Genomic DNA, 72089 nt, shown 5'->3' with positions numbered 1-72089 from the left:
ACACACTGCACTGTAATGGTTGTCATTGCCTTTTAACCTTTTACCTCCTTCTAAAATCTAGGTGTCTACCTTGTACCTTTAGATCTTGTACGTTACCATAACCGCGAGTTAGTTGATATACTTCACAGGTCACTTACACTATGGCGTTAGTGCTGTGTACCTACATGTCGATAGATTTTTTCATATATGAGACTTATTTTTTGTAATTGCCGATCGTATGATAATTTTGATCCGCAACCATTTATATTCACGGTACTGTAATGTTTGTCACTGTTTTTAAATAATTTTTATCATCCTTGAAAACTGTATTGCCCGCATAACACATTGTATCTATTGTAATTGTGGTTCAGCAACCTTCCAATGACCGCTCAGCCCCTATGCGCTCACTCAATCCCTTCCCATCAGGGCTAACCGAGTAACCTTTCTTCCATTTAGAATAGCTTTCCGGTATAGTCTTTTAACTCTGTCTCCTGAAACGTACCGGAGCCGTCAACCTCACGTTGACGCGCTACTCTAATTAAAACGTCCTCGCGGTGAGCCGCAGTCTAGCTGCGAGCGACTCGAGGCACAGCACGGATGCCACAACTGAGAGGATCCAGGTAATTAAACAAACCCCCGCCTCGCCCTCGCGCTAATGCATCTAGTGATGCCTCGCTAGACACAAGGCTGAATCGTCTCCCTTTTACTTATTTTCAATGTGGCACCACATCCAGCTGATTGATACTCACACGTCCCTTAATTGGACTCTGTGTTCTTCGACGCCAAGGTAAACCGACTCTCGACTCATGAGCTCAACTGGCTCGTACATATATACATGTATCCAATGAATTGACGTTGACCTCCTTCTTCAGTTTTCAGCCAGTGATCCAATATGTACCCATGAGCGGATTAGCACGCTTGAACACAGAACTATTATCCTTCACAATTTATACTGAAGAGTCCCGTCCCACGATCAACAGCGGGTAAGCCAACTTTTAGGCCCTTGAATGCAACATATAACCCTTAGTGCAACATTCTTATCACCGTTTTTTAACCTTTTTAGGCACACACAAAGGTCCAGTACCCATACAGGTTGCCCCCTCCTGTCCTAATGAAGATCCGCACGACCAAGGATTTAAACGGGTCGAAACATCGACGCCCCCCATTTTTTAGCCTGGGATACGTCACATCCCCACGTGCTATACTAGAGATTATCTCTAGTTGAAATTGGAAATGTTTGATTTAGACTGCATATTGTGAAACGTGACCAGGCCCTGTAGGACGGTGATTGAAAACCAGTCGAAAGTTGAAATAAGCTAAGCCTTCCTTTGTCACCAATCTAAACTCTCTCTTCTCTCACGTACTCACCCTTAAGCACCCTTCCTACATGCACGTTCCCTCTGGAGCAACCTTTACTACAACAATTGTAAAAATTTTAAAACTGTATGGTTCACCATTTATTCGATAATAAATGTATGGTGATTTAGATTTCGTTTTGTTGCACTCTTTTTGTTAATGTTGAATATTGTATTGAATACCGAGAGCCACCGAATCCACTTATTTTAGCTCATAATTAATTTAAAGATATCACTAAGTAAGGATCTATATCCCTTTCTGTTAATGAAGGTCTAGGACCACTTTTTTTTATCGGGAAAGAGATTAAACAACTGCTCCTGCACGGAGGGAGCTGCCTTTTGAGCAGCCCCCTCAATGCCACACCAATGCCGGTTCCCACAAGAGGCGAGGAGCCAGCTGGGACTGCGAGGGCCTTGCGGCTCCCCCATCGGTTCCAAGGAGAAAGAGGCAATATAAAGGTCAGAAATGACCAGAAAGAGACAGAATAAAGGTCAGCAATGAGCAAAAAGTGGCCAAATAAATGCCAGCAACGAGTAGAAAGAGGCAAAATATAGATCAGAAATGAGCAGAATGAAGCAAAATGAAGGCCAGCAACGAGCAGAAAAGGCAAAATAGAGATCAGAAACGAGCAGAAAAGGCGAAATAGAGGTCAGAACCCAGCAAAAAGATGCAAAATAAAGGGGAGAAATGAGCAGAAAGAGCCAAAATAGAGATCAGAAAGACGCAAAATGAAGGTCAGAAACAAGGAGAAATGGCAAAAAAGAGGTCAGCAAGGAGTAGAATGAGGTAAGATAATAGATAGAAACAAGAAGAAAGGCAAAATAAAGGTCACAAACGAGCAGAAAGAGGCACAATAAAGGTCAGAAATGAGCAACAAGAGGCTAAATAAAGGCCAGCAACGAGCAGAAAGAGGTAAAATAGAGACCAGAAACTAGCAGAAAGAAGCAAAATAAAGGTCAGCAACAAGCAGTAAGAGGCAAAATAGAGATCAGAAATGAGTAGTGAGAGGTGAAATAAAGGTCAGCAACAAGCACAACAAGGAAAAATAAAGGTTAAAAGTGCTGAGAACATGCAGAACCCACTAAGGCACTCATGCACCCACTCACAGATAAACTAGTACATGTACATCTACTCACAGACCCAGTCAGACTCTCATGTTCCCACTTAAGGAATCACTCATACTCTCTCTCAACCACTCACCGACCTACTCAGAGACTCCTGCACCAACTCACAGACCCACTCAGAGACTCACCAACCCACTCAGAGCCACACACACCCAATCACAGACTAACTCAGGCACTCATGCACTCATTCACAGACTCACTGTTACAATCATAGAGGCACTCACAAACCCACTCAGACACTTGTGCACCCACTCAGAAATTCACACACCCACTCAGACAGTCTTATACTCACTCACATACTCACTCTCAAAGATTACAGGTTACAGTTAGGAAATAACATTTGAAAAGTAGAAATTCGCTGAAAAAAACAAAGGTTATGGGGATTTTATTGTAAGGAAACAGAATTTTAAAAAACCTTAGAAATTCGCTGAAAAACCAAAGGTTACAGGGACATTATAGTTAGGCTCATATTTCACTCATACAAAACCAGTGAAGATTTGTAAATATAGTTACCAGAGCTAACTATAACTTATGCCCCTGCAAGGCCCTGCTTATGACCTCACATATTACAAAACTCATGATATGGTTAGAAACATCACTGATGACATCATCCAGTGAGTGTAAGTATTTAAAAAGTTAATGAGTGTTAACATATATACTAAGGTACTCCAAAGTTAAATTAGTATACTTTGTGTGCTAGTAACTATTGATACTATTTTTAACATATATTATGTGACTGTGTGTATCCATGTGTGAGTGGATGTCTGAGTGGCTGTATGTGTGTGGGAATGGCTGCATGGGTGTATAAGTGGCTGTACTGGTGAGTGAGTAGATGGGTCAGGTGCTGTATAGATGGGTGAGTGGGTTTGTGAGTGACAGTATGGGTGATTGGGTGTCTGAATGGCTGTATGAATGAGTGACTGGGTATGTAAGTGGCTGTATAGGTGAGTGAGTGGCTGTTTGGGAGGGTATTTGCTTATGTGCATTGATGTGTGAGTAGCTGTATAGGACAGTGGATATGTGAATGGCTGTATGGGTGAATGAGTAGCTGTGTGAGTGGCTGTATGGGTGAGTGGGTGTGTGAGTGGCTGTATTGGAGAGTCAGGGTGTGAATGGTTGTATGTGTGAGTGATTGGCTGTATGGGTGAGTAAGCAGGTGTCTAAGTGGATGTATGGATCTATGAATGGGTATGTTAGCGATTGTGCGGTTATGTGTCTGTGTGACTGTATATCTGTGAGTGAGCGGGTGCGTGAGTGGCTTTATGGGTGTGTGAGTGGCTGTAAGGGTGAATATGTGGGCGTATGAATGACTGTATGGGTGAGTGCATGGGTGCATGAGTGGGTGTATGGATGAGTGAATGGATATGTGAGAAGTTGTATGGGTCTGTGAATGGGTATGTGAGTGGTTGTATGGGTGTATGAGTGGATGTATGAGAGTTTGTGTGGGGGTATGAGCAATTCTGTATGTGATGTCATTAGTGATGTCATTTGCGATGTCATCAGTGATGTCACTGACCATGCCATTAGTGATGTAATATGTGAGGTCATAATCAGTACATTGCAGGGGCATAAGTTATAGTTAGCTCAGATAACTATAACAGCTGAATTTCACTGGTTTTATACGAGTGAGTGTGAGCCTACTATAATGTCCCTATAACCCTTGTTTTTTTCAGTGAATTTCAGAAGTTTTTTTAATTCTTTCTCCTATTATGTCCCTGTAACCTTTGTTTTTTCAGTGAAGGTTTTTCTAAAACTGAGTTCATACCTGTAGCCTGTAATATTTCATGATGATGGATGTGTGACCACCTGTTTGGGACTGTTAGTGATTGTATGAGTGTGTGTGTATGTGTGTGAATGTTCGTGTGTCACTGGCTATCTGAGATGGTCTATGAGTGTGTCATTGGTTCTGTGAGTGACTGTGTGAATGCTTATGTGGGTCTGTCACTGGTTTTAGCAGAGCCTGTGTGTCTGTGAGCGGCAGTTTGAGTGCTGTTTCAAATCTGTGGATGGGTATGTTAGTGCCATTATGGTTCTAGGAGTGGGTGTGTGAGTGGTGCTCTGGTTTTTGCTGATTTCTATACTTACTGTATTTTAAGGAGAGAGCTATGCTCTCTGCTCTTACAAGGAGATGTCATAAAGGAATTCATTCGTCACACTGACTGAAGTGCAGATTTTGCTCCAATATATTTATGATGCATTCACTTCTGTTAAGGGTTTCAGATTATTTTTCAATATAGAATTTTAGAGGAAACATTTTTGCTTTCTATCCACCAAGCCTAAGAAGTTATATTTGTTTCCACTTTTACTCAAGTGAAGCTTTACCTGGGGCACCTGCTATGCTTATATTTGTAAGTGTTTCCTGTCAAGCTTTTATCTGAAATGAACACAAGGATCTTAATAGAATCTCTTTTTTTAAGAAGAGTCCACAGTTTTCTGGAAAATATGTACTCATTTCTGCAACTTTCTTCTGATAAATTGCTTACTATTCAGCCATTGTGTAAATGTCTACTGCAAATTGTACACTACACCTGCATAATGGACCACCCATGTATATATTTTCTCCATGTCACTCCTTACCATTTGTTTTAGTGGATTATTAACTGTTTTTTTCTCATTTATTATTATTTATCGCAAATTCATCATGAATTCATCGCAAATTATCTCGATACCTATATTCCAGTTTTGCGGAAAAGTCGCGAATATTGTATATTTTTGAAATTGTGTAAAACACATATATACACATTTTGTAATTAATGTTTGACAATTTCTGTTTACTAATACAGTGTTTAAACTTCCATTTTTTGTAGTAATTTTTAATGTAAAGCACTTGTAAATTGTATTTCTCGTCTTCGTGACAAGGGTTTTTGCAATGACATCAGCGACGGCCCGTATAGGGCGTGCTACCGGGACGGTGATGTGGGGCAGAGGAGGGGCAGGGTGGGGGTTGCAAAATGCGGCATACGACCGATTGCAGGCAAGTTACGAAAAAAATAAAGAAAATGAATTTTTTTTTTTTTTTTTTTTCGTAACATACCAGCAATCGGCCGTATGCCGCATTTTGCAACCCCCCACCCTGCCCCTCCTCTGCCCCACGTCACCGCCCTGGTAACACACCCTATACGGGCCGTCGCTGAATGACGTTGGTATTCGCAAAGATCATGTGACTACATAGGAAACAGATTTGAATGGGGAAGACAGTTTTCCTTAAACTTCAAAGGAAGTTCCCAACTTCCCACCCATTTCTCTTTTCTTGAATCTTCCAATTCATATCTAGATCATCCTTTGGAGCTGTCCTGTGCTTCTAATGTAGAACTGTGGTAAGGGCTTTTTTGGGTCACTTTTAACCATCCAAAATGGCTCAGTAGGCAGTGGCCAGCGGGAGGCAACACAGCAGCCCGAGGAGTAGGAGGAACAACAGGAAGACTCTGCTAACGAGGGGCCTGCACCCAAAAGGCAAAGTATTGCCTGGGAATTTTTTACAATCCCATCCGGAGAATTGAAGACTGGCCAAGTTCATTAAATTAAGTTTGTGTGACAAGACCCTCTCAAGCGGAACAAAAAAGAAATATTCCTGTGGTACAACTAGTATATTGTACGACTTGAAAACCTAGCACAGGAGGCTTGAAGAGGGCACAGAAGGAGAGAGATGGCGAGGGACCATCTACATCCAGGGCTTCACCATCTGTTCCTGGGGAGGGAGTACCCTCCGAAGTGGAGAGACATCGTCCACAAATTGCACCTGAATTTAGCCGTCAGCACATATTGCCTTGACTGCTGCCCTATGATGGCAGCTGGTGGGCAGTCTGTCGATGCCATCTTAGAAGCAGCAATGAAACATACTGGCTTTTAAAAAATAAATTTATTCCAGTTTTCGCCCTGTTTTTGTGATTCTGGTTACAATTTATTTGCCCTCTCGTTGCCATTTTGTTTGATAAAAAATAGAAAAAGATACAATATGTTAGAAAAGAAAACTGTTTAAAGAAAAGAAGAAAAAAGGTTTTAGTCAGAGCTGCCTTTTATGATTAAAAAAATATAAACTGTGGCTGTATGGGTGAGTGAGAGTTGTGTAAATAACTGTATGGGTGAGGGAGTGGGTGTGTGAGTGACTGTATGTGTTGATAAGTTGCTGTGTTACTGTCTGTATGTGTGAGTGAGTGGAAGTGTGAGGAGCTATATGGGTGAGTGAGTGAATGTGTGAGTGGCTCTAGCAGTGATTGACAGGGTGCTTAAGTGGAGCATGGATGAGTGAATGAATTTGTCAATGGCTGTATGTTTGAGTGCATCAGTAGTGTACTAGTGACTGAGTGTGTGTGTTAATGACTGTATTGGTGAGTGAGTGGGTGTGTGAGTAACTGCATTGGTGAGTGAGTGTCTGTGTGATTAACTGTATGGATGAGTGAGTGGGTGCATCAGTGGCTGTATGGGTGTAAGAGTGGGTGCATGAGTGGCTATGTGGGTATATGAGAAGGTGTGTAAATGGCTGTATGAGAGAGTGAGTGAGTGAGTGTGTGTGTGAACAGCCATACAGGAAAGTGAGTAGTTGTACGGGTGACTGAATGGTTGTGTGAGTGGCTGTTTGGGTGAGGAGTGGGTGTGTTAATGGCTGTATGGGTGAGGGAGTGGGTGTGTTATTGGCTGTATGGGTGAGTGAATGCATGTGTGAGTGGCTGTATGGGTGAGTGAGTATCTGTGAGAGTGGCTGTATGGGTAAGTGAGTGTGCGTGTGTGTGTGTTAGTGACTATATGGGTGAGTGAGAGGGTGTTTGAAAAACTGTATAGGTGAGTGAGTGGGTGGGTTTATGAGTGCCTATAAATGAGTGTGCAAGTGTTTGTATGAGTGAGTGAGAGGGTGCATGAGCGGCTGTATGGGTGAGGCAGTGCCTGTGTGAGTGGCTGTTTGGTTGAGTTAATGGTTGTGTGAGTGGCCTTAAGGAAGAGTAAGTGGCTTTGTAAGTGGCTGTATGGATGAGTGACTGCTAATGTGAGGGGTTGTATGGGTGAGTAAATAGTTCTTTGAGTGGCTATACGGGTAAGTTAGTGCCTATGTGAGTGGCTGTAGGGGTGAGTGAGTGTGTGAGTTATGTATTTCTTATTTGAAAAGTTTTATATAACGCGAACATGACCCGGAAGGGTATCAGAGTGCTGTACATAGAAGCAGATACGATAAGCAGGTAAAGGTGAAACTACTAATAATATAAGAAGTTCACATACAAAATTTGAAAAAAGAGCAACCAACTGTGTAGTACATATAAAGTAACAAAAATGGCACTGTTGAATGGGAGACCAGTGTTGTCGACAAGAAATAAAAGTAAGTTTGGGTGGCTTCAGGTCTATTGTACCAGGTAGCTATTTAAGAGTAACCATTTGACTTGTTTTTTGAACGTGGAGGTCAAAGAGTTAGATCTGATTTTGGGAGTGAGGGCTTGGTTGTAAGTTTTCTTCTTTTTGAATTTATGAGGTTTCATCAGGAGAGTGTTAGAACTTCTTAGGGCCCAAAACATACCAGATGGTTCGAGTTTTTTTGCCAGGTGAATGGGAGTGTTATAATTGTTTTTTAATTTTTTTATTTTATTTATGATTTTGTCATACATAAGAACAGTACAGCGTATAAAACATGTAGTAAGCTTCAATTGTCTCATAGTGGTCCCTCGTATACATCGTCGTATAGGCAATACATTGAATAAGTGCATTTTGTATAGCATACATTCATTCCTTAACAGAGAAATAGAGACGGTGCTGCCATAACATATTTGGGGTACCAGAGGCGTATGACTATAATTATGCGATATTATCACAGGCAAACCCCCCCAAAAGGGCACAGTCCAACCCCTTCCAGGCACAACTAATATTTACCGTATTCCTGCGTGAGAACGATAGTAAACCCAATATACATAATCACAACGCAATCACTCAGGATCACGGGGAACGGAGTCTGTCTCCCCCGAGTTTTGTGAAAGAAGATACCGTTGCAATGGACCCCATATATCCTTTGGTTTGGATGTTCTCTGGAGTGTCTCAGCATATGTAGTCGTTTGCTCCTGACAGTACATCAAATCCGCTAACCAAACCTTAAATTTCGGGGCCCGACCCCTACCCCATCCACAAGCCACCTTTCGTTTGGCCAGTAGTAATGAAATGGCGAGAAATTTCCGGTATGATTTGGGTACCTGTGCTACATACCCCAGAAGCGCCACTATGGGATCCCTCATCAGTATGCTGTCTATCATTGTCTCGAGTGCTCCAAAGACCCGCTCCCAAAACTCCTGCACCCTAGGACATTCCCAAGCCAGATGCAAGAAACCCACCCCAGGCCTCCCACACCACTCGCACCTATACCTGGATTTTTTGACAGGCGTGTACTAGAGTTGTTGCAGAAATTTATAATGGATAACCCGCAACCTACAACTGGCAGAGATTTGTCCAGTTTGGATGCATGGATGCAACAATACCGCCATTGTTCATCTGTTATCTCTTGTCTCAATTCTTCCCCCCACTGTGTACAGGCCGAGCTAGTAACTTCCACTTGTTGTATGCGTATGCACCGGTATAGACCCGACACCAGGTGTTTCTCGTCCGTGGATCCCAGCAATTGGTGTAATGGGGTGAGACTTGGAGGCTCCCTTGGAAAGTCCAGGACCACCGACCTCATCCCCTGTCGCAGGCGCACGTATAAGAACACATCCAGAGGTGTAGGCTGTAGCCCCTGGAAGACATGATCCATGGAACGGAATAGTCCTTCATGAAAGAGGTCTCCCCATGTGCTAATATGAGTGTGCTTACATAGATTGAGAAATCCTTTTTCTTGCAGTAGCGATATACTGGGGTGATAAGATAGTGGGAGCCTAGAGGAGTACAGGAAGGGCGAATAGACAAGCTTGTTTATCCGATGCCACGCATCGACTGTGCCAGCAATCGTGGTGGGTGGTGTCGCCCTGGTACAAGTAGGGCCATGTATCATGCCATTCAATGGTATAGGGTCTGCGAGCCAATCTTCTACTGCCACCTCCGGCATATATCTAGGGGGATATATCCAATAATATGCATAATGCACCTGGGCGCACAGAAAATATACCTCGAAATCTGAGATGTCAAAGCCACCTTGATCGTACGGCTTCGTGAGTGTAGACCATTTGAGTCGTGGCTGTTTGCCTCCCCAGAGCAATCTGAGTAATTCCGTACATAGAGTTTAAAAAAAATAAGACCCAGGGTGATAAGGTATATTTAGAAATAAGTAGAGGAACTGCGGCAGTATGATCATTTTTATGAGGGATGCTCGACCTGCAAGTGAGAGAGGTAGGGATATCCAACGTGTGACATTACTAGACAGATGCGTAATGGCTGTGCCATAATTGAGCTGTATTGTGTCCTCTCTGTCTCTAGCCACCTGTATACCAAGATATCGGATATTCATGTTGCACCACTCCAATGGAAAGTCAAGCTGAAATGGAAGGACCGCCGGCGTGAGAGGGAAGACCTGGGATTTGCCCCAATTAATTGTGATGCCAGACAATCTGCCAAACACAATGAATTCCTGTAATAAGGGATTCATGTTCTGCTGGGTGTCCCTAATGTATAACGTCACGTCATCCGCATACAGTGAAATCAGGAGCTGACGCAGATAACAGCGGAAAGCCTTATCTTGGTGGCATTGACGATGCCTGGAGGCCAGTGGCTCAATCGCTATGGCGAACAGGAGTGGGGACAGCGGGCATCCCTGCCGTGTACCCCTAGAGATAGTAAACGGAGGAGAGGAATGGCCATTTATCAATATCTTGGCAGTGGGTTGATGGTACAATAATCTGATCCAAGATATATAAAGGAGCGGTAAGCCCATACGCTGCAGCACTCCGAATAGGTAGTCCCACTCCACAGAATCGAACGCCTTGGTGGCGTCCAGGAATACTACAGCTAGTGGGAACTCGGGTGCCACCGTCTGAATCAACGAGAATAGAGTGCGTAGATTATGAGTAGTAGCTCTACCCGGAACAAAACCTGATTGATCAGGAAGTATGAGTTTGTCCATCAAGAGAGTCAGGCGATTGGCTAGCACTTTAGCCAGGATCTTGGCGTCACAATTTATCAATGACAGGGGCCGGTAGGAGTTGCACGATCTAGAGGGTTTTCCTGGCTTCAGAAGAGACGTGATGATCGCTTCCCTCATCGAGGGAGGGACCGGTGCCATGATATCAATGTATTGTTTAGAAAATTCGGCAGGGAGCCCATCTGATCCCGGTGCTTTCCCATTCTTCAATTGCATGATTGCCTCCCTGATTTCGTCTAACTCAAAAGGGAGGCTCAGAAATCCCCTGTGCGTATCACAGAGCCATCCCAGGGCCACATCCCCCATGAATCCATCTAGATCCACCAACCCGCGCCTCTGCGACGTATAGAGCTGTTCATAGTGGGCAGTGAACACCTCAAGTATATTAAGTGAATCGCGCTGTATCTCCCCTCCAGGCTCTTCAATCTCTAATATGTGTGTTGTAAAGCGTGAACATCTGGTCACTTCAGCCAACGCTTTGCCCAGTCGCTCCCCCTTGCTATACCTGCGGGCTACCCAGTATCGCCCCTTAAATTTCACCTCCCTTAGGGCAGTGTCTGTATACTCTGACAGCTTTTCGCAGAAAGCTTGTTGCACCTGACCTATTTCCCCCCATCCCATCCGTCCCTCCAGTTCCTTCAACTCATGTTCCAGTTTCCTGATTGTCCTCTGTATATCCCGAAGCACCCCAAAGCTCTTTGAGATGCAGCAGCCCCTTAGGGTAACTTTAAACGCTTCCCATATAACCTCAACGCTGTCCACTGACCCCTTATTTCTGGAGAAAAAATCTTTAATTTCATCACCTAATTCAGCTTGGAAAACTGCGTCTAACAGTGCAGTAGGTTGCAACCGCCAGTGAGGTCTAGGTTTGTCATATCCTGGTGGGTTGAGTGACACTTTGACGGGGCAGTGATTCGAGAACGTCCTGGCTGGATGTGTAACATTACGAATGGAGGAGCCCAGCACTCTTGAAAGCAGACAATGATCAATATGTGTCCATGTTCCAGTATGTGTTCCTTCCTGCGCTCCTGGGTGTGTGTATCGCCAACTGTCGATCAGCGCCCCTCCTCTAATATTCCCTGCAATACCCCTTGTGAATTGTTGTAATGGTGCTTAGCAGCATTAGACCTGTCCTGAGCTGGATTAAGGGCTACGTTGAAATCACCACCCCAGATCATATGGGTGGATCCTACATTCAATATTTTGCCCCATACAGTAGTAAAAAACTCAGGGGTGTCCACATTAGGTCCATAGCAATTAGCTATTGTGATCGAGTCCCTTCCAAGTCGCCCCCATACAATGACATATCGTCCCTGTTGGCCCTCAATCATGCCCGCTAGCTCAAACAGGGTATGCTTTTTGATTAGTATGGCTGTACCTCTCGCATATGTGGAATAAGAGGAAAAAAAACTATGGCTTGGCCATTTACCGGCGAACATCACTGGGGCCCTTGGGTTAAGGTGCGTCTCTTGTAGCAGAGCCACTTGTAGCTGCTGTCTGTCAAGGTAGGCCAAAATTTGCCTGCGTTTCCTCGGGTCCCCAAGGCCTCTGATATTCCAAGATAGCACCCTCAGTATGGATTTATCGTCCAGCACCATCATCCCAACCTATTAAGCCATAACAAATGTATTGCGAGATCACATGGCACCATATGCATGCAATGTGAGAGTCATTATCTTGAAAAGCGAACTACATGTTATTCTTGCTGCAACATTCATCTACCCATCTTCCCCCCTCCCACTGAAGCATCCCAATTATGCCAGTTGTCCACAAACCTCCCCCCTCCCTAGACCCCCAGAACTTAATTGCAACAAACAGTGAACCTGCTCCTTCCCAGAGCAGCATGAAAGAAAATTAAAAAAGAAACAAATACAATAGAAGAAAAACAGTGGGGTACACCCGTTTGGGGGAACCCAGCTGGGTGGCCCACGGGTACTTCTCTCCAGTCCAGGTATCCTGCATCGTTGAACAAGTTCCTGAATAGGTTGCGAGGGCGTTCGGCTGCCTGCCAATTTTGTGCTCCATTCTTTATCAGCATCATCGTCCGGGTCGTACTTCGCAAAGGCACGATGGATCGTTCCGTGATCGTCTAGTGCCCCGTAGCCAGTACTACATTCATGGTGCATAAGAAAAAACTACCATCAGAAAGTTGTGCTCCATAACTCCTGTCACTCCACGTCCGATGTTGTTGCTTGAAGCAAATCTTCCATTACAGGCGACTTCTTCTTTTGTTTCTTAAGTTGCTTGAGGAATTCCTTGGCTTTTTTGAGGCTTCGTGCAGAACGTTTGAGTCCCCTGATGCGTGATCCGGAGCATTGTCAATTTGGCCTTGTATAAACTTTTGTTTGACTGCAAGAAATTTGTGGCGCTCCTCTTGGACCAGTAGTGTGATATCCGGGAACATTGTGAAGGGCATCCGATCATAATGCAGCTGTTTTTTCTCCCTGGCCACCCGCAGAGCCGGATGTATGACGTTACAACGCGTGCTGTTACAACGCATGCTGTTACAACAAAACTGTTACAACGCAAGTGGATTTACAACGCATGCCATTACAATGCAAGTCTTTACATCGACTTGCGCTAGATGGCGTGCTAACATTAGAAAAGTGTCATTTACTATTCCAACTCCAGTCCACTTAACAGTAGGGAAGGTGTTGGGATAGTAAACTACACTATTTGTAATGTTAGCACACCATCTAGCGCAAGTCGATGTAAAGACTTGCGTTGTAATGGCATGCGTTGTAAATCCACTTGCGTTGTACCAGTTTCGTTGTAATGGTAGTGCGTTGTAAAAGTTGCGTTGTAAAGGTTGTTCCCCGCAGAGCCACATCCCTATCTCTATAATTCAATAGGCGCGCAATAATAGGCCTGGGAGCGCTGCCAGGGGGAGGTCGCGGTCCAAGCGAGCGGTAAGCCCTTTCCACGATGAAGTGAGGAGACAGTAATTCAGCGCCCACCACCGCTACCAACAGCTTTTCAATGTACTCCTCCATTTTGCCTGTATTGGTACTCTCCGGAATACCTAATACGCAAATATTGTTCCTCCTACTTCTCGCCTGTATGTCCTCATTTCTGGCCGCTATGACATTTAAGATCTTTTCTATTTGTGCCGTTGCACCCTGCACCTGGTTTGTGACATCTTCAACCTCCGAGATTCGGTGTTCGGCCTCTGTTATGTGCATCTCATGACCCTCAATTTTCCGCGCTATGGCATCCATTCGTGACGCCATTGTGTCCATCTTGTCAGCAATGGTCGCAAAGCCCTGCCGCACCTCTGAGAGGGGGCTGTTGTTTTCCTCATTTCGTGGTTCTCTAAGCCTGATTTTCCCGCATTGCTCTAAAGCGCCGCTCGAATCCCGCACACTGCATTATTTGCACATGTAGAATTTGAAAAATTGAAAACTGCATCAGTATTTTAAATATTTTAACTTGTTGCTCCTTATAGCCTATTTTTCCTGTTTACTGTTAAAATCGCTGCTTAAACGTTGCACATTGCGTCATTTGCACAAATTGAAATCTAAAGCTAAAATACTGCCTTACTTTTTAATCGGTTGCCAGATTGGGGGAGACTGTTCACTCGTTGTCCTGTTTCTTTGTTGCCTGCTCTCTGACGCTCGACCCAAGCGGACCCAGAAGTAGGCGGGTCCGCATTGCACCTGGGTTGACGAGTCAGCTGGGGGGCGTTGCCAGATGCCCACAAAAGGGGCGCTGGGACGTCCGCGCAGCGGCTAAGCCGAGGGGGCTGTTGTTTTCCTCATTTCGTGGTTCTCTAAGCCTGGTTTTCCCGCATTGCTCTAAAGCACCGCTCGAATCGCGCACACTGCGTTATTTGCACATGTAGAATTTGAAAAATTGAAAACTGCATCAGTATTTTAAATATTTTAACTTGTTGCTCCTTATAGCCTGTTTTTCCTGTTAAAATCGCTGCTTAAACGTTGCACATTGCGTCATTTGCACAAATTGAAATCTAAAGTTAAAATACTGCCTTACTTTTTAATCGGTTGCCAGATTGGGGGAGACTGTTCACTCGTTGTCCTGTTTCTTTGTTGCCTGCTCTCTGACGCTCGACCCAAGCGGACCCGGAAGTAGGCGGGTCCGCATTGCACCTGGGTTGACGCGTCAGCTGGGGGGCGTTGCCGGATGCACACAAAAGGGGCGCTGGGACGTTCGGGCAGCGGGTGCGCGCAGCAGGCGCGCCGGAAGCATGCCAAAGGCAAGCCCGTCTGCGCCCTTCCACATCCGGAGCGTGCCCAGCGCCAGGACCCCTGCCTCTCCACAGGCATATCTCTACCGTAGAGGAGAGCTGATGGCTCTCGATAATGCCCTATGCAGGCCCCACGATAGGGATTTATCCTATGAAGCTACAGAGAATTGGGCCTGTACCAAATGTTCATATCAGAATAGGGGGCACCGAGAGGAGGCGGGTCCAAGCAATCCGCTGGATACGAGGCGCATAGCTTGTATAGCGAACAACGGTAGACATAACGGGCACACCATGATCAGAACCAATCGGCCCTAAATTTTAAGCTGTATCCTTTTAAATGTCCGATACCTTCATAAAAACAGGTCTCAAATTGAGGACCTGATTGAGAGCTGTTCACCAGATATAATCTTTTTAACTGAGACCTGGACGGACAGTACATCCGGTCCAGATTGGAACACTGCTCTACCAAGTGGCTATGTGGTCACCTCACAAGATAGAATAGGTAAGAGGGGTGGTGGGATAGCGGTTGCCCATTTAAAAAACGAGTGGAAACACACCTAGATCTCCCTGCGGAAGTACTTTTCTTCACTATCTATTTAGGAAACTTTTTTAAGTTTCAAGGTCTATTAGTTTATCGACCACCCAGGCCTAAGGCCTCTTTCCCTTCAAGGCTCATGAATCATCTAGAATTCCGGATGGATCCCCATCCTTTTATTCTCTTGGGTGATTTCAACTACAATTTGGCAGCATCAGGCTTCAACCAAGTAGTCAAGGGTCCTACTCATAAATTGGAACACACCTTAGATGGCATCTTTATGAATAATATGGACTTGGACATTGTCAACATCACGACTCTTCCTTGGTCCGACCATAGTGCAGTTCATTTTAATATCAGGGCTGGATCACTAGTATCCCCCCTTGCCTTAAACCGGCGAAGCAAAAAATTAGACCTTGGTCTCAGGTGAATGCGGACAATTTAACTGCTGCGTTGGGATGCTCATGTCCTATTCATAGCAGGGATAACTCGGAGGCGGCACTGCTCTTCAATAAATGGCTGGTGGCCGCTGTTGAGGAGGTAGCACTGGAGAAGTTGCTTGGCATGAGGAGAACCAAACCATCCGCGCCATGGTATAATAGGGAACTCAAGGACCTGAAGTGCACTTGTAGGAGGGTGGAGCGCCTTTGGAGAGTGGACTACAGTATTGATGGTAAAGGCAGCTACAATCGTGCCCTATAAGCATATAGAGATGCAATAATTGCAGCTAAAAGTGCTTTCTACGCGATCAAGATCAGGGAAGCTGGGAATTCGGCCAAGGAGCTTTTTAAGACAATCACTGCTTTATCTAAGCCTCCTCAGGACAACACTTATCGGCCAGACCAAGAGACATGTCAAAAGCTTGCCGTGTACTTTCAGGATAAGGTGTATGTAATTTATAAGGATTTTATGAGTCTGGACCCTAGTTCGGAGAGTCGTGGCAGTGGCTGACAACCAGTACTAAGGGCCATATAGGCATTAGGAATTTTGGCCCTATTACAAGAGAGGAAACGTGTAGACTGGTTACTTTAACTAAATCATGCTCACCCAAGGATCCCTGCCCCCCTTCAATTATGCATCTTGCTGCAGATTTGATTGCAGGAGAACTATCCTCCCTAATCAATCAAGTAATCGAGTCCGGCAGCTACCCTCTAAGCTGGAAGACGGCAATAATCAGACCGCTGTTAAAAAAGCCTACACTGGACCCCCACATATTAAAGAACTACCGCGCAATCGCTGCACTGCCTATTGAAGCCAAAAGTTTGGAGAGGGAGTTAAACCGATCATTGACAGAATATCTAAGCTCCCACAATATGCTTGACTCCTCTCAGTACGGTTTCTGTGCACAACATTCCACGGAGTCAGAACTTCTTGTGGCAGCAGAGGAAATTCGCAGTATAGTGGATAGGGGAGGCAAGGCAATCCTTGTGATGTTGGACCTGTCGGCTGCCTTCGACACCGTAAACCATGCGGTGTTGATCCGAAGGCTTCAGGAAATTGGCATTCAGGGGTCTGCGCTGTCCCTTCTCTCTTCTTTTCTGGAAGGTAGGGAGCATAAGCTGCTATGGGACGGGTTGCAATCTGACAGTTTCCATCTGCCATGTGGTGTTCCGCAGGGTCCAGCGCTGCGCTGCCACCTACGCTGTTTAATATCTATGTGACTCCTCTGGCCAAGCTCATTAGGAAGCATGGCTTCACGATCGTCTCCTATGCTGATGATTCCCAGCTCATAATCTCCACGGCTAAACAATCTAATGACATGGCTTTTAAATTCCATAGCTGCCTGTCTGAAATGATGCGGTACAAAAGGGGGTGGTGATGGACGGAGCATCAGAACCAATCAAACACTCACACCCAGTCAACAGATCTGGGTTTAATCCAACACCGTTCTTTAGCCCACTCTGCCACCCCAGTTCAGACATGGCCATATGCAAATCAGTCTGACCCTGTGCCTCATGGGAACAGTCCAGCCCGAACTGCCAAGCCATGTCTTCCCTGGACCGGAAACAAGCTTCCTAGGACCGGTTTCTGGAATTTCAGCCGTCTTCAGCCAGGCTTGCTTGAATCCAGTGGCAAAGTGAGCAAGGGACTCAACGTCTGAGCATACCCTGCCAACTTATGGCTAACAAAGCGGTACAAAAGGGGGGGGGTGATGGACGGAGCATCAGAACCAATCAAACACTCACACCCAGTCAACAGATCTGGGTTTAATCCATCACCGTTCTTTAGCCCACTCTGCCACCCCAGTTCAGACATGGCCATATGCAAATCAGTCTGACCCTGTGCCTCATGGGAACAGTCGAGCCCGAACTGCCAAGCCATGTCTTCCCTGGACCGGAAACAAGCTTCCAAGTCCGGTTTCTGGCATTTCAGCCGTCTTCAGCCAGGCTTGCTTGAATCCAGTGGCAAAGTGAGCAAGGGACTCAACGTCTGAGCATACCCTGCCAACTTATGGCGAACAAAGCGGTACAAAAGGGGGTGGTGATGGACGGAGCATCAGAACCAATCAAACACTCACACCCAGTCAACAGATCTGGGTTTAATCCATCACCGTTCTTTAGCCCACTCTGCCACCCCAGTTCAGACATGGCCATATGCAAATCAGTCTGACCCTGTGCCTCATGGGAACAGTCCAGCCCGAACTGCCAAGCCATGTCTTCCCTGGACTGGAAACAAGCTTCCTAGGACCGGTTTCTGGCATTTCAGCCGTCTTCAGCCAGGCTTGCTTGAATCCAGTGGCAAAGTGAGCAAGGGACTCAACGTCTGAGCATACCCTGCCAACTTATGGCGAACAAAGCGGTACAAAAGGGGGTGGTGATGGACGGAGCATCAGAACCAATCAAACACTCACACCCAGTCAACAGATCTGGGTTTAATCCATCACCGTTCTTTAGCCCACTCTGCCACCCCAGTTCAGACATGGCCATATGCAAATCAGTCTGACCCTGTGCCTCATGGGAACAGTCCACCCCGAACTGCCAAGCCATGCCTTCCCTGGACCGGAAACAAGCTTCCTAGGACCGGTTTCTGGCATTTCAGCCGTCTTCAGCCAGGCTTGCTTGAATCCAGTGGCAAAGTGAGCAAGGGACTCAACGTCTGAGCATACCCTGCCAACTTATGGCGAACAAAGCGGTACAAAAGGGGGTGGTGATGGACGGAGCATCAGAACCAATCAAACACTCACACCCAGTCAACAGATCTGGGTTTAATCCATCACCGTTCTTTAGCCCACTCTGCCACCGCAGTTCAGACATGGCCATATGCAAATCAGTCTGACCCTGTGCCTCATGGGAACAGTCCAGCCCGAACTGCCAAGCCATGTCTTCCCTGGACCAGAAACAAGCTTCCTAGGACCGGTTTCTGGCATTTCAGCCGTCTTCAGCCAGGCTTGCTTGAATCCAGTGGCAAAGTGAGCAAGGGACTCAACGTCTGAGCATACCCTGCCAACTTATGGCGAACAAAGCGGTACAAAAGGGGGTGGTGATGGACGGAGCATCAGAACCAATCAAACACTCACACCCAGTCAACAGATCTGGGTTTAATCCATCACAGTTCTTTAGCCCACTCTGCCCCCCAGTTCAGACATGGCCATATGCAAATCAGTCTGACCCTGTGCCTCATTTGAACAGTCCAGCCCGAACTGCCAAGCCATGTCTTCCCTGGACCGGAAACAAGCTTCCTAGGACCGGTTTCTGACATTTCAGCCGTCTTCAGCCAGGCTTGCTTGAATCCAGTGGCAAAGTGAGCAAGGGACTCAACGTCTGAGCATACCCTGCCAACTTATGGCTAACAAAGCGGTACAAAAGGGGGTGGTGATGGACGGAGCATCAGAACCAATCAAACACTCACACCCAGTCAACAGATCTGGGTTTAATCCATCACTGTTCTTTAGCCCACTCTGCCACCCCAGTTCAGACATGGCCATATGCAAATCAGTCTGACCCTGTGCCTCATGGGAACAGTCCAGCCCGAACTGCCAAGCCATGTCTTCCCTGGACCGGAAACAAGCTTCCTAGGACCGGCTTCTGGCATTTCAGCCGTCTTCAGCCAGGCTTGCTTGAATCCAGTGGCAAAGTGAGCAAGGGACTCAACGTCTGAGCATACCCTGCCAACTTATGGCGAACAAAGCGGTACAAAAGGGGGTGGTGATGGACGGAGCATCAGAACCAATCAAACACTCACACCCAGTCAACAGATCTGGGTTTAATCCATCACCGTTCTTTAGCCCACTCTGCCACCCCAGTTCAGGCATGGCCATTTGCAAATCAGTCTGACCCTGTGCCTCATGGGAACAGTCCAGCCCGAACTGCCAAGCCATTCCTTCCCTGGACCAGAAACAAGCTTCCTAGGATCGGTTTCTGGCATTTCAGCCGTCTTCAGCCAGGCTTGCTTGAATCCAGTGGCAAAGTGAGCAAGGGACTCAACGTCTGAGCATACCCTGCCAATTTATGGCAAACAAAGCGGTACAAAAGGGGGTGGTGATGGACGGAGCATCAGAACCAATCAAAAACTCACACGCAGTCAACAGATCTGGGTTTAATCCATCACCGTTCTTTAGCCCACTCTGCCACCCCAGTTCAGACATGGCTATATGCAAATCAGTCTGACCCTGTGCCTCATGGGAATAGTCCAGCCCGAACTGCCAAGCCATATGAGCTGGATGCTGGAGAGTTTCTTGAAGATCAACACCGAGAAGACGGAGATTATCGAGTTTGGCCAGGGGAGTCCCCTGTGGAACGGATCATGGTGGCCGGTTGGAGCCGGGGAGTGTCCCTGCCCCGTACCCAAAGTAAGAAATCTGGGCGTGTTGTTCGACAACCAGCTAAACTTTTCAGCGCATGTCAACAGTCTCGCGTCATCTTGTTCCTTTTTAATAAGGACTCTGCGTAAGATTTTCCCTTTCATCGAACCAGATCTTCGTAAGACCGTTGTAGTTGCCCTTGTGCTGTCCAGATTGGACTATTGCAACGCCTTACTGTTAGAGATAAATAAGACACAGATAAAGAGGTTGCAGACTCTCCAGAATGCTGCGGCAAGGCTAGTACTGAACGTCCCAAGAGATCAATCTATCTCAGGGGGAATTAAAACATTACATTGGCTCCCTGTTCAACAACGTATAGACTTCAAGTCTATATGCCTAGTACATAAGGCTGTCTTCAGTGGGGGAGCCAAGGATGTTCAGAAATTATTTATCCCCTATACTTCTGGCCGTGTGCTAAGGTCCAACACTCGGAGTCTTATCAAGATCAATTGGATCAGGAAAGCCAGATGGGGCGGCAGAGCTTTCTCAGTCCGTGCTGCTGGACTTTGGAATAAGCTTTCCTGTTCTTTAAAACTAACAGAAAATCATCAAGCGTTTAGAAAACTGTTAAAGACACGGCTCTTCCAAGAGGATCGTATTTGAGGATTATGTCTTCCCTTTGTGCTTACCAGCGCCAAGACGCTTCAGCATTTGTGTGCTCTATAAATCCTTATCCTATCCTATCCTATCTTATCCTATCCTATCCTATCGACGTCACATCATCCCTTGGTGTTACTTGTGATCCCAGTTGCGGCCCTTCACCCTCAGCATCAGTCTCCACCTGCTGTTGCCGCGTGGATTTTTTGGCGTCGAAAATGAGCCGCGGCTGGCGCGCATCCACCTTCCCCATCGCAGTGCCTGTGTCCACAGTAGCGGATATGTTGCGACCTGGTGTGATGACAATAGTTGTTTGCCGAACCGATTGGAAACCCTGGCCTGATCCCCTCCTGAGTGCGAGAGGCAGATCTGTTCCTTGTGCCCCTTCAACTGTGCGAAGCGTGGTCACCATAGAACTTGCGGCAGAATGTGGTGTCCTGCTTGCTAGGTCGCGCTTAGTAGCCGCCTCTGTTGTGCTGGGGCAGGCGGCGCAGACAAAGCACCTTCTCTGGCCTCACGTTATTATCCAAGCATCCCTCTTTGGCCCCCTCTCCGCCTTCCGCCCTGCGATGGAGTCAGCGCTGTGGCAATTCACCTTATGGCTGCAATGAAGCGAGTTATCCAGGAGTCTTGGGCAGACACTAGCCCCCGATTATATTACTGTGCCAGTCACGTTTCACTGGGGTTAATTAGCATTGAGAGTATTGCAGACCCCCAGATATCTCCTAAGAGGGGCCTGCCAGGTAGTGCCTCTCTGCCACTTGCCTGCTTTGCAGAGTTTCCGCAGCCCCGGGCGCCAGTACCCGTCAATCCGTCTCTCACCGGAGGGGCAGTCAGTGCTCCTCGCCCGCTGCCATTACTCTGCCTGGGCCTGTGAGCCTCATGGATGCTTCGGTGGCTGCACCCTCGCCTGAGCCCAGCAGCAGCACCAGGGTCACCGCCAGCATGATCCGGGCCGCAGCCTCGCAGCAGGGATAGATACCTCTAATCACAGTCAAATAGCAGCGGAATCAGAGCAGACCCTCATTCACCTCCCAAGAGGAGCCCGCCAGGTACCGCTGCTCTGCCACTTGCCTGCCCTGCAGAGTTGTAGCAGCTCCGGGGGCCGGTACCCGCCAACCCTGTCCAAGCACGGTGTCGGCCGACAGTCACCCGGCCCGACAGCACCTCTGCCTTCAGACAGCAGTTATTTTAGGGCGTTTCTCACCAGTGGGGACATTCAGCGCTCCTCGTCCGCTGCCACTACACTGTAGGGGCCTGTGCACCACGTGGATGCTGCGGTGGTCGCGCACTCGCCTCAGCCCAGCAGCAGCTCCAGGGTCACTTTCAGCATGATCCGGCCACAGCCTCGCAGCAGCGATGGACGCCTCAAATCGCCTCGGATAGTTGTGAGACTTGCACCGAGTGCTCCGTACTTGCTGAGCTACACGATCCCGTAGTACACCAGCAAATCCCTTCTGTAGAACCAGGATAATTGTCGGATTTAAGCGCCGAACTGCGGGAGCCTCACGCAATGGCGGCCATTCCGCTTGTGCGCCACCTAGCTCCCCCTTATAATGAAGAGCTTTGTGTGTCAAGCAGGCTATCTTGAACTGAATCCTTGGTTTGAGAGAGCCATTTGAATCAAATTAGATCTGGTGTGATGAGATCACATTTTTTTGATTCTTTGATGAGTCAGGTAGCAGAGTTCAGAGTAGCCCTTAAAGGGGTCAGTCTAGCTTTGGGTAGCCCTGCCAGGGTCACAATTCCAGGGTCTAAATGAGAGATAACTAACTGCATGTCCTCAGGTGGCAGGAACGGTTTCATTTTCCTTAATATGATGAGTTGGTGATTGGCTCCTCTAGTTGCTGCACTGATGTAGTCTTACACATTTAGGTATTTTTCCAGAGTTATGCCTAAAGATCTTGTGGAGTCAACAACGTGTGAAGGGCAGTTGAGAGGCATTAGTTGTTTGAGCCAGTCTTAAAGGGTTGCAGAACGATTGTGGGGGGCATTCAGGAGGAATTCCGTCTTGAGTGTATTTAACATAAGGTGATTGTGAGTTAACCACTGGTGAGTTTTCAGAAGTGCACCGTTAAGAGTTTTGATATCATCCAGCGAAGCAATTTTTAATGTACAATTGAGTATCATCGACATACATCTGATAGTGATGTTTGAGCGGTTCAGAATTCGGTGAGAGGTTCCATGAACACATTGCAGAGTTTGGGAGAGAGTGTGAAACCTTGAGGCACTCCAATTGAGACCAGCATTCTGTTAGAGAGGAAATGGTTGATTTTGATCCTTTGCGTTCAAATATGTAGGAACGAGGCAAACCAATTTAAAACTGCACCCTATAATCCCATCCTTTTTTCAAGAAGATCAGTCAGGTTTTAATGTTTGACTGTTTCAAATACCGAGGAAAGATCAAGAAGTGTAAATAGGCAAAGTTTGTTCTGGTCAAGTAGTCTGAGGGCGTCATCTATAATGAGTGGTAGGGCTGTTTCAGTACTGTGTCCCGCTCTGAAGCCCGAATGGTATTGGTCAAGGAGCTGAAACTGTTAGATGTGATTGCACAGTATGTTTATGCATTTCTCAAGAAGTTTGGCTGAAGCCATGATATTAGAAATTGGATGGAAGTTGTTAAGATCAGACAAGTCTGCATTGTGCTTTTCTTGGGATGGGGGTGACTTGTCCAACCTTGAGGCAATCAGGATTCCTACCCTGCACAAGAGATTCATGGAAAATCTTAGACCAGAGTGAGAGAAAGGTAGATCTAAGTTCTTTGAAGAACTTAGCGGGCAGAGGATCATTGAAATGATTCGAGGGTTTTAATGAAGTTATAGTTATGAGTAGCTCTGCATTAGCTGGTAGTATAAAGTCGTTCCACAATGCATTATTTTTATTATCCATAAAGCAAGAAAAAGGGGAACTCGATAAGGTTACCAATGGCGAGGGAGTAGGCTGGGTCTGATAATGTGGATTTGGTTATGCTAGATGTAGTTCTAGTTCAATCTTGCTTGTCTTTTCAATAAAGTGTGCAGAGCACTCCTCACCACTAGGGAGTGTGACCTTGGATGCAGAGAGCTGGTTAGTTCAGTGGTTAGCCTGTTGCTTGATGAGTTCGAATATTTTTTTGGGTCTGTTTTTGGTATTGTAAAGCTGTGACCTAAAGTGTAATAGGCTTTGGCGCTACGGATATGTTTGCTATACAAACTTCTTGTCATCCTCAACTGCTTGAGGTTGGTTAGGGAAGGAGAGTTTTCCATGATCTCTCCACAAGCCTTAGTTTGCATCGCTCCTTGTTAAGGAAGCAATTGAACCAGAGTTTGGGCTGTTTGCTGGGCATTCTTGTCAGTTGCTTTAGAGCAATTGTGTTGAATATGTTTGTCATGGAGTGGATGTGATTTTCAGTAAGGTCATTAAAAAGTTTACAGTAAGGTCATCCAGATTTGTCGTGTTAGGCGGTAGAGAAAGGAGGTTTTTACCAATGGAAGTTAGATCATTTACGTTGATGTCCCTCAGAACTCGAGACCTGTATTTGGTCTTGTGAGGTTGTCCTTGTCTAATCAGCACCATTTTCTAGATGCGAAGAGAGATTAGATACTGATCTGACCAGTCACAAAGTGCTATGGTATCAAGTTGTATAACGTTATCTTTACCTATGATGAAACGGTGGATGTAGCCCTTTTTGCAGGTAGGTCAGTTGTAGGACTGGGTGAAGTTTAGGTTGGAGAGGAAATCCTTGAAGGTGCACAGTAAGGGATCAGTTGTGTTGTTCCAGTACAAGTTGGAATCCCCAAGGAAGATATGCTAAGGGTGCTGGTCAGAATTAGAGGATATGGTCTCTATTATTTGTACAATGAAAAAAAGAATTTCACCTGGGGGGTGGTAGATAGTGTGGTGAAAACAAACTTTCTTGTATTTTTTTCTAGATTGCAATACCCAGGTGAGCACTGGAGGACATCAAAGATATTTGTATACGTCTCAAGGTGAGAATGGAGCTGTAGATGCATGCTATGCCACCCCAAACATTAACAGATATATCCAGTCTGATGTCATTTTCGGTGGGAACTAAAATGTCCAAAATTGGTGAAGAGGTGTCATTGAGCCACGTTTCATTTAAGATCAGGAAGTCCAGCTCTTGCGTAAGTATGAGGTCTGCAATATCAAGTGCATGCCTTACAGCTGACCTGCAATTAAGAAGGATCGATTTTGATATGATATTTAGTTACTACGGCTTGTAGGTGTTATGTGGGGACAGGTAATAAATGATCATTGTTCATAGTTCTGAGATTGACACTGGATTGTCTAAATGTGTTGGAGGGAAGAGTTTAGATACTGAATGGTGAGGGTAATGAGTCACTGCGAGAGGCGTTGCAAGATAGAAGTAGGGAATGAATGTCAGCATCAGACAGCCGGTCAGTTGTCCTTTGGGGCCCGGAGTGGTGATTAAGATGTGGCCGTGATTTCCACTGCAGACTCAACAGGTTTTCCATGGATGAAGTTTTTCTCCTGCAGTGTTTACTAGGGTTGATTAATCTCAAAGATCATATTGAGCTTCCAAAGCTTCTCCGCCTTCATAGAGAAGTGTAAAAGGTTCTGAAGGCCATCTTTAACTAGTTAAAGGTTATGCTTGAGGTCTGCCAGCTTATCCTCAATGGAGGGCGGGTTTACAGTATTGGAGAACGGTCTAGGGGTAGATAGTAAATGAGTGTAGGAGAGTAGGATCTGCACTTATGTTGCTCCACTTTTTTTCTGATGTTTACACTGGTTTCTGGCTATAGTCTGGCTGGGTCCCTGCTAATCAGGGCCCCAGCCTCTCTGTTCTCTCTAAACAACTTAGAGTGCTTATTAGATGCACTAGTGATTGGATACTGTGGTACCTTTTTTTTGATAAACACATTTTTATTTTCATATAGGCATCAAGATCAAAAAGGACATACAGCAATTTGTGCAACTTGTCATCAACCAGACCTGTCACATAATCTTTAAAAATCAGCCGCGTGAGCATTCTCTCCCACCCCCCCACCTTCCGTTCCCACCCTACGTAGACCCTCCCCTAAACAAAGCCCCCAAGCCATTTCCCCCATATTTTACTAAACTTTCTGGGGCAACCCCGTGCAGCGTACAGTGTCCGTTCCTGTGCAGCGCACCAGTCCACCCCTCTCCTCCATTTGTCTCCTCTGGGTGGGTCAATCTGCTTCCAGGCGGCCGCGATATCTCTCTTGGCCACCACTAGGGCCGTAGTTAGGAAATATTGCTCATAACGGGAGCCATCCAGCCCATCCGTTATTCCCAACAGCGGTAACCGAGGGTCATGGGGGACCTCCCACCCCAGAACTTCAGTTAATTCAGTTTCAATCTCGACCCAGAAGCTCTCCAGGTGAGGGCAAGACCAGACCATATGAAAGAAATCTGTCGGCTCCACCCCGCACCGAGCGCATGAGTGCCCTTGGCACAGGCCCGCTCGAAACAGACGTTCCGGGGTCAGGTATGCAGTGTGAAGATAATAAAGCTGGATAAGCCGCAATCGAGCCGATGCGGTGATCGTCCTGGGCGCCATAAAGGCATCTATCCAATCATTGTCGTCCAGAGGACCCACCCAGGCCTCCCACCGCTGCTTCAGCCCACTCCAATCCATCGGGGTGTTATTAACCAGGGATCGATAAATACGGGATATGCCCCCCCTCCCAAGACATCCCAGCATCACCTGAGCCATAGGCGGGCTATGGTCAGGGAGTTTGGAGTCCAGGGGGACGGGAGATTGGAGCGCATGGCGCAGCTGGAGATACCTATAGAATTGCGAGGGATGTAAAGAAAACCGACTCCGGAGCTCTTGAAAGGAACACAGGTGGCTTCCCCGCCAGACGTCACCCAGGCAGGAGATCCCAAAGAGGTCCCATTTGCGAAAGCCGCCGAGTCCCGATACCTCCCGCATCCAAGTGCCATGCCAGAGCGGTGTAACCCAGGTTAGTACCTTCGACCAACGGGTGTGCCGTAGGGCCGCTCGCCACGCCAGAAAGGGAGCCCGTACGACCTCCGGAAGCGATCGAGGGACCGTCGCTCCATAGAGCATATTCTGAATAGAAGGGAATCCGGTGATCTGCACCTCCAGTCTATAAGCCGGATCATCCCACCCACCCGAAAACCAGTCATGGACCACCAGCAGCCGCGTAGCGAGATTGTACAGGTAAAGATTAGTCATGCTCAGGCCGCTGTCATAGGAAGGAACTCGACAGCGGTCTAAAGCCAGCCGGGGCCTACCTCCACCCCAAAGAAATTTAGCTGTGGTCTTGTCCAGGTCCCGAAACCAAGAGCGGGGGAAGGAGCAGGGCGTGTTTTGGAGCATGTATAGAAACCGAGGGAGGATCATCATCTTATAAAGAGCAATCCTTCCCAACGGGTTCAACGGGAGTGACTTCCATTTTATCATGTCTGATCTGGCCTTATTAACCACGGGGGCCACGTTGAGAGCCCAGCATAGTTCCGGGAGAAGGGTAACCCAGATCTCCAGGTATTTAAAGGACAGTCGTCGGAGGGGAATGTCAGATTGCCAATCAAATGTTGGGAAACCACGCACACCAAATGTTGACTGATTTTTCAAAAGTTCAGGCGTGCTGAAGGGGAGAACGTCCTCTAAACCAGGGCGTGTGAAATGATGAGTGATGCACTATTCAAAAATGAGTAGTGTCCCCCTTATAGCACAGCCAAAAAGGGCAAACAAGGTTGCCAAAATTTAAACACAAAAATTGCCAGAAAGATTCCAACACAAGTATTTATTGTGGATAATTCTTCTATCTTCGTTAAGTTCACGAGATTGAAATTGATTAGAAAAGTAAAGATTCATTGAAGGCAAGGACATATGGATTAATCCTCAATGCATTTCGGGTAAGAAATACCCTTCTTCATTCCGGTTTTAATCTTTTAACAATTGGCATACATGCATGGGATTTCTTTTCACAGGTGGTTGCAACCATTCATCTCTCCACCGTTATTTGAATCACAACGGTTCTGTTTCTATCTTACGCTCGAGACTTCACAGAGCTTTTTGCTTATATTCACTTTCATTGTGCTTTACGTTACACCTGTAATACGGTTCGACATATCTCTCCTTTTTTCATTCATAGGACTCCTCCTGAAGAAAGGTATTTCTTACCCTAAATGCATTGAGGATTAATCCATATGTCCTTGGCTTCAATGAATCTTTACTTTTCTAATCAATTTAAATCTCGTGAACTTAACGAAGATAGAAGAATTATCCACAATAAATACTTGTGTTGGAATCTTTCTGGCAATTTTTGTGTTTAAATTTTGGCAACCTTGTTTGCCCTTTTTGGCTGTGCTATAAGGGGGACACTACTCATTTTTGAATAGTGCATCACTCATCAGATTGCCAATCAAAACACTCCCTAGAAGGGTGTAACGGAACCAATACAGACTTCCTGGAGTTCAGACGGAGACCAGATGCCTGTCCGAACCGGTGAAGAGTCCGGTGTACCCGAGGACTCGAGACAGCCGGATCCGAAAGATAAAGAAGGACATCGTCCGCATATAACGCAATTTTATCAGGGACCATACCCGGCCAGTCCCAGCCACGGAGAGCAGGATCTGCCCAGATGAATACAGCCAGGGGCTCCATCGCCAGGGCGAAGAGGAGGGGCAAGAACGGGCAGCCCTGCCGTGTCCCCCGTCCTATGGAAAACACGTGGGACAAAGTCCCATTAACCAGTACTCGAACCTGTGGGTCCGCGTACAGAACCCGAACCATGGCGCGAAACTGGGGGCCGAACCCCATTCGCTCCAAGGTTTCTCCAAGGTATTCCCACCCCACCGAATCAAAGGCCTTCTCAAAGTCAACCAGTAGAAGGGCCAGATAAGGAGAAATGCGCTCTCGGTGGGCCAGAGCAAGATGTAAGCGCCACAGACAGTGTCTGGTTCCTTGGTTCGGCATAAACCCGCATTGGTCCGGGTGGACCAGCGAGACAAGAAGCGGGCGCAGCAGTTGCGCAAGGATGATAGCGTATATTTTAAGCTCGGTGTTGATGAGAGATATCGGCCAATAGTCGGAGCAGGACTGTGATGGGGGTTGAGTCTTCGGAAGGACGACTATAGTGGCGGTATCTGTTTCTTGCGGGAATGAACCCTTCTTCACCGCCTCTGCAAAGAGATCTAGAAGCCGCGGGGCCAGGGTTTCACGGAAATGGGCGTAATGCTCCTGCAGAAAACCGTCCGGTCCCGGGATTTTCCCAGGCGCCAAATGGGCGATTGCTGTCTCAACCTCTTGCAGGGTAATGGGCAGATCCAAGGTCTCGCTAGCCTCCTGTCCCAACCGCTCAAGGGCCGCCCCACTCCCCCTCATCAATTCCGCAAGGGAGATCCCGGCGCCCGGTATAGTTGGGAGTAGTAGTCCGCAAAGGTTTGAGCTATTGCCACCGACACCGTGCGGGTCCCACCCGCGGAGTCTGTGATGGCAGGAATCACCCGGCTTGCACGAGGGTAGGTAGCCAGTCGGTGAAGAAGCGTACCGTTCTTATCCCCCCCACCCGTAAACCCGGGCCACCGAGGAACGCCAAAGAGTCCTCGCCGCCTCCAGAGAGTGCGTGCGTATTTCCTCTCGGAGAAAGGCCAGCCGTCGCGCCCGTGTGGCCAGCCGTCGCGCCCGTGTGGCATCTCCCAACGCGTCCTGGTCGCGCTCGAGCTCCAGGGCCTGCGCTTCACAAGCTGTAAGTTGCTGGAGTTGGTGTCGACGCTGCTGCTGCAGATGCCCCTTTGCAACCCCTCTAATAGTCGCCTTGCCGGCCTCCCAGAGGACGGCAGAGGAAGAGACGGAGCCCACATTGTGAAAGTAGTACTCCATAATCCCACTCTCCACCACCTTCCGAAAGGCTTTGTCCTGAAGGAACCAGGCATTCAAACGCCACGTCAGACGGGCAGAAAAGGGAGGTGGACCAAGAGAAAGAAGCACTGGCGCGTGATCAGAGAGGCCTCTCGGAAGAATGCGGGCATCACAAACCCCTGCACATTCGGTAGAGGGGACAAAAATTAGGTCAATCCGGGCGTGGGAATGGTGCGCCGCCGAAGTGTGGGTATATTGGTGATTGCGTGGGTGCCAAACCCTTCAGACGTCACACAGGCCCTGGGCTTCAGCCCAACACGATAACTGTTTCGCGCGAGCGGTTCTGGTAAGGGAGACCGGGCCCGTCGAGTCCAGATGGGGTGTGTAGACAGCGTTGAAGTCTCCACCGAGGACAAGCGACCCCGTCGGGAGTTTGAGGAGGAGATCCGTGGTGTAAGAGAGAGCAGTCTGCAACAGGGACGGTGCTGCGTAGAGGGACAGCAGTGTAAGCCGCCGCCCCTCTAGGGTGCCACATACCGTAACGGCCATTCCCTGGGGGTCTAGATGCACCTGAGTCAGTACAAAGGGAAAGGAGCGTTTAAGCAGGATAGCCACCCCCCGGGAGCCCCTAGCGAAGCCTGAGTGCCAGACCCTATCGTATCCGTAACAGGCGAGAAAAGGACATTTATTACCCATAAGGTGGGTCTCTTGAAGAAGGAGCACGTCAATCTCCGCACGCTGCGCATATTTGAGGACCGCCATACGCTTGAAACGATCCAGCAAGCCATTAACGTACCAGGACAAGAAGCGCACGGCAGCCTTAGGCACGGGTGTGTCCGCCATGGGAGCAAGCAGGGGCATGCATGACAGGAGTTGGACAAGGTGGCCGCGAATGGGAACAGTGGGTGAGTCGGGACGCGCGCATGGAGCCATCACCCAGCGGGCACCGCGCCCATACTGGGGCCAATGAGTGCGTGGGCAGGAGAGCTCCCTGGAGGGAGGGACATGAAGTGATCGGACAGGAGATCAGGTCAAACATTACATGATGCCTTAGAACCACAACAGCAAGGATTGTACCCTCTAACAACAAAAACCTCCCTAGGAGAAAGAAACAACCCCAAACCAACCCCAACCCCGCACCCCCCACCCTATACTTCGAAAACAGAAGCATCTGTCGCCCTAACAGTGTGTAACCAAAACCAAGCTAAAACGCTCGGGCCTGAGTGCCAGTGGACCCTTTAAGAAATCAGAGCAAATCCAATTCAACCACCCTGGCCGAGAGCAACAAGTGTGTAGGAGCACCGAGGCCCGACTTCTAAGTCCTACAACCAAGAAGCACATCCCAGTCTCCCCTCCCCGACAAAATATTACAAGCAGTAAATGGAAGTCAAATGGTAGGGCTGCGGGAAAGGTCCGAAGTGTCCACTTGAGGAGCATGCTGGGTCGCAGAGTCTGCCCGCTGGGGGACACGGCCCGCCGCCCGGTGGCAACAGGACTGGTGGGCGCCACCGAGGAGGCAGAGGAGGCCCCGGATGCTCGGCGCGGCCGCCCCCCGGAGCGCGTGACAATCACCTCCTCCCCCGCGCGCCTCCGGGGCAGCGTGCGCTGTCATCGTCGGGATCTGGAAGATCGGGGCGCCTCTCGCCTCCCCCGCCCCTCCACCGGTAATCCCCGACCAGCGCGCTGCATGGGACATTCCTCTGTAAGCCAAGTCCAGGCAGCTCGTGGCGTGTCGAAGAAGAAGGTCTTATGCTGAAAAATGACTCGGAGGCAGGCTGGGAACTGCAGCTGATATTTGAGGCCCATGGATCGCATCTTCTGCTTTACCTCCATGTAGGAGCGCCAGAGCTCCTGGACCTCTCGGGTGTAGTCTGGGAATACCATTATAGTGTGATTTTGGTATTGGAGAGTCATAGAGCGCCTGGCCTCCCGTAGCATCGAATCTCTGTCTCTGAAATTCAGGATCTTTAGGATAAAGGGACTGGGGGGCGCCCCCGGGGGTCTGGGAGCCAGGGAGCGATGGGCCCTCTCCACCACAAAACAGGCCGAGAGGCTGTCTGCCGGCATCCAGGATTTAAACCAACACTCCAAGAAATCATCCGCACGGCCCGCCTCGGCTCCCTCCGGGAAACCCACCAGGCGGAGGTTACAGCGACTGGCACGATTTTCAGCGTCCTCAACCTGGCGGTGCAGTTGTTTAGAATGGGTGGTCAGTTCACGCTCCTGGTCCTGCAGCAGGCGGATATCGTCTTCAGCTGTCGAAATTCTAGATTCAGCCTCAGAGATGCGGGTGTTGGCGTTACGCAGGTCTTGTCGAAGAAGGGCCACGTCAACCTTCACCTCTCCCACCATACCCTCCAGGGAGGAGCGGGATGCCGTGATGGCCTGCAAGATGGCAGCAAGGTCCGTGCTAGGGGTTTGAGCCACCTCCCCGGCGGGGCTCGGCCCTCTCTCGGAGTTCGTGAATTTGTCCATCTTGGTCTGGGTGGCCGCGGGCGTCGGCCTGGAAGCCCTGTCTTTACCCATGGCGGCGGCACCGCAGGCACCGGGGGCACTTCGCCCAGTCAACGGGCAACGGAACCAGCCTCGGCGATTCCGCAAGGACTGGGGAGGCGAACGGCAGGAGGGAGAAGACTCGGTCAGGACACCTCACTGGATCAGAAGGCCACTCGCCGCAAGCCCCACGGTGTACCACCTCGCCAACTGCCCAATCCGGCAACCGATGAGCCCGTAAGAGCTGTTGCTCGTCCTCAGCCCCGGATCCTGCCTGGAGGGGCACCACTCTTCACCACGCGCCGCAGGCGGGGTCAGGCCTCCGCATACCAGCCAAGGTCACAGGGCACCCGTCCGCACCACAAACCCCCTCCCGGAGAGTCCTGCGCCTCCACCGCCCGTGCACGGCTCAAGACCATAGGCTCCAGGGGCCTCCGAGGACAGGGCCACTCCCAACACACAGGACTCCGGAGGTGGAAACGGAGGGTGGGGGGGAGGAAGAAGACGAAGGATGGCCAATCACACCCCGACCGCCGGCCTGCGGCCCGAGCCCCCGATGCGGCGTCGCAACCACCACCACGTCTCTGCAGGCCACGGAGCACCAGGGCAGGTCCAGCCACGTTGGTGGGGGGAAAGGAGGGGGAGCCGGCCCCCGACCGCCGACACCCGGCCCCCACAGCCACTCAAGTCGCCCCGCCGGGGAGTCCAACCAGCGCCGCACTCACCGCCTGTCCCCCAGCACAGCTCCGCGTCCCGGGATGAGCCTCACAGCTCCTCGCCTCCAGCTGATGGGCATCAGGCAGGAGCCCCTCCTGACCCCCGGGGGGGAGGGCCCACCGCAGCAGCAGCGACGACTCCTCCCGGCCGCCAGGACCTCCAGGCCCAGCCGCCTCGTGGGCGCCGCGGGCTCGAGTAGCCGCGCGCCCGCGCCCAGCAACCAGGATCGCAGCCGCCTCCCGCCGGGCACTCATAAGAGACGGCGGGCACAGCTCCGGGGGGGCAATCACGCCCCAAACTCAGGCCAGGGAGAGCCAGGCGGTTCAGGACCCCAGTACAGCCAAAAGCGGCCGGCCAGGGCAGGATCAAGCGGGGTAGGGAGGATCGGCGGGGTCCGGCGCCTGGAGCTTCCCCGCGAAACGGCCATGCTGGTCAGGCACCACCTAGCACTCCTCTACTGTGGTACATTATGAGCCCCTAGTATATGGTACCTTAGGTACCAAGGGCATAGGTACATCACAGGCCTACCAGGGGCTGAAGCATGTATTATGCCACCCCTGTGGAGCAGACTAAATCTGACACCACAGGCCTGCTACTGCAGCCTGAATGAGGTAGTTTTAGCATTCCTCACTGAGGTATAGGTTCCCTATATCTCACCTTAAACACACATATAAGCCTATCAGTCACCCCTAAGGCAGGCCCTATCAATCCTGAGGGCAGGGTGCTTGGTTTACATATGAGGGGGTGCCTCTGCCTGAGCAGGGCCCCTCTGCAGCCCGCAGAGTCTATTCTCTGTAGCTGTTTGCGGATGCAGTTAAACCATATACTCTTAAGTGCATTATAACCTAGCGGTAAATGCTAACTTTGGGATGGCTTCCTCAAAACATGTCGTGTTTGGTGTCAAACACCTTGGAATAATACCCCCACACCAGTAACTGGCGTGGGAGTATGATCCCACCCTTCTAGAGGGGAAGACATGTACCTACTGTGGAAACACAGTAGAAATCTGAAAGAGCCTGGCATCACAAAATGGATGCCACCAGCACAGACACTGGGCTGCCCCCTCCTGCTGCTGACCGAAACTCGCAGTGGAGGAGGCCCAACAATAGGCATCCTGTCACAGGGAGTTGTAACCACCTTCCAGGCAGGATTTAGTGTATTGGGGCTGGGTGGGTGCACTCCTAGAGTGCTTTGAAGTCCTGCACTGGGGGAGCAGTAGGCTCCTCTGTGCATATGCCAGCTCAAACCGGTTCAGGGGCTACCAGCCCCTGCTCTGGCGCGAAACTGTACAAAGTGAAGTGGGTGTAACCACCCACTCCCCTGACCAACTAGATACCCCTGGACGACGCTCTACAAGAACAATCCTGGACCTTCGATGTTCCACTACCTTTGGAAGACTGAAGAATCTCCCTTGCAGTCAAGGAGTGGCTCCCCTGCTTGGTAGGCACCAAAACTTTGCATCAACAGTCCCAAACTTTCCCGCTCCCGCCGGAGTCCAAAGTCCCTGCAGCCCTGTAAGTGGATTTCCTGACTTTTTGACAGCCATTGTGAGTCCCCAGCAAGCCTGAGGTGAGTGGACCCCACGAGTGACGAGGAACAGCAATATCCGGGAACCGTGCACTATTGTTGAGTGCAACCCCTTCACGACAGTCTGCAAACTTGTGCATTGGACCACGTTTGGTCCAAGTCTCCAGCAGGATTTCCCTTGAAAATCAGAGGCCTACCTCGTCCCGAGTGACCGTGGGCTCCTGTGAAGTGAATCCTCACAAGGCATCTTCACGATCCCTTGCCGGTTGGCTTGTGGGTCCCCTGAAGACTTCTTCATTGAACCAAAGGGCTCCCCTGGTTGCTCCAGGCCTGCCCTGACTTACCCTTGTTGGGTGAGTCCCTCAGACCTTGCTGGTCTGCACCGCTGACTTTCTTCACATTCCACGAGACTTGCTGTTGCCAAGGCTTGTTGGCTCCAATCCGGTTGCCGACACCTCAGTAAGCTGCAGACTTCGTGGGACACTCGGAATCCATCTCCTGGTCATCGCCGACACCTCCTGGACCTCGTGGCTGAAGAGTCAAGACACCCGTGATCACCTGAAATAACCCGACGACTGTGGGCATCCATCTTCCTGGCCCCGGGTCACTGGCAAGTGACTTTGAACACTGTCTCCTCTGCTTTCAGGTCTTCTTTCTTCAGAATCCAGCCTTGGATTCCACCGGACACTTCTCCTGTCTTCACAAGCAGCAAGTCTTCTTTGGCTCCCATTGAAAACGACGCCGCGACCCGACGCCAAAAGACACCTATGCACCCGGCATCCCTGGGTGAGGTAACTCGTGCACTCCAGTGCTCTTGTGTGTGTTGGCCCTCGAACTACTTACCCTGTAAGTGACTTGCTTGTAGACTCTCCCGAAGTACCCTAAAACTTTAAAATTCTAACCGCGACTTGCTTCATTGAAGTCTATTGGGATCCGCGGCTGTGTTCTCACACTGCATGTGTCTCCCGTGGGTCCTTTACTTACCTGCCTTGGGTGGATTAGTGGGGCCCCAGCGCTTCTGAAGACCATAGACCTTCTCCCTTCTCAAGTCGTTCTTCTTATACCTCTTTTTTAGTATATGGTCTGGTACGCCCCTAGGGCCCCAGCCATATAAGTGCTTTCTTTAAAAGGTTGTCTTAAACCTATCTAACATAAGAGTCGAATTGGACTGGTGCAAGGTGGCCACTTTAACTAGTGACCAGCATATGCCAGGCCAACTTCTCACAATGAGACTCCTCACGGAAGGGAGTGTTGGTAGGCAGTCTGGATTCCTCATTGGTAAGGAGGTAAGTAGTAGGGGAGGAGACAGGAGGTTGCGGGCTAGTGGATGGTATACTGGAGGGGGAGAGTGGAAGAGGGGTAGAAAGAGGTAACCGATTTGCTTCATCGATAAACCTCTTGTGCTGAGGGGCAGTAGACACTGGTGGGCAGGGGAGCACAGTAGATGTGGGTAAGTTGCTCTGTTAGTACCTGTATGTGTGTGTGTGTGTGGAAGAGGTGTGAAGCAGCGGCCAGAGTGGCTGACTCCGGAATGCGGGGCTCCCGGTTTGAGCCCAGCTCAGCATCATATGAATCTGGGCAATAGCAAACAGCCATCCAGCACCTGGATACCCTTAGGGGTGTCAAATGTGGAATTAGCATTACTATATATATAGTATATATTCACACGTATACATATATACCTAAACATACATATTTTTATATATTTTTTAATCTGTTTATTCTTTTGAAATACAATACATCTCGCTGTCATTTTTAGCAGCGTAAACATAACGAACACAACATTTCAACAACATTACAGTTCCAGATAGATTTACGGAGCTCAGAGTGCACAACATGAACACAGTGCAGGCCCTGCGGTAACCCCACATGGTGTACAGAATCAATCGGCATCCACAGATGTTGACCTTGCAAGGAAACGTTTGCACGGCCCCCAGATATCCTTCGGTTGGGAAGAGATAGGTAACTCTTCTACATATAGTTCCAAGATTCCCTACAATCTTTCATATCCGACATCCACCCATTTACCTTCGGATGAGCTACACTGTCCCATATAAACAAAGTGCGCCGTTTGGCCAACAATAGAGCAACCCTCACAAATCTGCCCACAATGCCTTTCATTTGAGGTACATAAGTCAGCAGACACACCGTAGGCGTACAGGGAAGCAAAGCCCCCGTCATTATGTGAATGTGGTCCAGCACCTCTCCCCAGTACTTAAGCACCGGTCCACAGCTCCAGGCAAGGTGCAAGAAATCCACACCCGACTGTCTACATCGTTTGCATTGATCCAACTCCCTCAGACCCATTTTGTGTAGTTTGGATGGGGTGTAATATACTTGATGCAGGAATTTGAAATGAATAATGCGTAAGTTCCCATTAGGAGTGAGGTGGCCCGTCAACTGACAGATCCGCTCCCACTCCTCTTCCGTGAGTTGGGGGTCCAGCACATCATTCCATTTTGCATGACTTTTATCGTGGCCACTAACCGCCTCCTCCTGCACAGCCCTGTATAGTTTAGTAATTAGTTTTTCCTTAGTTGGAGTCACTAGCATTAGCTGTAGGGACTTGAGCGTTGGAGGTTCAGCAGGAAAACATGGGTAGTGATCTCTCATGGCGCATTTTAGACGGTGGAAAGTGTACAAAAACAGAGATGTGGGGTTCTGTATGTATTCCAAATCGCTCTTTTCAAGATAGCGTCCTTGATTATATAACTCCTGCATATGAGTAATGCCAGCTTCTTTTAATGATTTTAGGGGACCTGTCTCCTGGGTAACTGACAGGGCAGCATGATGCGCCAATGGCAGTGCCGGTGCATACAGTGGGAGTTTGTGCGCCCTGCGTCCAATCGACTGCCAGGCGTCAATAGTCATATCCAGTGTGTTAATTTATGTGTGTGGCGTGTGCCGGGCAGTATGCGTAAGTATTCTTCTAAGTGGGGTGGGATGGGCGTCCCCATCCTCCACCGCTACATGTGGAACAAAGTCATGTGCCCTGAACCAAAAGTACGCATACTGGGCTTGCGCGCAGAGATAGTATATACGTAGAAGTCTGGCGCCGCGAACCCCCCCTTGTCATATGACAATGTTAGTGTTTTCCAGCTAATTCTAGGATGCCGTTCCCCCCAAATTAATCGCAGCAGTTGGGTACGCAGTGTTTTAAAAAATTGTTGAGTCAGTTTGACCGGTATATTGCAATACAGATATAGAAAGCGGGTGAGGATGACCATTTTTAACACAGCGATGCGATCCGCTTGGGACAACGGGAGATGCAACCATCCATCCACCTGCCGCACCAGTGTGTCGTAGGCTCTACCATAATTTTCTCTGATCACAACCTTGAGATCACGATGTACCCACACCCCGAGATACTTGACTGGTTCCGTCGTCCATAGTAATGGGTATTCCAGTTGGGGCTGGGATGTAATCGTCGTCAGCGGTATAACAACCAACTTGTCCCAATTGATCGTGAGTCCTGAGTACAATCCGAATATAATATACTCCCGGAGGACCGGGGATAAATGCGTTTGGGGATCTCTTATAAACAAAACCATGTCGTCAGCATACATCGATATGCCGACTGGCCGGTGGTTAAAGTTGAGGGCTGATGCTCTATGACATTGTCGAATCTTGCAAGCAAGGGGCTCAAGGACAAGGGCGAACAGAAGAGGGGACAGCGGACATCCCTGCCTCGTACCTCGCTCAATCCGGAATGGCGCAGCTGTATGGCTACCCACGCGCACTCTGGCTGATATGCCAGTGTATAAGATCCGTATACCCTGTATTATGACCTCTGGGAAACCTACTCTGCGTAGTATGTGAAACATATAGTGCCATTCTATGGAATCGAATGCTTTAGCAGCATCGAGCATGACAGTGGCCGCTTGCAACTCAGGGTTTAGTATGTAGAACATAGAAAAAATAGTGCGCAAATTGTGGGAGGTGGATCTTTCAGGCACAAACCCGGACTGATTGGGGAGCACTAGGCGGCTCATCAACGGTTGGATCTTTGTGGCTAGTATCTTAGCCAATATTTTTGTGTCTAGATTAATCAGTGACAAGGGGCGGTAGGACTCACAGAGAGAAGGCGGCTTGTCCTTCTTAAGAAGGGCTATGATCATGGCCTGTCTCAAAGACGGGGGTAGGGTGCCAGCCTCGTGCGCTTCAGCATACATTTCCAGTAAATGTGGGATTAGAAGGTCCGCATAAGCCTTATAAAATCCTGCCGTTAGGCCATCTGGTCCCGGTGCCTTATTGTTGGGGAGGGAGATAATAGCATCTCGGACATCACTCTCGCCTATGGGCATAGATAAGTATTCCCTGTGGGCATCCGAGAGCCATGCACATGCTATGTCCGACAGATATTCCATCATGGCATTCCCATCCACATCGCCCTGTGTGGTGTAGAGCGTCTTATAGCAATCCCTGAATTGGTCCACAATGGCTTGTGGAGTGAAGTGTTCCATCCCAGCCCCATCCACAATCTTGGCGATCTGCTGGTAGTGAGCTCGAAATTGTAATTTGGTGGCTAAATTACTACCGGGCCGACCCCCCTCGCCATATGCTCTAGCCATATATCTTTTCCCCTTATACTTTGCTTCTGTGTCCGCTAATTTTTCATACTCCCTGAGTAGTTCTTGTATGCGTGCGAGCATGCCATTAGATGGTGCTGCGCAGTATTCCTTTTCCAACTCGCCAAGAGCAGTCTCAGTTTTAGCAAGCTGACCTCTAATATCTTTCAAAATGCCTGAGGTGGTACTAATGCAAACTCCCCTTATTGTCACCTTGAACGCCTCCCATAAGGATGCCTGACTATCCACTGATCCCGTGTTTTCAGCGAAATAATTTGTGATGGCAGTTCTAATGGTGTCTGTATAAATAGGGTCTCGCAATGCCTCAGCTCGAAAGCGCCATGTGAAGGGGCGATGCGATTAGTAGGGATTTGAAAGTGTAGGTATACTGGGTTATGATCTGACAGGGTACGGGGTAGATTGCTGACATGAATCACCCACTTGTTCACATCTTCATTTAATAACCAATAGTCTAGGCGGGACCAGCTGTTGTGGGCAGGTGTGATATGTGTGCCTACATGTGCCTGCTCATTCCGTAAACCGCCAAACGTCCACCAATCCTAGTTCTGTCATAGCCTCGCGGACACATTGGGCCACCTTACGCGTACGGGTGCCTGTTGGGTTCGATTTGTCGATCTGTGGGTTGAGATGTGTGTTGAGGTCACCCCCCGAAAGAACCGCTGTGTCTGGCCAGGAGCTTATCTTAGTAAGCATCTGTATAAAAGGTGTTGGGTCATCCACTACCGGTCCATACATATTAATGATCGTGACATAGGTCATGCCTAGCTTGCCCTGCACGATAGCCCACCGCCTCTCCGAGTCCGTGTATGTTCGTGTAGGCAGAAATGAAATACCTCTTTGGATCAATATAAGTACACCTCGCGCATAAGCGGAATAGGAAGATGAAAGCCGAAACCCCGCCCATCTATGAGCCATCTTAGTTTCCGTGTGTTTAGTCAGATGCGTCTCTTGCAAAAGAGCAATCTGTACATTGTGCCTGTCTAAATAGTGTAGTACTTGTCGTATCTTTTTGGGGGTGTTAAGTCCGCGTACATTCCATGTCAGGCACCTATATTCGTCACCCATTATCTGTGTGTGAGGGCATTGCTTTAGACCTGACTGCCTTCATCCGCCCCTCATCATACTGAGTATCCTGTGTCTTTTCCATGCCGAATACTCTGACCATATTCCCCACAAGCACCTGGAACCGTATCGAACACCCTCCCCCCACCCACTTTAGCAACCCAATTTTGCCAAAGACAGATCCCATTAACATATTCAAAAAAAGAAAACATAACAGAAAACAAACCCACAACACATCAGTGAGAAATAGAAGTGGGGAACACCCAATGGGGGGACGTAGCGGCCTCAACCACCTCCCAAACTAATGGGGAGGGGGCCGCTGTTCTGTGTCTAGTGCTCCTATCCGTTAGCCCACCCGGATAGACGCCCAGCAGTTACAGAATGTACAGTTCGGTCGCTGTGATCCCATTAGCAAATTGACGCCATATAAAAGTCAAATAATGAAACACAGCAACTTTGCCAGCTCAATAGTAATCAGGTTACAGAAACAACATTCACTTAATATCTATTAGGTCCCTGTAACAGCATTTCCCATTTATCTCCAGTATGATATACAAATCTGTCTACATCGGGTTATGTCGGAAACAGCGCACATGCATCTCAGTAACTCAGTGATTATCGCAATTGAACCATCAGGAAAACGACCAATAGCAACTGTGCGCAGTCTCAGTTTACCAGTCCTCAGCCTGGGCATCACAATAGCCAACAGCAGAGAGAGAGCCACAATCAGTCATCAACCCCAGAGGTTGAGGTGGAGGACCGCTGCCTCCGTCCCAGCGACCTGGCGTGGTCCATGGCCAATTTCGGGTTAGTGAATATATTGGCATCATCAGCATTACCAATGTGGAGGCGTGCCGGATACAACATTGCATAGGGGAATCGTTCTTTCATAAGGAGTTTTTTGACTCCTAGAAATTCTTTGCGCGCCGCTTGGACCGTGGCGGTAAAGTCTGGAAAGAAAGAGAGCACATTGCCTTGGTAATTGATAGTGCCCTTCTGTCGAGTGATACGAAGCAGTGCGTCCCGATCTCTGAAATTCAGTAGTCTTGCTAAGATGGGACGCGGGGTGGCACCCGGCGGGGGGCGCGTAGCCAGAGACCTATGGGCGCGCTCAATGGCGAACATGGCTGATAGATTCTTGGGCTCACAGATGTCTCTTATCATAGCTTCGACATAATCCTCAAGTCTTCCCACATTGGTGGATTCCGGCAGGCCCAAAATACGTACATTATTGCGCCTAGAGCGCGCTTCAATATCCTCGGTTTTCGCCTGTATCACCACCAGTTGCTGCGTGATATCTGCGGTTTTGGCAGCGACCTGTTTTAGACCATCCTCATTATCCGATATTCACTGCTCCGCCTCACCAATCCTCACTCCCTGCTTGTCTAACTTTGCTGAAATGTAATCCATGCGGCCATTGAGGGCCTCAATCTTCCCATCAATAGATTGCAGGCTGGCTTGAATTGCAGAAAGTGTTGTCTCCAAGGCCGTAGGGGTCGGCGTATTAAAGTCCAGCTCTGAGTCCGACGCCCCAGTGTGTGAGGTTTACCCCCTTTGCGTGCTTCAAACGTTAGCCGCGGTTGAGTTTTATCAGGTTTGCCCATGTCTGCGGCACTGTCTCTACAGGTCTTTATCCGGAGAGTGCGAGGGGATATTCAGGGGTCGGAGGTGTAGCAAGGTGTAGTCCTGGCAGTCCCAGTGTGCGCCCCGTCCGGTCCGCAGTGTGTGGAGCACCGGGTAACAGTAATCCCACAATCCTCCTCAGTGATGAGAAGAGCTCCAGCGAGAGGAGTACCCAGAAGAGGAGGCAGATTCTTAGCACCTCAGCCGCAGATCCCCCCATGTTATGGTCGCAATTGGAGTAGGCCCCGGCATCGCGCCTCGTGTAATTCCAGCAGACTTGTGTGGCACCGTCTCTAAGGGTCAGTTCCGATCAGACCCCCCACCTCACCGATAGCAAGGCAGTCATGCGCAGCTTGAATCAAAGGGACTCCCCAGACCCACGGGCGGAGAGTCTAGCGAGGTCCAGTGCGATGCCCCCCACGTAGCACATCCGCATCCGTGCCGCGATCTCAGCAGCAGTCAGCTCCCCTCTCGGGTCCCTCCCAATGCCCCGCAACCTTCACCACTCCGTCTCCAGCGTAGTCCGCAAGCGGGCTCGTAACACCAGGCAAAGACCCATCGGGCATCGATCCGCCAGTTTCAGCAAGCGATTGCTACCAGTGGGGCCTCTCCGTCTATGTACAGCAGTGGCCGTATCCTGAGCAAAGGATATGTACAGGGGTCGTGTATGCCCCGTCTGGGCGATCCGCTCCGAGCACAGAGGGAGGGACGTGCTGCCGGCTGCCAAGGCCTACTCACGTGATCTGAGCCGGCGGCTCGCGCGTACCTCGCCCCACGCTTTCCTCGCCTCCATGTCCGTCGAGCCACATCGGGCATCCGCAGCCGTCGCGTGTGCCACCCCGGGAGCCCCAGTGTCAGCGCCACTCGTCGCTGCTCCTGTCCGCCGCCAGCGCCCTCGGCCTCAGCACCAGAGAGAACGTCGCGCTGAGCTCCACCTCGGGGTCGGCATGAACTGCTCCTCCCCCTGCCGCAAGCATCCAATATGGCGGGCGATCTCGGCAAGCTCGCCGTTCGCGTTCTTGGTCCCTTTGGCTGCCCACCGAAACCAGCCTCCGACAGCTCTCGTCGAGGAGCATCAGATTACCATACTAGCGTCCGGTTATGGGCATCCGAGGAGCAGGATATTGTAGGATAGTTAAGGCGGCCGGCAGAGCAACACTACAGTGCGGCCATCTTGCCGCGCGCCTAGCCACGCCCCCACATATTTTTATATACACACACATTATTTTCTATAGGGCAATGGTTCTTAAGCTGTGATCCGCAGAAACCATATACAAATAATAAAGCAACAATGAAAATTGGACTTTATTATTTTTGATTGTTAATACAGAAAATATTTACATGTTGGAGTATTTTTTTGGTGTATGCTTGTTTTGGTATTTTCGTGTATTGGTTTGGGGTCCAAAAGTCGTAATAATTGCTTGGGCTGGGGGAACCTGGCTTCCAATGATGACTTGCTGGGGGTCCCCGGATTCCAGTAACGATTCTGTGGTCCAGAGAAGTCAAAAGGTTAAGAACCTGCTAAGAATCATCCAAGACGTTGGAAAGTTGAAGTCATTTATGAGGTTGTAAGAACGGCAAACACATCAGCAAAACTGCAGCAGTGCGCAGCAGCTGGCAGATCAAGTGTAATTATAATGGTCAACCAACTGTCAGGGAATCAGCTGCCATTCTAGCACTGATTCCCTGACAGTGCGAGGACTGGGAGGGTGCGAGGGGAGGGACGGGAACCAAGGCAGTACAAAGCTATAGGCAGGGATTTAAGTGGGATGAAAAAACAGGGGCGTCTCTCAAAGGGGCGTGACCAATGTAATTAAGGTTGTGGCATAAAAACACAAATTAAAAATCTGTGCTTAGAATAGTGTGCCGCCCGACTTGTATTTTCCTGTTTCTGTCATTGCATCCAGATATATGATAAAAGTAACATCATACCTACAACAAGTCAGTACTATTGGCTGTGTCAATGGCTGTTAATTGCATAAGATAAATAAGCAGCAACTATGGCTTGTATATAATATTGAAAAAAGCTTCTACCTAAACCCTGGTGACACCATGACAATTTTGCTGCTCCGAGTTTCAAAAAGAGAAGGAAATCCAGAGAGAAAATGACTCTCTTCAACCCTTTCAGTGCTCATGACGGAATGGTTCCATCATGAGCACAAGTTCTAGTGTGCTCATGACGGAAACATTCCGTCATGATCACATGCTCAGGAAATCCCTCTGCTGCAGACATTTTTTTTTTGCCTGGGGAGGTGGGGAAGAGCTTCCCAAACCTCCCCAGGCATTATTTGCTATTTCATTGCAATGACGATCGCTCGCATGGCGGGCTATCGTCATTGCAATGAAATCAAAACTGAAACTTAGTTTCAGTTTCTCAGTTTCGGTGCTTGTGGCACCCCGAGCACCGAAAAAGATTGGAGAGTGGATCCCTGCATGGGGTTCACCCCAGGAGGGCAATCCCCAAGCAGGGATCCACCCACTAGTGCCAGGGAGGGGGGAGCAGCCCCTTGGGCAAGGGCCTTTGCTCCCCCCATATTTGTTTGGCCGCTACAGACTTTCTGCCCCCCCCGGGGACGGAAAGCCCGCTAGAAACCAGGGATTATATTTTTTTATTGATGTTGTGGTGGGGGCTGCCCAAACAGGGCATGGCAATGCCCCCCCCCCCGGAGAAATGTAAATCTTTCTGCCCCCCGTGGGGGGCAGAAGGGGGCGGGAGCCCCCAATCTGCCCCCGGGGGGCAGAAAGCCCACTAGTAACCAGGGATTTTTTTTCTTTAATTGACGTTGGGATGGGGGCTGCCCCAAAAGGGCATGGCAATGTCCCCCCCAGAGAAATATCAGTCTTTCTGCCCCCCCTGGGGGCGGAAAGCCCACTAGAAACCAGGGATTATATTTTTTTATTGATGTTGGGGTGGGGGCTGCCCAAACAGGGCATGGCAATGCCCCCCCAGAGAAATGTAAGTCTTTCTGCCCCTCCTGGGGGGCAGATGGGGGCAGGAGCCCCCAATCTGCCCCCGGGGGCAGAAAGCCCACTAGTAACCAGGGATTTTTTTTCTTTAATTGACGTTGGGGTGGGGGCTGCCTAAAAAGGGCATGGCAATGCCTCCCCCCAAAAAAATGCAACAGTCTTTCTGCTCACCCCAGGGGCAGATGGGGGCAACAGGCATCAGGGATTTTTATAATGTAGGGGAGGGGGCTGCCCAGAATGGGCATGATAATGCCCTCACAACAAAAACAATTACCACAGTCTTTCTGCTCCTCCCCGGAGGCATATTGGGCCAATAACCCCTTATCTGCCCCCAGGGGGGTAGAAAGCCCTCTAGGCCTCAGGATTTTTTTTTATTTTTTTATTCAGGGTTGAGGTCAGCCCAGAATGGGCATGCCAATGCCCACACCTCCCCCAAAAAATGCCACAGTCTGTTTGCCCCCCGAGGGGCGGATGGGGGCAGTGGCCCCTGATCTGCCCCCAGTGGGGCAGAAAACCCACTAGGCACCAGCGATTACGCTGGCTTTTTTTATGCGTGGGGGTGGGAGATAGCCAGAATGGGCATAACAATTCCTCCACCCCCAAAAACATAGCCACAGTCTTTCTGCCCCCCTTGGGGGCATATCGGGGCAACCTCCCCCACCGAATCCCCCGCAGGGCGGCAGAAAGCCCACTAGGCACAGACTTGTTTTTTGCAATGTGCCTATCTGTGGATTTTGGGCCCTAGCGCAGCCGGCACATAGGGAAACCTAGCAAACACCATTTTTATTGGGAGACCAGGGGGAACGCTGGGTGATAGGAAATTTGTGTCAGCCCCGTGATGCCACAACTTTCCCACACAAAAATGTGTGAAAAAGTGATTTTTTCAGCTAAATTTCAGGTTTGCAGGGGATTTTGGGTAAGAAAACGTTGGGGGATCCACGCAAGCCATACCTCCCTGGAATCCCTCGGGTGTCTAATTTTCAGAAATGTGTGGGTTTGGTAGGTTTCCCTAGGTGGCCGCCGAGCCCCGGGCCAAATATTCATGGGACCCCCCCTTGCAAAACCAGGTTGGTTTGTGATAGGTAATTTTGATGTCGCCTCAATAGGTTTTGGGTCCTTGCCTGTCACTGGTACTTTACCCACCCACGCAAGTAAGGCACAATTTTTCTCGAAAGACTTTGGGGAACGCAGGGTGGGTGGAATTTTGTGAATCGACGTAGATTCCAGAACTTTCCACCACAGAAATGTGAGGAAAATGTTTTTTTGGACAATATTTTAGGTTTGCAAGGGATTCTGGTTAACAGAACCTGGTGAGAGCCAGTTAAGTCACCCCATCCTGGATTCCCCTGGGTGTATAGTCTTCAAAAATGTATAGGTTTGCTAGGTTTCCCTAGGTGCCGGCAGAGCTAGGGCTAAAAAACTACAGCTAGGCACTTTGCAACAAGAGGGTCATTTTTCACTGTGAAAATGTGGTGTGTCCACGTTGCGTTGTGGGCCGTTTCCTGTCGCGGGCACTAGGCCTACCCACACAAGTGAGGTACAGTTTTTCTCAAAAGGCTTTGGGGAACGCAGGGTGGGTGGAATTTTGTGGATCTACGCAGATTCCAGAACTTTGCACCACAGAAATGTGAGGAAAATGTGTTTTTTTAAAACAATTGTTTAGGTTTGCAAGGGATTCTGTGTAACAGAACCTGGTGATAGTTAGTCAAGTCACCCCATCCTGGTTTTCCCTGGGTGTCTAGTTTTCAAAAATGTATAGGTATGCTAGGTTTCTCTACGTGCCGGCAGAGCTAGGGTTCAAAAACTACAGCTAGGCACTTTGCAAAAGAAGGGTCATTTTTCACAGTGAAAATGTGGTGTGTCCACGTTGCGTTTTGGAGCGTTTCCTATCGCGGGCACTAGGCCAACCCACACAAGTGAGGTACCATTTTTATCGGGAGACTTAGGGTAATACAGAATTGTGGAGCAACTCTTATTACCTATTGACTTTCGATGCATTTCTGCCTTCCAAATGAAAGACAATGTTTAAAAAAGAAGTCATTTTGAAAAATGACCTATAATTGTCATGCTAGTATGGGTGCTCCCAATTTCGGAAATGTGCAAATATCTACTGTTTCTAAACTCTATATTTTGTTCCCCTTTCAGAAATACATAGGTGTCTTTCATACCGATTTTTCCATGTATAAATTTTCCCAGAATAATTGCTATATACCCGGTACATAATAAAAAAAACATTGCAAGACGCTGCTCAATTATTGGCTCTGGGTTCGTCGGGTTCTTGGTGAGCCTACAAGTCCTATATATCACCACAACTAGAAAGGTCCAGTGGATGTAACGGTATATTGCTTTCAAATAGCTGTTAGAATTAGAAGTTACAGGGGAAAACGTTGACAGAAATGGCTGTTTTTTCAACTAATTTTAAATTTTTCAATTTTTCCTATATTTAACTGTTTGTTTCTATGAAGAAAACCTGAAGGATCTACACAAATGACCCCTTGCTGAATTCAGAATTTTGTCTACTTTTCAGAAATGTATAGCTTTCTAGGATCCATTATTGCTTTCATACCCATTTCTACCATTAACTGGAAGGAGGTTGAAAGCACAATAAATAGCAAAAATAGGCTATGTACCAGAAAAATGCCAAAACTGTGTAAAAAAACTTTTAGCTTTCTGACAAAGGTCTGCTTGTCCCTGAAAGCTGTGAAGATGGTGATTTCAGCTCCACAACCCTTTTTTTATGCCAATTGCAGGGGAAAAAACAGCCACTTTCATCTGGAGCCCTTTTTTCCAATTTTTCAAACCAAAAAAAATAAACAATTGCTGTATTTTTGCTAATTTCTGGGTCCCCTCCAGGGGAATCCACAAGCCTTGGGTACCTTTAGAATCCCTGTGATGTTGGATAAAAAGGACGCAAATTTGGCGTGGATACCTTATGTGGTCAAAAAGTTACAGGGGCCTAAGCGCAAACTACCCCAAATTGCCAAAAAAAAGGCTTAGCACGGGGGGAGCTAGCAGCGAAGGGGTTAAAGGATTTCCCTACCCCTACACGCTCACCTGGCATCCACTAGTGAGAAGTGAGAAGCGTGAGCCTGCTGTCACTGAAGCTGGACCGCCTGTGCCAAGGCACAAAACAGAGCCCGATAGAGACCCGTTTCGAGGCCCCTTTTAAAAAACTGTCGGTGCTCAGCACCGGTGAGACCCGGCATACTTGAAGCCTTGGCTATAGGGAAGGCAAAGGTGAATCACAACACAAGTGAACCGTTGCGATAGTGTGTCAATTTACTTCCTTGCCTTCATTGTTCTTCTTCAGAAACCAAAGGGTAAACACAGTTTCACAACTACACGTTTCATACAATTGAGAGATTTACTTATGTACCACCAGTGGAATATATTAATATTTATTAGCAATAGCGCTGATCTGTGAGGTTATGTAGATTAGAAAGAGCTCTCTCAAGGAACGTCATGTGTAACCGAAACGAAGCAGCCCAAACCCATGAACCACATATAGAACAATGGCCAGTCTGGTCAGTAGGGATGGGCAGAGAACAGGGGCATCTCTGGCTTGCGGACAGAGTGCGTAATGGAAGGGAACCTACCCTATGGATTGCAGTATTTCTGAGCACGGGACAGAGGCACCATTGATCTGTTGGGCTGAATATGTGTCAGAGGCCCAGAAACGACGCCCTGACAAGTAAAAAAAAAAAAAAAGTGTCAGAGGCAGCCATGGCCTGGGACTGGATATGGCTCAGAGGCCTCTATGGTTTGAGGACTGAATGTGGAGTAGAAGCAGCACTCATTCGTAGGTCTGGCCTCAGATGAGACATACTCCTGGCCAGTGGACTGGACATAAAAATAGCGACAGACCTGGCCTGCTTAACACGCCGCAAATCAGTTCAGCTCAGAGTGTCCAATCAGTTAGCATCTTCCGCCATCTTGTCCTACTGGTACCCCAGCAGTGATGAGCATACGGATAACCCTGCGGCTGGTGTCTGTGATGACCACGAGCAAGTACCTCCTCGTCCTCTGGGACAGAGATGAAAAGCAGATATCGGAAGCCTTCCTGCCTGCAGTGTGCGTCAGTCAGAGTGTTAGCACCACCCCTGTTCATCGTGTGTCTAAACTCGGCTCTGTGTTTTTTGGAGACGTGGTTTGTATTTCGTATGCATAACACCCAGATCTGTCATTTTCTCCTCCAGTGCAGGTGGCGCCGTTACAGCTGCCTCGGCCCCCTTGTTTGAAGCGGCTGCAAGATGGAAGCAAATTGGCTGAGCCCTGACAGGACTTCTAGGGCTGGGGAGGAAGGGTAGAGAGGAGAGGGGACGCCATGCAGGGAGCTCCCTGGATCCTCTGTAATGAATTGTGATGTACCTCGTTCTTGTATGAGCTTGCATCCCTGTAACTATGAAAGCATGAACTGTAGTAATGCAATACAGTGAGTCGTGCTTTTTTCTGCATAGCAGGGCGCTTGAGAGGGGGAAACCAGGTTGCAATCCACGACTTAATGCAGTATTAGGTGCAGGCTTTAGATAAGTGATTTTTTTTCATTCCGCTAACCTACTTTTCGACTACTACTAGAGCATGGCAAGACCCTCTGTCTCCAGAATGGGAGGGTCTATCCAAGGCGGCCTGTCACATTTCCCAGGAAATTCACTTGCCTTCCGTTTCCGTTTGCCATATTCTTTTAAATTGGACCAAGAGCTGTCCATGCTTCAGGGTCTCGGGTTCTGTAAGAACGTAAAAAGAATATAGAGTACTCAATTAGATTCGCCAGTGAATGTGTGAGAGGTCAGAAACTTTGTGTAGGCAAAGCCATGCACGGTTTTCCTACTTTACAAGAAGCGAAATGGAGAAAAGTTATAACTCAGAGCCCTGTTTCATTGCAGCTGTAACTTGCTGCAGCCTCATTTTCTTGCGCAAGCTAACTAACTAAATGTACCACCCACCCCTATGCCTTAGATGCACTGCGCTCTGGCAAGCAAGATGCAAACATTTGTAAATTAGCTTGCTCAGCAAAAACTGTTTACATATTTCTTACTCGTAAAGCCCATCTACTGATTCCCATGAACTCACTAGGCACCAGCTTCTTCTCTTTGTTAGAATTCCGTCATTTGATGAATACTAAGAACTGTGTGTGTTATAGCAGTGTCTAATTTAGGCCTGCCCTGTCTCGGACAGCCTAGCTCTATTGCTAAGATATTTGGGAACTTCTTTGTCAATAATCTCTCTATCAAAGATCATTAGATTTTGCAATACACAGTTTATCAATTCAACCAAATGTGAGTTTTGTTCAACAAAAGTAATTACGGTCGACCATCCAGCCCTGCAAGAAAGATTATACAGCTCAGCTATGGGATGTCTGGTGGGCGGGACATCCTGTGCAGAAATACTAGGTCCCGCTTTGCATTTAAGGGGCACAGGAAGGGATCAAAAGAGCTAAAAATTTTGGGGTCGGGGAAATGGTTTGGAAGTTTATGTGTCTGTGGGGGGCTCCCCACCCAGACCAGACCAGAGACTGTTCTGGTCTGGGTGGGGAGACAAGTGGTGGTGGGATAGCCGAGAGCAACCCACCTGCTGCCCTGCAAAGTAGTTTGCTGGCTGCAGTAAAGGGCCCCTCAAGCTGTCTTTTAAATATAGAAAATTGTTGGCATCACAGTTTACAAAAATATTTGCAAAGTGTTCAGCTGGGAGACCGGGCACAGTCTGTCTGAAGTGGTCGGGCCCACTTGCCAAGTGATAGGGCACTTAAGTCTGTGCTGTTCAGAGTAGTTTCCTTTCTTGAGGTCAGTCAAGCAATCGTTTACTTGCTGCAAATGTTTTATGATAATCAGAATTCCTCGCATATCACTCATCACCTTCCTCCTATATTCCTCATAGAATGATTACTGTTTAGGTCGAGCCTGGGCAGTGCATGCGCTGCTCTGGGAGGCATGCTGTATTGAGGTAGGGGCTTGAAGCTCCGCTCAGTCTCCACCCACATTTTTTATTGGTTTGTGTCATTGTCCACTGTAAACTGTGGTTGTTTATTGGTCAAAAGGCTTCGCTATCCCTTCTTAGTACTGCCTTGTTCATTTTGTAACCTCCCATGATGACACCCCCTGTTACCTGTGTTGTTGCTGGTTAAGCTTTAATTACAGCCTCCAAGCACAATTTATTCAGATAGCGTTGTCCTGCCTGCTCTTGCAGGCAGGACACGCTCTCCTCTAATGCTTTAAAAAAAATGCATAACATGCATTTGCAATGCAATAGGTCTCGCATTTACGAGAGTTTAAGCAATTGGCATTGCAAATGATAATGCCTTTCATTTATCTGTCTTAAAAACAACACATGAATAAAAGGCATTGTCATTTCCAATGCTAATAGCTCAAACTCTCATAAATGCAAGACCTATTGCATTGCAAATGCTTGTTTTGGTAATGCTTTTCTGACTCTAATGGTGACTGATTTGTCCTGGCTTCTCTGGAATAAGAAAACGTATGCGCAAATCATCCATCACTCTGACTGTGACACAGGGTTGTTGGTGTGCCAACTAGTACCATATTGGTGAATCGTTGTCTAAATTATGTATCCGGTCTGACAGATGGGCTATAAGAAATTTTCAGAAAAATGTATTGTTCGTCAGAAATGTTTTTTTAGATAAAAGGGATTTTTAGTCTTTGAGTTCAATACGCAATCAAAAGCCTTTTGGTTTTTGCTAGTGACACCTACCAATCCTTGAACTGCTTCTGACTCTCCAGTAGCACACAGTGTTTGTATTTGTCCAAGCACCGCCTAGCTGAAGCTAATAAAAAAAATTATGCAAAGTTATTTCCACAGTTTTTCACCTTCTGCCACTTGACCACTCAGCAGAGAATACTTCAGGTACCTTAATACCTTAGTGAGCATCTCTAGAGACATGCTTGTCTCTAGAATCTCAACACAGGTGACTTCACACTGCAGCACTGCAGGCTACTGTTTTGACATCTTGTTATATTTTCAGAACCTTTTTGCTGCTCCTACCACTAAATCACTTCACCTTCCCTAACTGGACACACCCTCCCTCTATTCTATGCTGATCCTCTGCAAAGTAACACTTGAGAGTGATAATATATCCATTACACCTCTTTGTCTGATATGAAGCCTCTGCAACCAATGTCACCACTCAAAACATGTGGCACCCTGGGTTTCTGAAATCAAGGAATACTTGGAGTCCATCAAAATCAGAAACCTTCCTCCCATTACTCCATATACACCTCAGTGGGTGCTCAGAATGTCCCCTCTACAAAATCTCTTGCCTACCATTAGTCACTTGGGTCAGCTATTATGGCCTTAAAAGTAAGAGTGGTGGTTTGGTCCATTAAATTAGTATGCACTGAATATACTTAAAAGTAAATGATGGAATGTGCACAGTAAAAAATAATTAATACATTAAGGAAGCATTGGAATGAAAATAGAACTAAGGGACTTGCAAACTAGAAGGAATCCTGAAATACAAATCTACAACAAATTGAAGCAACTTCAAATTATTGTTCTTATCTGGATGCACTCTTGCGGCGTGATTCAGAGCTACGTAGCATGGGAAAATCCCTTGATCTCTGGAGAAAGTACTAAGTCTCGAAGGAGACTACACCAAATACACTGAGAGTATAGCGGAAATCATATCTCTGGCAGTTTCTTTCCCTGAGCTAGAGTTTTTTTTTAATGATTTCTGGATCAGGAGTGAAGAATCAATGTTCAACAACCACAAAAAATCCGCAGAGAAGATTCTGATTACACTGAATACCGAAAAGATGGCGCACAGATCACTTTCAAATGCTGCATGGCCTGATTGCCTAGTTTGACTAAAAGACTATTTCTTACAAATGGAGAATAAAGGATTTCTCCATTGCTTCTTCTCGCAGGGAAACATTTTTCCAAAGGTCTCTCAACACTGCAAGAGGCAGACTGGCTTATTACATCAATACTCTCTGAAATCTGAGCTTACACACTCAGCTTACAAGATAGTATATGGCAATTCGGTTCCTTTCAATTATGTTTTCCCATCACAGCTAGCCCAATATCCTACTCAGGGAAAAACCTGGGGGAAATTATTTTGGACCTGAGAAACATCAGTTTATTCTGCTGGTGCTGTTCACTCGCCCTGACCCAAGGATCCAACATGAAGGAAGCCAGCCATCTTATTAAAGCAACCTCAAGGAGGAAGTCAACTCTAATGGTGCTTCACAAACTCACCAGAGGTCCGGATTATTTATCTGACATGTAGGATCTCATATACCTTTGTGCTTTAAATCAAAACAATAGGAGAAAGAAAGGGATTGGATGTAACTGTTGCTGTTCTTTACTTCCCTACACTACATGAAGGTTTGAAAGGAGTGTGAGCGGTTTCAGGTGAGTGGTTGCAGAAAAGGCTGAGATGACACATCTTGTTCCAAGTTATCTGCAACTATGCGGGCATTCACACTAGCCAACAGACTGGACGAAGGGCTACGCTACCTGACATAGTAAAGCACGGTACAGCGATACCTGTGCCATGGAAAGAATCAAACACTGCAAATGGACTCCCTCACCTTGGCTCAAACACATATCACCTCGAAAACTCCTTTATAAAGTATCAGCTGTTGCCATCACCAAAACACAAGGAAAAAACAATGCACACTTTAATTGAGAAGAATCAGATGAAGGCATAGGAGTTTGATAAAAAAAAATTGAAGTCCTCAATCATAAATATTTTGATAGCATTTGGGAGGTGGGGGGGGGGCTATGGGGGTCGGCAGAGGAAAAGTGAACATTTCACTGCATGTCCGCCAGTTTCAGACTGTCCCCCAGGGTGACTAATGGATACAAAGAGTGACAGCGGGCTAGGAGGTGCAGAGAGTGGCAACAAATTATAGAGTGTACTGAGAGTCTACAAGCCACAGGGTGGCTTTTAGATTATCTGAGGGCCACGCGTTGCCCTAGGAGATATCTGCAGGCTGAAAATTGTTCAAGATGCAAGCATGTTGCAGCCCGCTCAGAAACTCATAAATGGGTTTGAACTGCTCGCACGGGCACTGCTGAGCATCACTGAAGGTTTCAGAGTTTCTAAGATTAAATGGCTTTTCCCTAGGGCGCTGAGAGTGATTGCAGGTTATGGTGTCCTGTGACTTCAGCTTTCTTTATTCTAAGGCTTAAAATTCCTGTACGTGTCTGTGTGAGGAAACGCTGGCAGGACAGAGCTGGATTAAAAGACAGAGGCTGATTGTGCTTTGACTGAGCTTCCACAACTCCCAAATCAAGCAGGTCACACATAGGACTTACTAGAAGCGCATTGGCTCTTGTTCTGATACCTTGAACAAGCTCAATGCCTAACCATGCAATAAGAGCTGGAATACGGTAAATAACTAGCATTAAACAAAACTACTAAATTACACCCCCCCTAAAAGGAAAGCGTTGAAAGGGCAAGCTATGCTAAGGTGGAGGAGCAACAAAGGAAAAGGATGTTATTATCATTTTATTTTTCTCTGCGAGCCAGATTGGGCATTGTGGGGCTGGGTTTCCGTCCCAGTGCAGGAGTAGGAGTGGTAGATGCACCTTAAGTGCGCATAGCAGTTTGGCTAACAGTCATGCACCCTTAGCATGTTCCCCACCTGGCTGTAATGCACAGCAAGGGTGGATTTCATTCTCAGGCCCGCAGTCCACGTCTGAGCACCGAACTAGGGCACTCAGACCAATCACCACGCTGCTGTCATGGTGATAGCAGCATTGTGATTGGCTTAGGGGAGCATGGGTGCTTCCTGCTTCCAGGAGCAAGGAAGTGCAGAGGACAACAAGAAGCGCGCAGCGTGAACAGGTGAGTAATGTTTATTTTTTTTTTTCATCCCCCCGCCACCCCAGTTCCGCAGCAGTCGCCACTGGAATGGATGGAACACCAGCGGCTAAGACAAAGTTACCTGTTCAATCAGTTTTCAGGTTATAGTCTTTTAACACGGTTGTTTTATAGGATGGCCACTGGAATTAAGTGCTTCCATGGCTGTAGTGCATTCTGCTTAAATTAAGATTTGCGCAATTTCTACCCAATTCACCATCTGTTGCATAATGCGCACATATGAACAAAAAAAGCTGTTTCTACATCAAAGGCCCAAATATTTCCAAGTGCGCGAAGTTTAGAATGTGATGCAATTCCCGGTGTTTGCTCTTACAAATTGGGCACCCACAACCTTTTGGTTGCAGCAGACAAGCACTAAACATGTATAGGTTCTGTACACATAATAATGGGTGGATTGAGAGAAATCTGTTTGTTTGCCCAAGGAAAACATAGCAAGCATAAAATGCATAGAATGATTAATTCCTAAATGTTTCTTTTCACGAATACTGTCCATTCTTCTTTACGTCACAATGCTCTCACTGTAAGTCATTTTGGGTAGGCACTAACATTTTTCAAAAGTCCCAAATATTTTGGGTTTGTTTCTCACAATTTATTTAACATTTTTAAAGCGTCTCTTAGTGAAACACCTCTTTACACTGAGTATACATGTGCATACTGCTCTGAAGGACAGCATGGCGCTAACAAAAAAGAAAACAGGTAAGATGTAAAATGTATCTCAAATGCACTGAATCCAAGAGGCACCAGATTATATTTCAGGAAATGTGTGTGTATCTTATTGTGTCCTGCTTAGTACACTATTGTATAAGGTTTACAAAAAATGTTGACGTGGTAGATAAAGAGGGAAGTATTATTAAAATGTTTACAACCAGACAGTATTGTGTGACACATGTCTTGGATTTTCTGGGGGGAGAGAATTATCCCATTTACTTCAGCCTATTCTCTCACAATTTATAGCACATCAATTAAATCGTCTTCATTCTGTACTCTCCCAGATTGTCTGTATTGTGTTTCCATGGACTCCCCTATTTTCTCATGTGTCTTAGCGCTTTCTCCACCCTCGTATAATAATTTCTTCACCAGCATACACCAGTCCCTAGTAACTTTCCATTTAACCAGCTTGCCACCTCTGGGCTTCCCTAAAGTCTGACTATAATCGTGAACATCAGGCTAGATAGCATTCTATTTTTGCTTGGTAATATTCCGACCAGCACTAATTTCGCATTTAGCAAAAGCATGGCCCCTGGGATCAAATTCATAAATTCAATGACCGGCTCCCAGAATTCCTTCGATAAGAGACATAACCACATGGCGTGGAAGAAGTCACTTCTTCCACACACTTCTTCTAATGCCTGATGGGCCACACACCCATGCATAGGTCTGACTCTGCATTCCCAATTCTTTGTAACTTTTTTCAGGTATGATACACTTGGTTCAATGTTTTTGACTGTAGCAGAGTGAATCCAGCTCGTATGGTTACCTCTCTTGGTTATTTAAGGGTATCATCCCAATCCAACTCCTCCATTACCAAATCTTGCACACACTGACTAATCTACTTAGGATGCGTGGTGCAATATTAATGGATGTTTTTATGTCAGAAGCATCATTTATCTAGAAAATCCCTCAAATAATACTCTTATGACCTCATAGAGTTTTATCAAAGGTTGTGAGCTGTCAGACTCCTTATAGGGGGCAAAGGTCAGTCAGGGGCAAAGGTCATTCAGGGGCAAAGGTCCGTAACTGTGGTCGTTGAGGTCATTTGCCACAGGTGCTCTGGGATCTGTCCTACTGGGTCTCTGCAAACTGGGCCAGGTGCAACTCTTTCCACACACTCTCAGGATAGTAAGGGCGGGTAGTCACAGGCTTCCCATGGAGGTAGTGTGGAGGGGTAGGAGAGGCCAGAGCTCATAACTCAACAGTCAACCAAGAAGTGCACTGACATAATGTCCAGCCAGGTGCGTATTGTTCATATAAAAAGAAAGTACTTTAATCACACAGCAGATCTAAATACTACACAATCCATTGGAAACAACATACACGGTTGAAAATTGAGTTGTGTTAATCAGTGAGGTGCAACACACCATTCCTCCCTGTATCAACCCTTCTTCACACTATGGTTGAAATCCCATATCTACAGTCTTCAATACTCTATAGAGTTAGGCACAAATTGTTTAAATACTCCCACAATTCAAATGTGCAAGACAGTTCAAGGTCCCTTTACCCCTTTGGAAAGATGTCTTAGCGTGAGTTTAGTTTCCTGTCCCTCTGTGGCTAAGCCCCACGTTACCTCCTGGTTATTGTAGCAGTTCAGGTTATGCTGTAGAAGTGGTCTAGACTCCTGCACTGAAGGCAGTGACTCCTTTTCTGTAGGGGCTGCACTGGCAGTGTTGCTCAAGACAAAATTTACAGGGGCAATCAGTGAGGCAGATCTGCCTGGTTGCACTTGTCTTTGGTGTGGACGGCCTTTAGGCTGGCTGCAGGCCGGTGTTCTTATGTTGCTGGTGCTGCAGTTGAGACCTCCACACAGAGTCTCTCCTGGTGGTTTCTTTCTGGCAGTTGCAAGTTGTGGGCCAATCAGGGCTTCCGATTTCAGCAGGACATATGATTCATTCATACCATTGCAGCAGCAGCTACAGTCTTTACACTGGCTGCAAACTGCCAAATGACATAGAACACCTTTTCCTGGCGTTTTCTTATGTAGGTCACACAGATCTGCAAAGTGACTGGACCTCCACAACACGTGTCAGTCCTGTCTTCGTACTCTGGGCAAGTCAGTTTTCTCTGGGTGCTCCTTACACAATAACAAACTAGGCTTCTTCTTCTGGAAAGTCTCCTCTCGTGCAGGGCCAGGCACATTCCTTCCTCTCTCAGCTCTTCCAGCAGAAAGTGAATCCTTCAGGTGATTTCCCCTCAACTATGTTAGACTGTCAGGCAGACACCAGCTCTGGTTACACAATAGCTCTTGGAGAACTCTCTGGAACACGCCCTTCCTTGGTCAAGAAGAAGTTGGTAACAGAACAAAGCTGTGTGGCTTGGATCCTACTTTTATATACATTTTCTGAATACAGTGACTAAGGTTTCTGAACTTATTTGGATTGATTCTGTTTCAAATGTCATTCTCAGGTCTCTTTCCAGGGGCTACCTTTGTGGGAAGTGCTGTTCCTCACAGCAGGTAGCAATCTGCTGGCTCCAAGCAGGAGTATTTAAAATTCAAGACCTACACACAATGAAGAGTTAGATCTCTGCACCTGATTGTCAGCAGCCTTTGTTATAGTGAATGGAGAAAATGAAGAAGGCTCACTCATGTCAACGCAAGGATTAGCAAAAAGTTGTGTACAGATATACCTATTAAAGGAGACATACAAGCCTAAGCTAGTAGAATAGAAATGCAAATAGAGGCAGGACTGAGGGGAGGGAAGTAGACACGAACTTCAGTAGAACAGAGAAATATAACTAGACACAGCAGAAATAGAAAGTTTCAGGCCCTCATTGTGAGAGCACATCTTTGAGAAAATATGTAGATGAAGTAGTACAGAGGCACAGGATAGGTGTGAGATTAAGCCTTGTACAGCAGTAGACATGTAGAGAATAGAGCATTACTGGGCTTCAAAGAGACAAGGTAAGGACAACTGGTAGTACAAATGGTGGTGTGGAAGCGTAATTAATAACACATGCACATGAGCTGCATTCTATAAATGCGTAATTAACTGTTTTTGCTAAAAGTATCACTTTTTGATACAATGTTGTGCTTAAGCAAATGCATGATTAAATATGCAAATGTATGATGTATCTGTAGCTACAAAATGTATAACAGAAACTGTCCGCCACATTGGAAGTTGAAGCTCAGATTCCAGTTCCAAGGAGCTGACTGCCTTCCACATGCTTTATATAAACGTTATACTACATTGCCAACAGAAGTCGTGTCTTCTTTTTCTTTCATCTGGCAACATTTGGTGAAGCCAGCCAGGGGTTCATCTCATCTGTCCCAGACTGCGCCCAAGGGAGAGCTGCCTGCCCACGATTGAATAGAAACGGTGCAAATAAATCAGGTAAGCAGACTCTGAGTGTTACACTAGAGTCTGCCTAGTCAAGAGATGGGCAGGTATGAATCGCAGGTTGCCATCAAAAGGGGGAAGACAGATCAAACTTGGTACCTTAAAGTTTTAAATTTCATGATTCTTTTGCAATTATAGTACAGAAATTCATGCAAAGGTTTTTTTTCTTTTGTTGGGATGCAATTAAATGAAATGTGGGGATTCCTGGTAGACACAGGAAGACTAGTTAGTGTGAATTCCCCTTTGAAATAGACTGATAGAGACGCTCCTTTGTGGAGTGATAGAGAAGGCAGCAGTGCATTACCCAGGAGACAGCTCCTAGAAGAGCCACTCATTGGGAGTGATCTAGCAAGTAATAATGCATTACCCAGAAGGAAACTTTTGGAAGGAACATTTCTTCAGGGAGTGCCCAGAGAAAGCTCGGTTACACCCGGAGGGCTAGTATAGAAATAGTGAGATGGGACTTGGAAACCGGTGTATGAAGTCTGATGTGGTAAAGAGACAGTCATTTACTCGGTGCTGGCAAGCTTTCCTTTGTATATTTCAGATGCCTAGCTCCCAAATTTAAGATATCTGAAAGACATCTTTAAGGGAGAATGACCAAGGCATCAGTTGGAGATTTTAATAGTTTGGTAACGGGATAGCGAACTGCTGGTGTTAATTGATTTTGCCCTAAGCACTGCCAGACCCTTGGTTGCAAATCCAATAAGTGCATTATTTACAAGTAGATATCTCTCCATGAATAAGGAGAACGACAAAGAGTACAGTACTGTGTAGTCACAAGGTGCAAATTGTAGAGAAGTGGAAGGGTTCCCCACCGGTTGTCATACAGTCTGGTATAAGCGAGGAAGATAGGCAAAAAGATCTTTGTGATATTTTTGGCATTTCGATACAAACCTCTAAGGTGTCCTGGAAGTGAGGAAAAAGTATCTCAGATAAAAACAAAGAGAATCCAAATGAAACAGTCAGTTAATGTTGTCAACCATTCTCAGATGAATGGCAAAATGTACTAAAAAGGAAGGGAAGAATCAATTTCCCAGAGAAGGGTCTTTTCAACCCATCCACTTAGCAATTGCAGAAGACTGTACATGGCAGGAAAATGGCAACGCAGTTTGGAAATACCCCTCTATATGCAAGAAAGCCTCGCGGTTTGGAAGGAGTATGGTATAGACAAATCAACTAAAGTAAGTCGAAGTAACAGACCAGATCGAGGTTAGGCCCAAGACCCATAAATCATCGACTGATAACTCAGGTACCAACACTAAAGCCTTACATCCAAGATGGATACAATGGGCTAATTCTCTCACTCATATCGACGGAACCTCGGATTGATGCACATTAAGCGATTGGCTGTTTAAGGATACCATTGAGGCTCCTTATTGTTTTTTTCCACCCGCCCTAAGGTTCATGAGGCAATACCTCACGTACACTTAAGACAAATACGCATACCATTAGGTACTGTATATTTTCGCATGATTAATTGCATTTTCTCACTTATGTTCATAGTATTTTCATAAGTGCATACTTTTTCACATAGGAGGGATCTCAGCCCTGTCCTGATGAAGATGCCTTGCATCGAAACATGTTGACAACATACTAGGAGTAAACCGCACATTGAGTAGGAAGTCTCCGCACCACCTTTTTACTAGTACCAGCCCCCCTTGACTTATTAAAGTTCTTTTGTCCTAAGGGGCCAGGTCCTTTTTAATCTCACATTCACATTTACCCCAGACCCTCCCATTGCACTACACATAGCACTTTATCATTAGTGCTCCCACGTATTCGTAGGTCGTAGCACGCCCCGTCCCGCAGCGGGGCGGGAAGACCCCTATGATGAAGCATGACACCATGGGTCATTCTTGGTGTGTGAGGGGTATTTAAACAACTTTGTGTGTGTCCAACCATTGTGGGACACCTACACTCATTTATCCCCATTTCTTTGAACCCAGGTTTTTTGAATTTTCTTTTTTTCCCTAAAGAGATGGATCCTTATGTTTAATAATTAATTCTCTCACTGCAACAGACGTGGAATACAGGTACGACCCAAATTTAAAAACACAAGCATTTCTGCAATCTCAACAAGAATATCCTCTACCAAATGAAATAATGCCTCTAGATCAGTATAAATACATTATTTACACTGATGGTTCTTCACAACCGGCCATAGGGAGTAAACAGCAATATAGCGCCGCCTGTGCTATCGTTAAAGGACGAATGCAGGATTTAAAGTTTTCTACGAATTTCACAAAAACACAGACTCTTGGAGACTGTACGGCGCAGCTGGCACAACTAAAAACACGAACACTGGCACTGGTAAATACGGATCGAGAATTCCCCACGCTAATTGTGTGTGATTCCTTTTACTGTGTACAGTCATACAATGAATATATACATCACTGGGGACAGAAAGGGTTTAAAGATGCAAAAGGTGGCACAATTAAGCACAAAATGCTGTGGGAACAGGTTGTGGAGTTGAAAAACGAACTACCAAGGGCTCACGTGATACACACACTGAGCCATCCACGTGATGGCGTTCACATTGAAGGGAATTCATTGGGTGACAAAGCCGCAACGAGGGCTGTACGCACGGCTTCCGTAGCTGCAATCACTCGTTCAAAAACGAGGATAGACAGTGAAATAATGGTTGTGATTATTGGCCTGAGAGAACTACTTGCCTAGCGAGGAACGGAAAGAGTTATGGCAAGTTTCTAATGACCTGCTTTACTCTGTGGTTAAATCTGCTGCACTCAGAAGAAATCATTTCTTCACACTCCATAGGATATACTGGACCCCTCTTAAAATTTCCAAATTGAAGGGTGGAGGAGAAGCTAAATGCTGGAGGTGTGGATTCCAAAATGTGGATGATTTCCACATATTTGCGTCTTGCCCCAAGATACACAAATTTTGGTTGGATGTGGGTATGACTATCTCCAGTGTCATGGGTGCGGAGGTGGAGGTAAGCCCAACTCTTATTTTCTTTGGTTTTGTGCCTAGGCCGGGTGGGATAAAAGATCACCTTGGACCCCAACACAAATTGGTATTCTATCTGATTTTGTTGGCCAGGAGAGAGATTTGTATCTTGTGGCGTCAGGAAATCTCTCCCAGTTGGAATGCTTGGTGGAATTCTGTTAAGTATTACTGAACTGTAGATCAGAGGGTTAATGTTTTCAGGGAAAGGCCTGACATTGGGATGTTTTGGAATTGGTTGGATGACCCTTCTTGAGTAGTTTTTTGGGTTACCTAAGGTTAGTTTTGAGTATAGGAAAACTTCCAATGATTAAAACCTCTGGGTCAGCCCAAGTTGAGTATAAACGGGTATCTCCCTGTTTGGAATACTTCAGCTGAGACTAAGTACCACCAAATTTATGTCTGCGCCAGTGGTGGGACAGGTCGAGAGGTGGAAGTAGCTACGGAGGTCATATGAGGGAAAACAAAAAAAATCTCCTTAGAGAGGCCTGATTCTCTCCCTCTTTCTCTCACAGAAGAACAGGCACACACAAGCATGCAAGCACACAGCCATATGTAAACACTCACACAAAGTCTCAGGTGGGATTAAAGCCATTTTAAACTCCTTACCTCCCATGGCTTTTTTAATAGCTGCTGTCAGCCTGCTGCCTCCATACCTGTGTTAGCACAAATCCACACAATAGTGTGAATGTGATTAACAGCACCGGGCCTAAATGGGGCCTCCACTCTCAAACACAATGTGATGGTGAACAAGGGACATCATGCAAAAAAGCCCACCCTGAATAGTTCAGCCGTAGCTCAGCTCAGAAATAGAGTGGGCCTTGGCTGTCAGATAGGTTCCAACGCTGACAGCCTAGTGCTCACCAGCACTTGCAGCCAATCCGCCTATCTTTCATGAGTAGCGGTACTCTGCTCACAGTAGAGAAGTGCAGTACTTATAGTGATAAAAATAGGAAGTGCCGGTAGTCAGTACTTGTGAGTGCTAGCCCATTTAATGCACTGCCACTGCCCTTTTCTCTATGGCCAGGCTCTTCCTGTCTCGTGCTGGTTCCGTGTTTTTAAATCCACATGTCTGCTCCACTTGCCTCTCATCTTTACCCAGCCTCTAACCTTCTCTCGCTATTTCTCTCTCTCTTACTCCCACTTCTGCCTTACTCTCTCCACAAGTCTCTTACATTTTCTCACAGTTTTTTCCCTACGTGCCTCCAGTTCTCCCCTCCATGCTATACTCATCCCCCAAGGTTGCCATCTGCCCACTAATTTGTTCTGCTATATTTCATTATTTGTGTGTGTGTGTGAGCTGTAATTTGCGAGGGAAGTTTCCGCACCACTGCACAAACCGAAGAAGTGCCCCCGAGTCTGGAAGAAATTCAGAACAACATAAAGAACTTGGTGGGGTAAGTGGACGGCGGTTCATTCATTTGTGCAGCAGAGCGAGTTAGGACGCGAACAGTTTGACAATTCAAATGTACAGTGAGACGGCGCGCCGCGACGCGGCAGCGGATATATTTAAAGCACGTCCAAACCCTCGGGATGAAGGCGCAACAGTGCGTCCAGAACCGCAAAACTTAAGAAGCAAGTACCAACTACTAGAAAGACTTCATGAACACGAGATAAGGAAGTGGTGGGAGGCCACCTCCTTACAGAACTATATTGATGTAAATAGGGTACCCAGGGGCCTAAGAATATATACGGTCCCCGCGTACGAAAATCCAGACCCTGAGCTCTTAGATGAATGGCCGGAATTCACAGCTAATTCGTCACGAGGAATGCTCAAAATACTGGTGCGCTTTGCGTGGCGAGATCGGGAGAAAGCAATAAAGGAGATTGAAGAGCTTGAAAAAGTAATATTGGAAATTACGGACAGCAGTAAACACCAGGAGGAAAAAGAGGCTATCAAAAAACGACTAATAGCCTATGAAAAGAAAATTCAAGAAAGAAAACAGCAAAAATTCGAAAGGGACGCCAGGGATTACGAACTAGGCAGAATATTAACTTTTGCCAGAAGATATGATGCCCCGAGACGTGATCTGAGATCCACAAAACGACCGGTCACTGAACCAGGTTTCACCTCAGAATCAGAAGTAACTAGCGCTGAACAATCCGAAGAAGAAGGCGGAAGTGCTAAGCAAGGGATCCTACGCCAGACCCCTCCTTTTCACGAGGAATTCAACTTGATCAGGCAGACGTGGTTAAGAGGGGGAAAGGGAGACCCCCAGAAACCAAAGCCAAAGAATCAAAAGGAGGGGCGGCAGGAAACATCGGAATAAACACCAGGACCAGAGGGGGCAGGAACACCAAACGGTGAAAGATGCCCTCACAATAGTGAACTTGACAAGTAAAAAACTGACAGCAACAGAGGAATCAGTCTTAAGGATGGGCTTGACATTCTGCCCAACGGGAGATTTTGAGTATACACAAACTTGGATCGATCTATTCAAATATATTAGGAGAATGAAATTATATAAATTCTTCAAAATGAAAGACTCAGCTCAGACACATATGAGAGGCGACACAAAGGCGAATGAAGATAATTCGCTGACAATCAGAGATTTGGACACCCTGGCTACCTTGGAAGAATTAGGAGAAGAATACAGCTCGCAGGAATAATTATACAGAAAGGTAGTAGTGTTCCCAAAATGGGAATGGACCGCACTTCAAACAAGTGTCAAAAAACCAAGTAAGAGGCGTATGTCTTGAAAGATATCTATAGGTCTAGAGGGGTGCTTAGTAAGCCGAGGCACTTACTACCCTAAAGTGCCATAAGCAAATTGAGAACACAAAATGCCGGAAAGTTAACAGAACATGTTGGCTTGAACAGCACTCCCGTAAGTAAAGAGCTAGGTCCTTCGCACTAAGCAAATACCACAGACCAGTGGTGGTATAATAGCTATTGTCTCTGAAGTTCTTGAATAATTGGCAGGATTTTCAAACAAGTTCCAAATGATGAAATGAGAATCCACCACACTCCTGAGTATGTTGTTGGTTTTATTATTCTTCAGTATAGGTTGAATAAGGATAACAGCCAACACGTGTTTCGTCTGTACATGTTGAGTACAATGACTTTTTCAAGGCTGTGATAGGGTAAAATACAAGAAAAATCACAGACTTTAGAGAATATTAAAAACACATAACAATGATAGTGTGTACAGTCCAATGATCATTACAGATGCCAAGATGGTAACATGATTGCATTCATACAGAATAATGCCCTATACAAAAGTGTATAACCTTAGCAAAAAATAAATATAACCAAAAATCCAAAGTAGAGGAGATAAGAACATATGTAATCCTAAGTACAGAAGAGAGAAAAAGTTAAAGAATGACAAAAAAATAACGTGATGTATTAGAATTAATAAATAGTAGAATGCAGTTAAGAAATTTGAGAGCAAGAATACAACCCGATCCGAAAGTCAAAGAGAGTAAAAGAAACGCGCGAAGCAGTGAAGAGAGAGAAAAAAAACCATAGTGTATGGGGTTGATCAATATAGATGTGTCCCGTGACAGAATAGTAAAATGTGAGGACATAAAAGAATGTGTCCCTTGCCAAAAAGAGTACACGTGGTTACTCGTTAATAGAAAACTCAACATACATTTCTGAAAGCCAGAACATTTCTTATTTTAAGAAATGTTCTGGCTTTCAGAAATGTATCATATGTTATGCTGAAGTAACTACGGCTGACAACAATACACATTGTTTCTACCCAAGGGAACCATTGTTCTTTATATATCAAATACCCAGGTTCCTAGGGACACAGGGTCACCCCATTTTGTTAATATACATTAGATAAAAAAGAGACATGTTTGTGACATACTAATAAGAGTACACAATGCTTTAAGAGAGAATTTCATATCAGTGTAGCAGCTGAGTTCAAACTCCACAAAAGCGTATCCAATAAGTAAGTAGATCCTCCGTATGAGCAAATCTAATGTAGAAATGTAAGTATAGGGCAAATATATACCAAATAGTGCACCCAATATGTAATGTATCTAGAGATCCTAAAATCCTAGGAAAATGTATAGGCTCAACAAACTTATGTATACAGCAGCCTGGAGATTTAAATGTAAATGGCTATTAAACAATGTAAACGCGAACTCTAGAAATATATAGAGCTGTTGACCACAGGCAAACGAAATGAGCCCACCTAACTTGAAAGTCTCAATAATCAAAAGGCTCTCTAATAGAAGCACCATATGCCCCTGAATAAAGGAGAGAAAAAAGTTCATCTCGCTAGTGTAGTAAAAAAGAAAAAAAACACGCATCTACTAATGGTAAATTCAAAGTATATGTGCCAAAAAAAACTCTAGTGTACATATAAACAAATGGTAACACTAACCGTGCTTGAAATGAATCCGTTCAGTTAAATGCGTAACCAGAGCTTAACATGTAATGGTTAATGAACAAGACTAATACAATTCAATACACGTAGCTTGCTCTAAACCTGAAAGTGAAAAAAATATGATGTAACATTGAAAGTGCCTAAATGCGCGATGCTGATATTAAAACAACTATGACAATATATATAACTCACCCCCTGGAGCAAAATAGCGGGAGCTCACATAAAGAAGAGTAGGCACAGCATGAGGTAACATAGTCTAAAACGTCAAAAAAGACACAACACGTCCCAATTCCAGTAAGACGCCGCAATATAGGAAAACATGGTCACTTGCAGTGAAAAGAGAAGATAATATTAGGAAAAATCATGCACTTACCATGTCTCCAAGCTGGTGCCAACAGTAAAAGTAACACGCATGATAACGCCAAGAAACAAACAGTGCCTCAACCACCGTTACATAAATGGACGAAATTACTTGGGTCCCCACCTACGTAATTCAATCACGTGGTCGGGAACAAGTGAAATGGCCAAAAGCTGTGTGAGAACACGGGCGCCATATTGTAACGTACTTACTTAGCGGAGCCGATCTCATGAATTATGTTGAATAGTGTTAAATCGAAATTGCTTAGTAACACTAAACCACAAGAGATAAATTATAAGCAGATAAATGAGAGTATCGAAATTACAAAATCGGGCTATATGTAGATATTAGTTAGCATTAAGACAAACTAATAGCAGGAACTGAGGCACAGAGATCATCAAGATAGAATGGAAGATTTGGAAATAACTCAAACACGTGCGTCAAGCCCTTTCAAACCAACCTCAGAGTTCTATACTCAGATGCCAACGGATGCTATAGACGTTTTTGCTGATACCGTCAATAAAGATCTCCTTTTACAAAGAACACAAAAGCATAAGGTTAGAAAATGGAATCTAACATATATTTAAAAAAAAGCTATTCAGGATCTAAAAAATGATAAAACAATTATTGTGAAGCCATCAGATAAAGGCGGGATATTGTTTTGCAAAATAAAGAAGATTATTGCAAAGAGGCCTTTAGGCAACTGGACGATCGTGAAAACTATATATTAGCCAGCGAAATAGATTACTTGCAGAATATAGACGCATTTGAAAGAATGATTGATAAATGGTATCACAAAGGCATCCTGTCGAAAGATGAAGTCAACTACCTACATAAACACCCACAGATCCCCACCTTTTACCATCTTCCAAAAATCCATAAAAATGCCACCAGTCCCCCAGGGAGGCCGATAGTCTCCTCGATTGGAGGCCTAACAGAGAACCTGTCAAGATACGTGGACAATTTATGGCACCCCTAGTATCACAGTTGACATCATACACACGTGATACGAAAGACTTTTTAAGACAAATTCAGGGGATAAGCTGGGAACCTGATTTTATCATGATCACTCTGGATATATCCAGCCTGTACACAAGTATCAGACATACCGATGGAGTGGAAGCAGTGAAATACTTTTTGAGAGGACGATCAATTAGATTTTTGGAACACAATGACATGATCATTGAATTTATATTGTTCTGCCTTAATAACAATATTTTTCTGTTCCAGGAGCAGTGGTATAGGCAGGTACAAGGGACAGCAATGGGCACCTGCTTCGCCCCCAGTTACGCAAATCTATTCGTGGGCTGGTGAGAGAAGCAGGTGGCCTGGGCTGAAACCCATGAAGGTTGGGTGGACAATATAATTTGTTGGAGGAGATACATAGACGACCTTTTCATTATATGGAGAGGGTCCATGGAAACAGCTGGTCAATATATCTCTAGGTTGAATATCAATGACCTCAATCTTCAATTTACAGGAGAAATGAGCACCACAGAAGTAACATTTCTAGATTTGCGAGTATTCGTAGAGAACAATGTGATACACACTGCGCTCTACAGAAAGAAAACAGCTGGGAACTCAGTGTTACATGGGAAGAGCAGCCACCCTGTAAGCTTGATCCGCAGTATTCCCTATGGGGAATTACTTCGAATCAAACGTAATAGTTCAAGGGAAGAAGATTATAAAAGAGCAGCGCAAGAAAGTCTCCAACGTTTTAGAGTTAGGGGATACCCTAATGATGTTTTGAAGACAGCAGAAGTTAAGGTAGCACAAAAGAACAGGATGGAACTCCTAAGACAGGAAGGCACCCAGAGAGCAGGAAAAAGTATGGAAAATAAATTTAGGATGATCACTAACTATTCCAGTGCCGCACACAAAATTAGAACAATCTTACGGAACAATTGGAGAATCCTTAGATCTGACACTATTATAGGAAAAGATCTACCAATGGAACCAAGTATAACTTTCAAAAGAGCTAGATCTTTAAGAGATCTACAATCTTATTGACAGTGTGTGTGCATGTAGAAACAATTCTGTGATAAGCATTTGTGTTTTTCATGTGTTTGCAGACAGATAACTGTGCTGTTTTTATATTTTGGTAGAATTAGAAACCAGTTATTGTTTATGAATTTGTGAAATGAGTTATGTTTCTACACTAAAATGTAGTACTCCTTCTAGATGAAGAAATGTGTTTTGGTAAAGTGCAAGGGATAGTGTTGTTTAGTAGCATTAGAAGCCAGTCTTTGCTTATGCTTTGATTAAATGAGTCAGGCTTTGACACAAAGTGCAGTCCTGAAATATGTAGATTGTGTGCAGTTCCCTTACCACTTCCACTGTAGTGAATGAGTTTTGGTAAACTCCTAGGGATAGTGGTGCTTGTCTAGAATCACACTGTCAGTGTGTGTGCATTTGGGAACCACTGTGAGAGAAGCATTTGGTAACATCGTGTATTTGCTGACAGATAACTGTTTTAAAACCTGTCTTGTTGTCAAGTTTCAGTAGCATTAGAAGGCAGTTTTTGCTTATGCTTTGATTAAATGAGTCAGGCTTTGACTCTAAAGTGCAGTTTTGAAATATGTAGTTTGAGTGCAGTCCCCTTACCTCTTCTACTGTAGTGAATGAGTTTTGGTAAACTCCTAGGGATAGTGGTGCTTGTCTAGAATTACACTGTGAGTGTGTGTGCTTTTGGGAACCACTGTGAGAGAAGCATTTGGTAACATCATGTCTTTTCTGACAGATAACTCTTTTAAAACTTGTTATGTTGTCAAGTTTTATTAGCATTAGAAACCAGTCTTTGCTTATGCATTGATAAAATGAGTCATGTTTTGACACTAATGTGCTGTACTTTAATATGTAGATTGTGTGTAGTCCTCTTACCCCTTGCACAGTAGTGAATGAGTTTTGGTAAACTCCTAGTGATAGTGGTGCTTATCTAGAATCACACTGTGAGTGTGTGTGCTTTTGGGAACCACTGTGAGAGAAGCATTTGGTAACATCATGTATTTTCTGACAGATAACTCTTTTAAAACCTGTCATGTTGTCAAGTTTTAGTAGCATTAGAAGCCAGTCTTTGCTTATGCCTTGATTAAATGAGTCAGGCTTTGACACAAAAGTGCAGTCCTGAAATATGTAGATTGTGTGCAGTTCCCTTACAACTTCCACAGTAGTGAATGAGTTTTGGTAAACTCCTAGGGATAGTGGTTGTTGTCTAGAATCACACTGTGAGTCTGTGTGCATTTGGGAATCACTGTGAGAGAAGCATTTGGTAACATTGTGTATTTGCTGGCAGATAACTATTTTAAAACCTGTCTTGTTGTCAAGTTTTAGTAGCATTAGAAGGCAGTTTTTGTTTATACTTTGATTAAATGAGTCAGGCTTTGACACAAAAGTGCAGTCCTGAAATATGTAGATTGTGTGCAGTTCCCTAACCACTTCCACAGTAGTGAATGAGTTTTGGTAAACTCCTAGGGATAGTGGTTGTTGTCTAGAATCACACTGTGAGTCTGTGTGCATTTGTTTGTTGAAACATTTTTTTATTGTTTTCATAGCAACAGCACAGTACAAACCCGCTTCCTCCACGGCCAAAGAATGTTTAGTACACATAAAGTTACCAGCCAACAACCGGGAGAATGAGCTTCCGGCTCATACCGGCCCTCCCCCCTCCCTCCCCACCCCATGTCAGTGTGCCTCCTGTCTTTCACCTCGCTCCCGATGTGCCCCCTCCCTGCCATAAATCAGACATGGGTACTCGCCCTCCACTAGAGATCCGTGACTTTCCCTTACGCTTAGCCACAGCCTCGTTGCCAGCAATCACTACTACTCCCCTTCTACTGCCCATTCACCACCTCCTCCTGCCCGCCAGATGTGTCCCCCTCTACCCCGTTGTCAGCCATCAGCCCCTGAAGTTCCACCACCAGCGCCTCCCACGCCCGGGCCGTCGCCAACGCCTTTTCGTCATCCCGCCGAAGAGCTAATTGCAACCGGAGCGCACCCTCAGCCCCCGCCCAACGCACAAAGGCCGCCCTCCATCGCAAGAAGCTAGGCCCCGTCCTGGACTTCCAGTGCATAGTCAGTTCCCTCTTGGCCATTATCAATCCTAAGTCGTAAAACTTGCTAGTGACCTTCGTCCGGCGGGTGTGCGGGAACCAAAGCAGCAAACAGGCCCCCAGGTCCGGGTCAATAACTCGGTCCGTCACCTGATTTAGGCAATCCATGACCTCTGCCCAATAATCACCCAGCTGGACGCAGGACCAAAACATGTGACGAAAATCAGCGCCCTCTCTTCCGCACCGCGGGCACTGTGAGTGCGCCCCCCCAAAAAATTGCATTATTTTAACCGGTGTCAAATACGCCCTGTGCAACGTGAAAAATTGCACCAACTGGAACCGGGCATTGCGCGTTCCCTTCCAGGCCCGCCGCACCAGCGTGGACCAGGTAGTCTCGGGGATCGGTTTCTCAAGGTCCAACTCCCACTTGCCCCTCAAGGTGGCAAGGGGCGGCAAGCCTTCCGTCGACAGCCTGCGGTATAGGCAAGTAATGGCCTTGGACGTCCCCGCCGCCATCACTACATATTGGCAACCCGCAGCGACCGGTGGCTCCGAGAGCCCCGCATTCCAGTGCCGCTGAAGGCTCGCTACCAGGGCCGCGTGAAGTAAGAAGTCCCCACGTGGGAGCCCATAGGAGTCCTGCAACTCCTGGAACGGCAGCAGCACCCCCTCCCGGAATAAGTCACCCACCATCTGCACACCCAACTCCTCCCAAACAGCCAGCCCAGACCAATCGCCTCCATGCGGGAACGCCGTACACATCCCCAAAGGAATCTCCGGGGCGTAGGGGCGAGTTATCGCCGCCCTCCTCTGGCATCGGTTCCAACACAGCCGGAGTGTACGCTCTTCCAACGTGAGCAGGTCAAGGTCCAGCCTCTGCTGTAAGACTATGAAGGCTAGCACATGTCGCGGAATCAGCCTGCCCTGTGGGCCCTCCGGGCCCCGGTATTCTCTGGCAACCGCCTGCGTAAGCCACTGGAGTTGGGCCGCCAGATAGTACCACTCGAAGTCCGGGACTGCCAGGCCCCCTTCCGCCCTCGGCCGCCGCAGGGTGGTCAACGCCACCCGCCTTCTCCCGGAGCCCCAAATGAAGCCCGTGGACATCGCCCTAAGCCGTTGGAAGTACGACGCCGGCACCCATATAGGTAGGGTGCGAAAGTAATAGAGGAGTCGTGGCAACGCCACCATCTTCAACAGCGCCACCCTCCCGGCACACGAAAGCGGGAGTGTACTCCAGAAACTCATGCTGCCCCGCAATCCGCGAATAGCTCTGCCAATGTTCCCCTCCAGCAAGTCCTGCTGGGTGTGGTAGATATTAACCCCCAGATACCGCAGGCAGCCCCCCTCCCATCGGACCAGTCCCAGTGACTGGGGGGCCCGGCCGCCCGGTCCCAGCGGGAACAAGCATGTCTTGCCCCAGTTGACCTTGAGCCCTGAGAGGCGTCCAAAGGCCTCCAACAAGGCAGTCGCCCCACTCAGTGCTCCCTCGGCATCCGCCAGAAACATCAGCAGATCGTCAGCATACAGGGAGATATAGTGAACATCCCCCCTCAAGTGAACTCCAGCATAGGAACGCCCCAGCCGGGCATGCGCCGCCAACGGTTCAATAGCCAGGGCGAACAACAAGGGGGATCTGTGTGCATTTGTATAACCACTGTGAGAGAAGCATTTGAGTAGTTCATTTCTTTGAATATGCATAACTGCTTAAATAATTTCCTGTTGTCAAGTTTAGGTAGAATTAAAAGGTAGTCATTCCTTAGGTATTCACCGAGGAACTGTCCTTGCAATACTGTAAACATTCAGTTAATATTCAAGTAGTAATGGAGTGAGGCAGGCCTTTGCACATGCATTGATGCAAATGCTTATCTACTATGCATGCAGTTCTCTAACCATCTACATAGTTCTCTTTCATACCTTTAATTCCACATTCAGTATCCATACAATTCAAGTAAACACCCTGTCACTCCCCATGTACTCCTCTAGTGACCCATTCAGCACCATGTACTAATCCATTCACTGCGCAAAAACCCAAACACTTATAAATTCACCCAT

Source organism: Triturus cristatus, chromosome 3_2, assembly GCF_964204655.1.
Source record: "Triturus cristatus chromosome 3_2, aTriCri1.1, whole genome shotgun sequence".
Classification (NCBI taxonomy): Eukaryota; Metazoa; Chordata; class Amphibia; order Caudata; family Salamandridae; genus Triturus; species Triturus cristatus.
This window is presented reverse-complemented; position numbering follows the sequence as displayed.